Source organism: Vanellus vanellus (genome assembly GCF_965231255.1).
Source record: "Vanellus vanellus genome assembly, chromosome: 16".
NCBI lineage: Eukaryota > Metazoa > Chordata > Aves > Charadriiformes > Charadriidae > Vanellus > Vanellus vanellus.
Genome location: NC_138921.1, coordinates 549,684 through 610,631, shown reverse-complemented (window position 1 = coordinate 610,631; position 60,948 = coordinate 549,684). Strand labels below are relative to the sequence as shown.

General features: G+C 55.0%; 2 protein-coding genes across 2 annotated transcripts; both read left to right on the top strand.

Moving 5' to 3' along the window:
* Positions 1 to 331: 331 nt before the first annotated feature.
* Positions 332 to 11,929, top strand: CARD8 (caspase recruitment domain family member 8). The gene is made up of 11 exons (XM_082491876.1): positions 332 to 601; positions 1,135 to 1,167; positions 1,444 to 1,520; positions 1,912 to 1,995; positions 2,910 to 2,959; positions 3,043 to 3,263; positions 4,211 to 4,470; positions 5,111 to 5,236; positions 7,342 to 7,486; positions 8,651 to 8,692; positions 10,269 to 11,929. Exons 1-11 carry the CDS (start codon positions 343 to 345, stop codon positions 10,529 to 10,531), a joined length of 1,560 nt encoding a protein of 519 aa, XP_082348002.1. The 5' UTR covers positions 332 to 342; the 3' UTR covers positions 10,532 to 11,929.
* A 1,177-nt stretch (positions 11,930 to 13,106) lies between these two features.
* Positions 13,107 to 45,607, top strand: POLE (DNA polymerase epsilon, catalytic subunit; the record flags this gene model as incomplete). The annotated part of the gene is made up of 49 exons (XM_082491898.1): positions 13,107 to 13,169; positions 13,206 to 13,376; positions 13,702 to 13,782; positions 13,862 to 13,906; positions 14,056 to 14,148; positions 14,692 to 14,846; positions 15,787 to 15,928; positions 16,256 to 16,336; positions 16,605 to 16,712; positions 17,119 to 17,229; positions 17,503 to 17,588; positions 18,171 to 18,290; positions 19,083 to 19,215; positions 19,904 to 20,017; positions 20,904 to 21,116; positions 22,369 to 22,476; positions 23,231 to 23,359; positions 23,747 to 23,849; positions 23,944 to 24,090; positions 24,766 to 24,911; positions 26,090 to 26,238; positions 26,625 to 26,717; positions 26,991 to 27,135; positions 27,641 to 27,798; positions 29,238 to 29,433; positions 31,253 to 31,467; positions 31,758 to 31,860; positions 32,045 to 32,125; positions 32,198 to 32,320; positions 32,408 to 32,626; positions 32,962 to 33,171; positions 34,663 to 34,806; positions 35,168 to 35,308; positions 38,162 to 38,315; positions 38,397 to 38,503; positions 39,382 to 39,558; positions 39,967 to 40,190; positions 40,340 to 40,560; positions 41,182 to 41,386; positions 41,859 to 42,032; positions 42,321 to 42,446; positions 42,979 to 43,111; positions 43,227 to 43,419; positions 43,543 to 43,674; positions 43,782 to 43,975; positions 44,175 to 44,375; positions 44,656 to 44,781; positions 44,907 to 44,996; positions 45,203 to 45,607. 49 exons carry the CDS (start codon positions 13,107 to 13,109, stop codon positions 45,314 to 45,316), a joined length of 6,897 nt encoding a protein of 2,298 aa, XP_082348024.1. The 3' UTR covers positions 45,317 to 45,607.
* Positions 45,608 to 60,948: the final 15,341 nt, after the last annotated feature.

Below are 60,948 nucleotides of genomic sequence, written 5' to 3'. Positions count from 1 at the left end.
ACAGTCCTTCCCTGCCTTCCCCAGGGAAGGGAATCCTGGAAGAGGAGCTGGGTTGGGGAAAAGGGGAAAGGGAAGGTAACAAGGGTGAGAGGTTGGGTGAATTGAGCAGCCCAGGGGAGACAGCCCGGTGCAGGCAGGGAGAGAGCCCACGCAGGCAGGGGAGAAAGCGGGGTGCAGGCAGGGGCTGTGGGCAGGAGGGGGAGCGCTCAGACAGGCACGAAGGCACTTTGGTGGCGGATCAGCCCTGACGTCACCCGGTGCTTTCGCTTTCTCAGGAAGTGACGGAGCCTCAGTGTTGTGGTTTAGATAGTTAGATAGTCCAGGATGGCGAAAAGAGCCCTCATGGAGGAACAGGAGTCTGCAGCCGACAGCCCCGGTGAGTTCTCTGTCAGCATTAAGACTTTGGATGGCAAAATATTTTCAGTGCCGGTGTCTCTCGACAACACTGTGAGGGAACTTAAGGCCAAGCTGAATGCTCAGGACTCCTCAAGGATCCCCGAAGAGGGAAGGCTGATCTGGAGGAATCGACAAATGGAGGATGACCAGACTCTGCAATACTATAAAGTCACACCCAACTCTGTTTTGTACCATATACGAAGATGTAAGTGCAGGGTGGCCTGGGGAAGACAGGAGAGGATCTGTCTGGAGGTGGGAGAATGGGAGGAGATGCAGACTGGGGTGTCCCCCGAGGAGCGACCCCGGCCAGGGCCGCAGGCAGGAGCCCCCGCAGGGAAGGGGCACGGCGGCTGCGGCTGTGTGTGTGCCGGGGAGCTGCCAGAGCACGCTCGCACTGGAAGGCGGGAGGAAGGCGAGGGCCCAGGGATGCACCTCTGCAGGACGAAGGCAGGAGGAGTGGCGGCAGGAAGGGACGGAGAGACGGAGGCTGGGAGCGTGTTCTCAGCCCCACAGTGCGCTGCCCTCCTGGGATGGGGGGGGGGGGGACGGGGACGGGGACGGGCACTGGGTGGGATTCCTGGTGCCCAGCAGCTTGGTGCGAGTGGGCACAAACCATCAGGAAGAGGTTTCATAGCAAAGAGGTGAAGGGAGGGGACAGGCAGAGGATGGGGTACTCCTCCGGACATGAGAGGACTCCTCTGGACATGAGCTCTCCTCTGCTTTGTGTTTCTGTTGCAGTGCGAGGTGGCGGTAGCATGCCTGAACACTTAGGTAAGGTCATGTTCTGGTCCTCACTGATCACCTGGTGTAGTGGGGCTGGTGGAGCTGCGCGGTGGTGAGTGTGGGACCTCAGCTGGCTGCGTGGTGGTGAGCATGTCCGTGCTACGGTTCACAGAGGAGGATGTGGAAGTTGTGGTAGATGTGGGAGCGCGTGGCGGTACACAAGGGGACCAGTGCAGCTAATGGGATTGGGAAGGCTGGGTGAAGGCTGCTTGAGGATGGCTTCTTCTCCCAAACATGAGGAAAAAATGACAATGTCTTTTCCAGTCAGAGGCTTTCCCCTAAGGACGCTGGTGGGAATCCCTAGGACACCTCTGTCAGACGAGGCCTCGGGGAGTGCAGAGGTGAGGTCTCGCAGGACACAGTGCCTGCTGCTGGGGTGCCTGAGTGAGGAGCGCGTGGGGCTGGGAAGGCACGGCTCACAACCGGCCCTGCAGGTGGGGGTCAGGCACTGCCCACCACCACCGCAGCACCCTGCCGGGCGGCAGGAGCTGGTGATTGCTGCCCCCAGTCCCGGGAGAGGGATGTCACCTTGCGAGCAGGCCAGGAGGGCACAACCCCTGTGCCAGCCTGTTGTGCCCTTGCAGGAGCAGTGAGCAGGGCCAGCACTACACCTGACGCTGGAGATGTTGCTCATGCTCTCAGAAGACCTCTCCTCCTGCCTCCAGCAGGCAAGCACGGCTGGAGGGGAGAAATACAGCTTGTGAGCGCTTTCCTCTATGTTCCCCTCTGCAGGAGACCTATCTTTTGGGACACCACCATCCTGGGCTAAACACGGGCTCACCATCGCAGGGGAACTGCCAGCGCTGCCTGGGGATGGTAAGGGCTTTGCCGGTCCTGGCAGGGCATTGTCGCACCCAAAGGACACGGCACAGCAAGGAGCCTGGGACTGACCCTGGCTGCTACTTGGGAGGTTGGGTGCACCTTCAAAACCTGTTATTCACAGCAATTCTTCATCCTCCAGAAGAGTCCCGTCCCTTTTGCTATGCTAACTCAGCACGAGCTGCCCCAGTTTTCAAGTTCATGGGAAGACAAATTCCACTTGCTCGCATCCCAAATTTCTTCTCGCTGTTAAACATTTCATCTACCTGTGGCCACTGTCCTCTCTGCTGATAGACTGTGGCAGAGAGGGAACAGCCCAGGCTTTGCTCACAAGAAAGTCAGCAGCCAATAACATTTACTCTCTCAGGAAAGAGAAACTGTCTGGAATTCCCCTTTGCAAAATTAATCCAAAAAATCAGTGGGTGAAGCACATAGTTTGGAGCTCCGGGAGCTGCTCTGCATGTTCACCCGTTGTCTTTCCTACCGATGCATGGGGGACGCATGGACTAACCGATGGCTCCCCCACCCCAGTGGCATCCACCCAAGTGGTGGCTAAGCGTTCAGTCCTCCTTGCTGTGCCAGCACGCAGGATTTCTCTTGGGCACCACTCCAGGGATCCGCATTAAAGGGGTCAGGAGCCTCAGATGTGGCCAGTGCTTGTTTTGGCTCCCAGGGCAGAGGAGTTGCCATTTAATGACTTTTCTGGCTTCTTCGCTGATGAGAGTGGTGCCTTTCTGGGCACCAGGCAGCAGCTGCTGATCCCCTGCGGCTGCTTGTGAGGCTCCACGCTCCCTCGGCGAGCTGCATCGCGCTTCACTGTAAATCCCAGCACTACCCCCGCAAGGTACCCCTACTGTACCCCAGTACACAGCATCCCATTCTGTCCCAAACTGGATGCACTTGTGTTGCAGGATTTTCCAGAAGTGACACCGGAGATAACCCAAGAGTTTTGGACATACCGGTAAGAGCTGTTGGGAGAAATGGGAACACCTTCCAAAAGTCCCATCCCAGATGGCATGAGCCTGTCATTCCTTCCACCTGCAGAGCTCGTCTCCCTGGCGCAGGCATCTTCCAGTGCTCCGTCACAGGCCTCAGCTTCAAGGTGAAGTCAGCAGTCACCATCACCTACAAATATGCCACCTGGACCAAGCACCTGAGCAAGGCTCACCAGGAAATGTGGGTGCCCGCCGGACCCCTCTTCCACATCCAGGTGCAGCCTGGGGTTGTGGAGGCGGTGCATCTCCCCCACTTTGTCTGCCTGGCAGGTACAGCAGCCGCAGGGACCTGGGTCTCCTGAGCCACCATCCCTCAGCCTGTCCCCTTCCGCAGACATTTCTGGCTCCTTGGAGATGTCTCTCCAGGCAGAGCCAAATTCTCTCTTCCCTCCAAGGTCCTGTGTACTCCCTTGTTTTCCTCTGCTTTGCTTTGACACCCTTCATCCTTCTCTTACGTTCTGTCAAGCCTTCGCAGTGGTCCCTTCCCCAGCTCCTGCCCCACACCACCAGCCCCTCCTCGCCCACCCTCTCCCCCCAGCTGCCATGATGACCCCTGGGCACTATCCCACCCCAGCTCCACGTCAGCCCCCGGGCTCCTCCGCAGAGTTTCTCAGCTCTTTGCACCTATGGCAGCTGCAGATGCCAACGGCTGTCCCTGATCTGCCCCACCGTGACAGGCTGGACCACCCCAGGGTGGGATGCAGTAGGTCAGAGCTGGCCTGGGCAGAGGAATAAGTGGAACAAAATTGTCCATTTTCACCCAGGCAACACGAGGAGCCACAAAGGCTTGGATCTGAGTGCTCTGCCCTGCAGTGCTCTTAATGAGCTACTGTTAATAAGCAGAGAAAGAGCATCAGCACCCACAGCTGGGCTGCAGACCATGCAGAGGAGAACCGGTGCCCCGTGCTGGGATGCCCTGACACAGGCACTGGGTGTGCTGGCCGAGGGACTCTTCCTGCCAAATCCATGTCTTCTTCCGAAACAGAGCACACTGCGAAAGGAGTTTCTTGTTGCGTGGCTCCATCTCCTGCCCAGGGCCTGGCAAGCAGAGCCGTGTCGGCTGAAAAGTGGCTCTACACACTCTTCGCTGTCACAGCTGTGCTAAGCAACATGCTGTAATTGTCTTAATCTGTCAGGTTAATAGCTCCAGAGATAACCTGGGTGACCGGACATCAGCAGAGCTCTCTGAACCTCGTTGCCTTTGCTTTCTCTTGCAGAAGGTATAGATTCCAGCCTGTGCTCCATTGCCCATTTTACGTCTGGGAAGATGACCCTGGAGAGACCGACCAGACTGATTGCTTTCTCTGCTGTCCTGGAGAATCCCAGCTTCTCCCTGCTTGGGGTGCTTTGGAGGAAGTTACGTTCGACCTTAAATTCACTCCCTGTGCACTCCTTGGTGTTGATCTTCCAGCAGCTCAGTGCTGCAAATACAACTCTTCACCTCTACCTGATCCCAGACGACAAGTCCGTGAAGCAGGTAAGACGGATGGAGCTTGGCCGGGTTAAAAAAGGATGACATGTGGGGTGGCTGCAGCAGCAGGGACTGGATTTGATACGATGCCTCCCAGTTTTTCCCCCACCAGCCCCTGATCCACACGCAGCCCCGTGCCCCCATCTCCCACCACATCTCCCCCACTCTCCTCTTTCCCAGACTCCCCCACTCTCCTCTTTCCCAGATGCCTCCAGGAATCGTCTTTTCAGCTGGGACGCCACGTCCTGGCACAAGGGAAGCCGTGGCACGGGGTGCTCTGCAACATGGAGCAGATGTAGGACTTGCCGGCCACTGCCGGACGCAGCAGTAGGTGGCTGCGTACCGCCTGTTCTCCCCTTGTGCGCAAGCCCTGACCCTCTTTCCCCGAGTGACAGGGCATTACCCTGCCCGGGGTTCCTGCCTGCACGCGGTAGGGTCCTGCCTGCGCCCGGCGGGAGCTGCCTGCCCCCCGAAGCACAGCACCGCCTGCAGTATGCGTCAGTGGTCTCCTCTGTCTGAGTCGGCCTCTTCTCTTCTTGACTTTTCGAGGGCTACCTCTAGTTCACAGCTCTTCTCTTTTTTTTTGTTTGGTTGGTTGTTTTTTTTTTTCCCCCCCTCTCTCAAAAGCAATGTTCGATGTTTACAGGCCATTGAAAAACAAGAAATGGATTGGAATTCAAAGATTATTCCCAAGCCTCCTCCATTCAGACCTCTGTTCTTAGGCTGCATTTACCGGGTGACCAGTACAAATTCTGTGGAGATAATGCCTGAAGTAAGTGGGATTGTGTGTGTCCCCCTGTGGTTTTTTGTTTTTTGGTGTTTTTTTTTTTTTCAGTGAAACAGAAAACACAAGAAGCCTCTGTCTTCAGCCATATTCTTCTACCAGAATCTGTCTTAGTAGGTCTCAGAGCCAGAGGTGCTGGGAGCTGTACTGGTTACAAGTGGCAAAGTTATTTCATGATACGCATTCCCAGAAAGAGCACGGAGCCCACCCCAAAGCCCCAAAGGGGCTGCGTTTGTTTTTCCTTATGGCAGAAATCATAATGTGGGACTTGTTGGACTTACCATAGCTGCATATCGAGAAGGAAATTCAGAGGTGTTGACTCAGGTGTGGTCCCAAGTCCTTAATCTGCCTCTCCTCTGCAGTGAGTTTCCTTCGGCTTAGGAGCAGGACTGGAAAGAGACTTTCTCTCTATGCCGTGATGTGACGTGACTTGTGTCTCTGCTGAAAATCTGTTTGGGGATTTCTGATTTTGAGCACCATGCCCTGTGGCAATCAAGTTGCAATGGGGGGGGATATCTGGGACGATTTGGCCATTTAGTCCTTGTGGTTACTTGTTTTACACAGGAGTTTGTGACATCCTGAGAGCAGCTGATGACAGTCCAATGGCACGTTTGTGGCTGGTTATGAAAATCTCCATTCATGGGTCTGCACTGCACCATAATCATGAGAAGGGAATCAGAGAAGCTTAGGTTGGATGGGACCTCAGGAAGTCTCTGGTCCTCAGGAGGTCTCTGGTCCAATCTCTTGCTCAAAGCATGTGAGTTTTAAAGTCAGATCAGGGTGCTCAGGGCCATGTCCAGGCAAGGTTGAGTATCTCCAAGGACGGAGACACCACAGCCTCTCTGGGTCTCTAGTCCAGTGTTGTAACACCCATGTTGTGATCTTTTTCCCTATTACCTAATCGGAGTTTCCGTTGCTGCAGCCTGTGCCTGTTGCCTCTCGTCTCATCACTCCCCACCTCCGGGAGGTTGGCTCTGTCTTCTCTTTAGTCCCCCTTCACGGAGTTAGACAGTGCTTAGATCTCCCCGTGACTCTCTTCTCTGTGTCGAACAAACCCAATTCCCTCTGCCCGCATATTGTGCGCGCCAGCCTGAAGCTCCAGGATGTCCACGTCTGTCTTGTACTGGAAAGCCCCATACTGGACCCAGTGCCCAAATGCGGCCTCGTGGCGCTGAACAGAGGGAAGGAATCCCTGATCTCACTGTTTTGGCTGTGGTCTTGCTAACACAGCCTGGGACGTGGCCAGCCTTTGCTGCCCGGGCACACTGCTGACTCCTGTTCAACTTGCACGCCCACCAGGACGCCCGAGTCGTTCCCTGTGAAGCTGCTTTCTGCGCCCGCCCCGTGCCCAGGCTCTCGTCTGGTGTGGGGCTGTTCCATCCCAGATGCTGGACTCTACATTTGCCTTTGGCGAATGGCATGAGCTTCCTGCCAGCTAAGTCCTCCAGCCTTTCCACGTTGGCATCCCTCCCCTCCGGCTTATTCCTCGTTCCCACTTGCAGCTACAACCCTGCTACAGTGCCGAGCGCGTCCCCAAACAGCCAGAGCCTTCAGCTTAATTGAGAGACAGTCTTAAAACCGTGAATCGCGAGGAAAGCTTCGGTTTTGCCACTTCCTGGAATGACCAGGCAGTAACTGTGCCCTCTGCCTTGCGAAGCAGTTGTAAAGATAACAGAGCCAAGCTCTCAGCAGTGTCAGGTAAAAGCGGTAAAGGCCATAAGCTGCAATCTGAGAAGTTCAGGCCCAACGTTAGGACAATTTTTTTCCCCTAGTGGAGACGCAGCCATCAGAGAAGGTTAGAAGGTGGTGGATCTCTGCTGAGAACAGGTTTTCAGTACCCAGCTAGACAAAGCCCCGGCTGAGCAGATCTAGACTTGACGTTGGCCCATCTTTGATAGGTAGGTCAGATAAGACATTCCAGAGGTCCCTTCCAACCAAAATTTGTGATATTGGCAGCGTAGCAGAGCTCTGACATGAGCATCTTTCCTTGTCTTTCCTCTTGCTGGTACAGCCAAGAAACACAGGATGATGTATGGGAATTCACTGCAGCTCCCCATGGTGAGAGAGACTCAAGTTGCTTCTTACCTCTACAGGAACAGTTGCCATTTTGCTACAAGAGTCCTAAGGAACAGCAGCTCTTTTTTGAGATCTACATCAGGAACATGGCAGAGGAAATTGGGCTGCGTATGACAGACACCCGCAATAATACCGAGGTCTGGAGGGCATCACTGAGATCAGGTAGGAACAGCAGGTCCATCCAGGGGCTCGTTCACCTTAGCAAAAGCGGAGGTGCACCACCCAAGCAGATCTCACACGTTTTCTGGTCACAGACATCCGTGCATCCTGCAGGGAAAGCAAACCCTGGGTATGCAGCAATTGGCCACTGAAGGACAGGGACCTGAAAGGACACCCCAATGCCAGTAGGCGAGAGCTTCAGATTTAATGCGGAGCTTCAGATGCTGGCATTTAAGAGAGCATGACAGCACTATTGGTGTCTCTCTGTTCTCTTGGCTGCTGTTTGCATAGAAATCTTATTTTTAAAAGTCCGTTAACACCCATGGACATGCTAGTGCGACCACTGTGCCATGCAGTGGAGCTAAGGAGAATACCAAAATTTTAGTGAAAATCAACATGTTAAAAAAACTACATGTTTCAACCAGCACTACTCTTCCAGACCTGCTGGGTGTGACACCAGTATGGGAAACAACACCCAGAGCACACAGGGTCAGGGCAAGGCCAGATGGACCAGAGCCTGCCTTCACCACACAGCTCTGCTCGCAGCAGCGTGAGGAGTGTGGCACGCAGCAAGCCTGGTGATGGTGTGGGGACTGCTCTCCTGGGGCATCAGGAGATGTCAGGGCTGGCTGTACTGACTTGGGTCCCATGCAGAACTTTGGCAGGACAGCAGATGATGGAGGCAGAAGGAGCATGGTTAGCGACGGCAGGTGCCAAGACTTGTGTTCGTGTGTCCTCTGGGAGGACAGAGACGCACTCAGGTCTAGAGCGGCAGGTTCCTAATCTCCACACCTCTCCACCCAGCTGCTGCCGGGTGGGCTCTGCAGCCACCACACATGCCATTAACGTCGCATAGCAGCACCCACCGGTGGGGTCCCACGTGGGAAAGCTTGGCAGAGGAGCTGCGGGGGGCAGCATCTCGCAGACATGGGGTATGGCACTGCTCGGCGTGCCTTGGGACCCCTGCTCTGTTTGTCCAGTCTGGCACCTCCTCAAAGTAACACCAGCAACCAGGCAGAGCCCAGGATCGCCTCGTGAGTTCACGGATGGGCAGGAGTGGGTAACAGCTTCATGGAGGATTAGGCACCTCAGGAAGATCTCGTGGAAGATTAGGCACCATCATTTCAGTGATGGCACCTTCAGTGCTCTCTCTCCTTTCTCTTTCAGGTGATATTAACCTTCCTGCCCGTGCCTCCAAGACCTCGTCAGGTCAGTACAGTGTTTCAGAGCTGCATCTCTGAATCTATTTCTTTGGAGCTCACCCTCCTCGGGTTTAAAGCAGATATCAGGAAGAAGTTTTTCACTTTGAGGGCAGTGAGGCACTGGAACAGGTTGCCCAGAGAGGTTGCTGAGGCCCCATCCCTGGAGGTGTTCAAGGCCAGGCTGGACGTGGCCTTGGGCAACCTGGTCTAGTGGGAGGTGTCCCTGCCTATGGCAGGGGGTTTGGAACTCGATGATCTTCAAGGTCCTTTCCAACCTAAACCGTTCCACGATTCTATGATCAGCCTCTTTTCCCATTCTTATGGTAGTTTCTAGACGAAAAGCCTTGAAAGATGCCACCTCAAACGCTCATTCCCACATTGCTGGGAGCATGCTCAGTGCCAGGTGGGTGGGCGAAGGGGCATAGTGCAGGTGACCCTCCAAACTGGTTTGCCTTTTCTTGGGGACAGACATGCTGTTGTTACAGAGAATGAGCTGCAGCCAGTACAGTTCACAGTCCATAAATAATATTTCATCGGAGTTCTAGTAAGGGGACCAGGCGCTGCATCCCACACAGCCAGCGTGGGGGCTGACAGTCGCTGTGCCAAACGGGAGCGTTTTCCACGGGAGCGATGCCTCTGGGGAGGAGCCCGTGACCTGGCGTTGGCAGAGGGGACAGCAGGGCTACCTCTACAGCAGCTCCAGTAACAACAAAATGCTGCCCAGCGGTTTTGAACGTATTGTCCCAGCCTAATTTCTCCAGGGCCACAACACTTCATCATCACCTCTTGCATCTCATCTTACTAATGAAAGACCAGACCCAAGATCCAGGCACCTAAGCCGCAGGTTGAGGCATATAGGCCTGGCTTGGATAGACACAAATTTGGACATTTCAGCTTTACTGTTTTTCCTTGCCACGCCACGTGGAATCACCACACTGGCGTATAACCTGCACCAGGAGAGCAGAATGGCAGACAAAAGTAAGGACAGGACAAGGGGCAATGGTTTTAAACTGAAAGGGGACAGGTTTAGATTTGACACAAGGAAAAAATTTTTTACCTTGAGGGTGGTGAGCCCCTGGCGCGGGTTGCCCAGAGAAGCTGTGGCTGCCCCATCCCTGGAGATGTTCAAAGCCAGGTTGGATGGGGCTTGGAGCAACCTGGGCTGGTGAAAGATTGCCCTGCCCATGGCAGGGGGGTTGGACTAGATGATCTTTAAAGGTCCTTTCCAACCCAAACCATCCTGTGATTCTACAAGGAGATGCCCATCTGGGTGCACACCTGAGCCTCGCGTAGGAGGAGGAGCAAGGAGCCTTGGGAGCCTTGGGAAGAGAAGCCAGGCAGCGCTGCCCACGGCAGCTCTGGCTTTATGTTCCTGCCCCTTTCCTTGCCCTGCCTCCAGCACTCCCACCACTGGTGCAGCAGGTGCCCATCCTTTATGGTGGAGGGATGGAGATACGTGGCTGTGGGACAGGGTGCACAGCTGTGGTGTCCACTGGCTTAGGATGGCACACACCGCAGCACTGCACTCTCCTGTGGCTGCCTGGCCGCATGCAGCACAGTGACATGGGCTTGGTGTCTGCTAGGGGCAGCCTTCATGAAGAAGCACAGGACCAAGCTTTGCTCTAGGATGGGGCAGCTTTCCACCACTCTGCTACACTTACGGCATGCAAACGTCATCAACAGCGATGAGGAAGAGGAGGTGCGAGGTCAAGGTACAAGTCAAAGGAGGAACCAATTTTTGCTGGACCTAGTTGAGAAGAAAGGGCGGGAGGCCCAGGAGCAGCTCTACCAGATTCTCCAGACGCATAACCCATACCTCATCACAGACCTGGAGAAGTGCAACTAGGCCTGGGAAAGCAGACTGGTTTTGCTCCCATTACTCAGCTTATGGGAGCAACAGAAGGGCAATCAGGTTTACCGGTGCCTGAACCCTGACCTTTCAATGCAAAATCCATGGTGCAAAGTAGCAATAAACCTTCTGAACTTCCCAGTCTCAGGCCTGCCTTGCTCAGCTGACTTGGTTGCCACTGGTGGAAAGCTGCTGGAACAAGAGCCCTTGGTTCCCAATCCAGTGCCAATATCTCAGACCTGTCTGCCTCCCTGAGACAGGGCCTCTACCTCTCCAGAAGTTCCAGGCAGCTGTTGGCAGAGGAGCTCCCATCAAAACGGGTACCTCAAGCTCAGCCTCCCCTTCGTCAGTGTCCATAGGCACTTCTCACGGCTGGAAGAGGAGAACTACTTGCCCATGCAGAGCTGTCTGCAAAGGCTTGTTCTCATGCACAAGCCACAGCAACCCACAGATGTTGATGGGAACCTACATCGACATCAAACCTTCCTCTCCAGCCTGGTTTACCCAAATGACCAAAATTCACTGAAGGAGCAAACAAGCATCCTGATCCCAGCAGCAATGGGTGAAGGAGTCCCCTCAAAGAATCCATGAAAAATAGGAAGTTTATGCATCTTCAGGGAAAGTCTGCCTTAATAGCAGCTGCTTTACATTCAAAAGAAAGCCAGCAGATTGTTTTCAAACCACATTCTTCGCATCCATAAAGTCAATTCCTTTCTGGATCACGTGGATGCCTTCGCTGGTGGCCTCCTCCTGCTGTTGAACACACCAGTCAGGGCAGGACCAGTCTGCTCTGGTGATCAGTATCTAAGGAGAGATTTTTTGGGGTCAAGCTCAGGTGAAATTCAGACTTGCCCAAGTGGAGACAGCAACTTCTGGAAGCTCAAAGGATCTTCCAGGAAATGTTGAGTGAAATGGTCCTCACCACACACTCTGTGGCTTTGTGGGGTGGAAATGAGACTGCTGCCTTAAGTATTGTTTTATATTTATTCCTTCTCTTAAACATGTGGAGAAGACGTAGCTGTTGGAACATGCTATTAGAGCATGTGTCTGCTCCGTTAAGAGTCGAGGACTTTCAGCGCAATCATGGATAATACGAAAAGGAGGAAGCTGGGAACAATCAGGGATGATACAAAAGGAGGAAGCTGGGAACAATCAGGGATGATACAAAAGGAGGAAGCTGGGAACAACCTTCAGTGCAGTCAGGGATAATAGGAAACGGAAGAAGCTGGGAGCACAACCCTGACCGCCAGATGACAAGGGAGGCGGTGAAGGGGACCAGACGTCATCTCTCACACTAATTCGGGGGCTATCCAGGAACCACACCGGGGCTGGCCCTTCCAGGAGGATCAGCCTGGGCTTTGCTGAGCCTGTGAACCAGAGGGACTCCAGACACAGGCTGGGCTGGGGGCGGGAAAGGGACCAGTGGGGGTGGGAAGGGGAACCAGGAGGAACAAAGCTGGGGGAGGCAGAAAGGGATGTAATAAGGGGCCACTCAGGTATAAACCGGGGTGCTGCGCCTGGTCACTACAGCCTGTCCTACCTTTTTATATGCTCTTATTAAATATTTTCTTAACTATTCCTCTGTCATCTGTCTCTCTACCCCGTGTGAGTGTGTGCTGCAAGGACCAAGTTCCAGCTACGGGTGAGACCCGCACATGCGTCAAGGGATTTAGTGTCACCTACTGGAGTGAGTGGGGGTCTTTAAACTCCAGCCACGGGGGTGGGGGGTGGGAATGGTGACCCCGAAACTAGGTACTGGGGGGGAGTGGTGTGAGCCGAATGAGGGGCTCCATGTGTCTGGTGGGGGGGGCAGAGTTCCCCCCCCCGCCCCGACCGGGTGCGTGAGGGGTGTGCGTGGGCATCCACCAGCAAAATCCAGGCTGGACCAGCTGGTGAGCCAAGGACCCATGGGGTGGGTCTGAGGGCTGGGGTCCAGGCAGGGCTGCCGGGGGGGCAGAGGGGCCACGCCGGTGCTCGGGGCGCCCACGAGCGTGTGTGTGTGCGCTTGTGAACCCCGGGGGTGTCTGCCTGCACTAGTGACCTCCCGCCTCTGCCACCCCAGAGGAGGGGGGGGGACGGGGCTGGTGTGTGATGCGGATCCTGAGCGCGGGTGCCGACGGTGGCAGCGCCCCGCCAGTGGCCGTCTGCGTGTCCCGTGTCTGCGTGTCCACGCGTGTCTCTGGGACACGGACATGTGTGCGGGGAGGCCACACGCTGTGCGGGGCTCTTCTTCCACCTCTCGGGCTATGGGAGAAATCCCCCGTGCAGTGGTGCGGCCGGGAGCGGGCAGCCACCGCCCCCCCCCCCACCCCCCCCGCGCCGAGCCGCGCCGCCCGGTCTCGCAACGGGCAGCGCCGGGGGCGGCTGCGGGGCGGCGGACGGCGGGGGCGGGGCGGGCCGCTCCGGCCCTTGATTGGTGGGAGGTGCCGGCGGGGGGAGGCGGGGTCGCGCTGTGATTGGCGCTTTGGCCGCGGCGCGGGGTAGGGGGTGTGGCGTGGTTTCGTTCTCGCGGGAACCGGGCGCTGCGCGGGAAATTCCTTCCGCGGCGGCGGCGGGCAAGGCCGGGTCGGGGATGGTGCTGCGGAGCGGCGGCGGCGGGCGGCGCGCCGAGACGGGCGGCGGCGACCCCGAGGGAGCGCGGTGGGGGCGGCGGGCCGGCGGGCCCCGGGAGCCGGCGGCGGGGGCTGATGGGGCGGCGTCCGGCCGGGACGATGGCCCCGCGCTGTCCGCTCTCAAGCGCCTGGAGCGATCGCAGCGCACGGACCGGCTGGACGCGCTGTTCGGCTTCGAGCGGCCAGCGGAGCCCGGCGAGCGGACGGGCTGGCTCATCAACATGCACCCGGTACGGACCGGCGGGGCGGGGGGGGCGAGCAGCCGACCGATGGGGCCCGGCGGGGGGGGGATGTCCGACGGGGTGACCCTCGGTAGGGCCCGGCGGAGGGGGGGTTGTCCCACGGGGAGGGGTCCGGGATGGGGGGTGTCCCACGGGGAGGCCCTCGGTAGGGCCCGACGGAGGGGGGGGGTGTCCCACGGGGTAGGCTCTCGGTAAGGCCCGGCAGAAGGGGGTGTCCCGCGGGGAGGCCCTCGGTTCCCGTGGAGGGATCCTGGTAGGCCCGGGCGGGGGTCTCACGGAGGGTCCCCACTGAGTCCATGGTGTCCGTGGGCAGACGGAGGTGCTGGATGAGGACCGGCGGTCAGTGAGCGCTGTGGACTACTACTTCATCCAGGAGGACGGGAGCCGCTTCAAGGTGGGTCCCTGGGGTGGCCAGGCAGGGTGCAGAGTCCCACAAGGGGACCCACTGCTGTCACCCGCTTGCTCTCTCCTAGGTGGCCCTGCCCTACAAGCCCTACTTCTACATCGCCACCCAGAAGGTAAGGAGAGGAACCTGGGAGGGCTGAGGTCCCCAGGGAAGGGGACAGTGGGTCCCTGGGGTGCTTGAGACCTCCCAGACATCCTGCTTTGGGATGGTCTTCCCCCCAGGGACAGAGCCACGCTGCTTAGCCCCAGGGTCTTTCGGCAGGGCTGCGAGCGAGAAGTGTCCTCCTTCCTCTCCAAGAAATTCCAAGGGAAGATTGCAAAGCTGGAAACTGTCCCCAAAGAAGACTTGGACCTGGTCGGTATTCCTCTGCGCTCTTGAGTAGCATTTTTTTTTGGACCTCACACAGCTCTAGTGAAGTAGGAAGGGGGCAGAGTAGTGAAGGGAAAGCACGCTTGACTTTAATCTCCTAGTGCTGCTTGTGGTGCCTATCAGAAACGGGTTAGTTATGGCTAATTGCTTATCGGTAGTATTTACATTCCTCTCCAGCTGTTTCACAGTGTGTTCAAGATGTTTAAGTATAGGAATTAAGGAATGATTGGAGGAGGAGAGTGTGTTGTGCAAGGGGGATGCTGCTCCTGCTTGACTTGCTCTTCCTCCTCTTCCCTGGGTGAATCCCACTCGTGGTCCTGCCCGCGTGGGCAGCAGGGCTGCCCGGGTCCCTGCTGTGCAACTCTTGCGTTCTTCCCTGATGTGCCCACCAGAGTCTGGCTGTTTGATGCTCCCACCTCTTTTTCCTTCCACCTGCATCAGTCTGGTCTGCCTTTCCCACCCTCTCTTATGGTGGCCATCCCTCAGTGCTCATCCCCTCTGAGCTGGCTTTGTCTTGCTGCTTTGCAGCCAAATCACTTGGTGGGTCTGAAGAGGAACTACATCAAGCTGTCCTTCAACACGGTGGATGACTTGGTGAAGGTGCGGAAGGAGATCTCTCCTGCTGTGAGGAAAAACAGAGAGCGAGACCAGGCGAGCGACGTCTACACGGCCATGCTGTCGAGGTGGGAGGTCCTTTCAGGGCAGCCAGTCGGTCCCCTCACATTCATACTTGGGACTCCCTTGGTTGTTTCTTAGCTGTCCTCAGAGAGGGGTTGTCCTGCCTGGGATCTGACCCCAGCTATGCCTCTCTGTTGCCCATCTCCAGGGTGGTTCTTCCAGCTCAGTGTTGTACATTGAGAGGCCACAGAGCCTCTGGGATGTGATGTTTTGAGGTGGTACCTCTTGCCTGCCAGTCACATACTTTCCCTGAGAAAGGATACTGGGAGGCACTGGGCAACGTTACTGCTAGCTGTGACTAAAGGGGTGAAAAAAACCTAACAAACATTTTCTCTGAATAAAAAGCCAGGTGCTTGTTTACAAGTTTGGAAACAGTTGCAGGCAGAAAAAAAAAAAACCAAACAAACAAAACCAAACAACTTTGTTTTTAAAGTCAACCGGAATATACACATGAAAAATTGGCCCCTCTCTCTGGTTTCTTGGCCGTGAAGTCTGATTTCAGTTGAAACTTGAGGAAGAAGAATCGAGCAAAATGAGCGCTCCCAGCTCACCTGGAAGGCTCACTGTCCCTGTTCAAAGTGCTTTCCAGGTTGCCTCATTATCCTTGGACTTGTTACCGGGCTTACAAATCCAATGCCGTAAGAACCATTCGTTACACAGGCAGGTGTAGGTTTTGTCTGCCTGTACCTCTGAGCAGACACAGCTCACAGACGTGAGAAAATGGGAATTTAGATGGGGGCGATGGGACTGCGCGTGCTGCCTGTTCCGGGGACGCCTCTGCAAGCAGAGGGTGGTTGCATGGCGGGGAAGTGTTTCCCGTTCTCTCCTCTCCTATCCCTGACTCCTGCTGCCGGGTGTCACCGGTGCCGTTTGGCTGTCCCTCGTGGCCGAGCCTGCAGAGACGTGCCCTCGGGTAAGGCGGCTGCTTCGCTCCGTTCCCCGCAGCGCTCTGACCGGAGGCACCCTGAGCACGGATGAAGAAGGGGCCTCCAGAAAGGTTGCCAACCAGATGGACAACATTGTGGATATGCGGGAGTACGACGTACCCTACCACGTTCGCCTCTCCATTGACCTGAAGATCCACGTGGTGAGTAAGGAATAGGGAAGCTGGAAGAGCTTCGCTTTCCTGCTGCCGTACTCCTGAAGTGCAGGCAGGGTGGAAACATTTCTCTCCAGGACTTTTGCAAAGGTGTCGGTGACAATAAGTTCACGTGTAAAGCTTAGTCCGGAACTGCTGGGCCTTCTCCTTGGTTAAAGATACGCAGAATAGTCAAATGACTGATGCACAGCCACAGTTTGAGCCTTTCTTCTGGGCTGCGTTTAATTCGCACAGCTCTGTCCCCGGCAGCCTGGCGGGAGCGATGCAAGGAGCTGGCCCCGCAGTAAGGCACTGTGCACCCTCCTCTCTCGACAGGCTCACTGGTACAACGTGCGATACCGGGGCAGCACCTACCCCCCCGAAATCACCCGCCGAGATGACCTCGTGGAGCGACCGGTGAGCGTTGGTCGGGCAGGCGTCAGTCTGTCGGGGTGCAGGGCTGGCGCGTCCACCCCGAGGAACTGGTTTCAGATGTGCTGCCGGTGTCGCACCGTGGTGCACAGGGGGAAAGCTTTGTTTCTGGGCTTGGGTAGTCATTTTGGGGTTGATAAAGCAGTAAAATGATTACTGGGGAGAGTATGGTTCACTTGCTGGGCTTAATGGGAGTCCTCTTTAACTTCAAGTCAACTTTAGAATATTTTCTAATGGATTTGGTCCTGCTCAGGATCCTGTCGTTCTCGCCTTTGACATCGAAACCACCAAACTCCCTTTGAAGTTTCCTGATGCGGAGACAGACCAGATCATGATGATCTCCTACATGATTGATGGGCAGGTAAGGGGCAGCAGAGTAGTTTCATCCATGCCAACGTTTTGCCTCCAACCCAGCTCGCTCCAAGCTTGCCTTGCTGCTGGTGTGTGGCTGTGGAAATAAAATTAAAGTCTGAATGATGCATAATATACTCAGTTTCATGGTACCCAGCTCAGCTCAGGATCCTGGTGCTCCTGTGAGGGAGCAGTAGTAACCTGGAGGGCACTGGGACAACTCTGCTGTCCCACGTTGTCTCCCTGTGGCTTCCTTAGCCGATGGCCGGCAATGGTTCAGCAGATGACTCCCAGACAGTTGTTCCCCCTTAACAGAAGCTCTGGCTTTCAAGAGGAAAACACCCCATTGTTTGGACAGCATTTTTGTGTTGCCTGCAAGCCAAGTCCTCCTAACTGTCTCCGTGTCACCTCTCTAGGGCTACCTGATCACAAATAGGGAGATCGTCTCTGAGGATATCGAAGACTTTGAGTTTACTCCCAAGCCGGAGTATGAGGGTCCATTTTGTGTCTTTAACGAACCAGATGAAGTAAGTCAGTTCTGCCCAGCAGGGTTTTTACCTGCCTGGGGCTCTTGTTGGCCAAAGAGAGCTAATAGCTTGCTAGGCCACCTAGCGTGGTGGGTCTGGCAGGGCTGGTCATTCTGTCATTTCTTGGTAATAAGGGCCAGAAAGGTCAGGTTTGGGCTAGGTGAGGTGGAGAAGGGAAGGGTGGAGTAAACTTTATGGTGTCCACCACTGCTTTGTGGAGGAGATGATGTTACTGTATATATGTATCTTTTCTACTCTTCTGTTTCATCCTAGGCTCATTTAATCCAGAGGTGGTTTGAACATGTCCAGGAGACCAAACCCACCATCATCGTCACATACAATGGAGACTTCTTTGACTGGTAAGATCAGGAATGAATGCCAAGCTGGCAAGGTGTCACCCGAGCTGTGGGGCAGGGTCAAGTACCAGCCTCGACGTCCTTCCATAGCTCACACAGTGGTGATAGTGCGTGATCCATGCCAACTGTCCAGCCAGTTTGAGCACCTCCCCAAATCCTATGGTCACTGGCTTGGAAGTATGAGCTTCTGTAGAGTCCCATCCACTTGGCCGAGCGGCTTTAAAGCCTTGTCAATGTGGCAACGCTGGTGTGTGGATGAGCCCAGTTTTGGGAGAGTAGAGACAAGGTCAAAAGAGACCTGGAAGATAACGGGGAGAGGAGTGCAGGCAAGCGATCCTTCGGGAAACAAGGGGAGAGGGACCACGTGCTTCCCCCTCCCGGTGCAGGATGTAAGCAAGCACCTCTGCCTCTCGGGTCATGCTGCAATCCTGTCCTGCAGGAAGTTTTCCCTGTGGCCAGATACCACAGATAAATCGCACGAAAAATTCTTTAGGTAGTTTGTAAGGAAGCTGTTGTGAACCCGTTGTCGGAGATGAAGGGAGATGGCTGTTCTGTTCCTTCTCTTCACATTGCCTCTTTCCCCAGGCCCTTTGTGGAAGCAAGAGCAGCAGCCCATGGAATTGATATGTATCAGGAAATTGGGTTTCAGAAGGACAGCCAGGGAGAGTACAAAGCATCCCAGTGCATCCACATGGACTGTCTAAGGTACCAAACGCTGCCCCTCTACCGTATAACTGCAGCTTTACCTCTTGAATTTATACAAAATACCTACAGTTGTGTTGGAATACTGTCTTCCGCCTGTCTGTTGGAAGCTTTTGTGTGTTGTACCTCCCTAGGCTGGCGTGGTAGTCTGTTTGACTGTGCTGCTACCCCTTGGCGCTCTGCATACTGCAGAAGCTGCCAAGCCTTCCCCGTGAAGGGCTGTAGGGGCTGTCTCTGTCCCTGCAGCCTGCCGATGGCTGTCCTTGGGTGTTCGAGGTCTGATTTGGAGATGGAGAAAGGGTGGGCTAAGATCAGGCCAATGGAGTGGGGAAGGGACCATATCCTAACCCAACAGCCTCCTGGCACAGCCAGGAGAGGAAAGGACACATCGTGCATGCATGGGAGAGAGAACAAAGTTGGGGTTTTTATGGGGTTTTCCTCCACTGGAGCAGTGTCTGGACTTTGGAGAGTCCTTGCAGTCCTGGTGGTGTCTCCTCTAGTGGTTAAATGCTTATCGTGAGGCCACTGGAGGAGTTGGAAGGTGGTAATTCTGAGCAGTGGTGATGGTATGGATAGTGGGGTTTCTCCTGGTTGGGATTTAAGTGCATTGGTAGAGATGCAGGATATGTGAAGCTGGGCAGCCTCTCACTCCACTGCGCTTGGATGCTCTGCTCTCGGCTGTCGTCAGTGAGAGGTCCCCTTTGCGATCGAGGTCCTGTTTGCAAGCCTGAGCCCCTTTGTGAAAGGCAGGGCTCGTTTCTCCGCACAATCTGGTATTTTCATGATTTTGTCCAGGTGGGTGAAGAGAGACAGTTACCTCCCAGTGGGAAGTCACAACCTGAAAGCAGCAGCTAAAGCAAAACTGGGTTATGATCCAGTGGAGCTGGACCCTGAAGAGATGTGCCGGATGGCTACGGAGGAGCCTCAGGTATTCCCTCCCTCCCTGTACTGTATCTCCTCTGAGCAACTGGAAAACAAGCCTAGAGCAGTGGCATTATGATTGAATCTTTAACAGTTACAAAATGGATTTGCTTAATGCAGTGGGTTTTGAGAAATTAACTCAGTCTCCCCAAATTGCCGATGCCTTAGAAGCACTTGAGCTTGTGGGGAGAAAGAACAGGATTTCTTTGAAGTGGTTCTAGCACTGCCTTGCACTGTGTATTCTCTGTATTTATTTATATCGCTGTGAGGTGGCAGGCACCACCTAAATCCGAAACACCCCAAAGAGCCGTTACTCGCTGGAGGGACAAGAAACAGGCTTCGTGTTCCAGGTGTCGCAAGCTAAAGATTTCTGCCAAAAAAAAAGAAAAAAAGCAGATTTCTGCTAAAGCCCTGGAGCAGCCTCCTGGTTCCCATACAGGGCGACATCCGCGCCGTGCGCTCATCCTCCCCATTTCTTCTCATTCAAAGCTGACACATCGCTGTGCAGTTGGAGCTAGAGCAGGGTGTCCTCGGAAGCGAACAGAGTACCCTTTGCAACCCCCGATATGGAGAAATACGCCTTTGCCTTCTTCCTGCCGATACGAGCGTGTCCAGCGGGAATCAAAGATTATTGTCATTGAGCTGCTCTATCACGTGGGATTGGGATTAATTTGCCTCTCGCCTTTCCCCGACAGACCCTGGCCACCTATTCAGTGTCCGACGCGGTCGCTACCTATTACATGTATATGAAGTACGTGCATCCTTTCATTTTCGCCTTGTGCACCATCATTCCCATGGAGCCTGATGAGGTGGGTGCACTCCTCAAACGATGGTTTCTTTGCTGGGCGAAGAGACGTGTCTCCCACGCTGCAGGGACACTCTGGCCAGGGACCTGATTCCCACTGCCCGGATACTTTCCCATCTGGAGGGAGGGTGGATTTGGAGGCTACTCCTTACTCTCCACAGCTCTGGGGTGTTTTGAGAGAGGCGCTGAAGAACCAGAGACCTGAGGGTTGGCAGTATAGGGCTGGAGCAAGAAAGTATGGCCGATGGTCCATGCTGAGCCAAGTTTACTTGCAGTCGTGGTCATACAAAGCTGGGTCTCCCGATGGCTGTTGTCAGCTGTAGGGAGGATGGTTAGGAAGGTGTCTGCACATTTAGGAAATGTCCCTTTGTCCCCCCCCGGTTTAGCCTACAAAGGCACTGGATAGTGTCAGGAGGTGATGGCAACAGAGGTCTGGAGATCTTTGTACAGTCTGCAGCCCGCTCTCCTACCGGCCAACATGAAGGAGTCAGTGCTGGTTTCTCACCTGCTCCTGTCATCCTTGCTGTGGGCTGCAGCACTGCCCACTGTACGGTCACACGTGTCACCACCTGAAGCCATCTGGCTCGCTGACATGGCTGTAAGGCTAGTCAGGGCCCACCAGCGCTGGTACAGCACTTCCTGCTGAATCACAGGAAAGTTTGAGTTGGAAGGGACCTTCAAAGATCATCTAATCCACCTCCCTCCAGCCCAGGTTGCTCCAAGCCCCGTCCAACCTGGCCCTGAACACCTCCAGGGATGGGGCAGCCACAGCTTCCCTGGGCAACCTGGGCCAGGGGCTCACCGCCCTCACAGCAAAGAATTTCTTCCTGATACCTAATCTAAATCTACTCTTTTTGAGTTTAAAACCAGCTTTGATGTCTCTCCTGCAGGTGTTAAGAAAAGGATCTGGGACACTGTGTGAGGCGCTGCTGATGGTTCAGGCCTATCATGCCAACATCATCTTCCCCAACAAGCAGGAGCAGGAATTCAACAAACTCACAGAAGATGGCCACGTGCTGGATTCGGAGACGTACGTGGGAGGCCATGTGGAAGCGCTGGAATCTGGGGTCTTCCGCAGTGACATCCCCTGCCGCTTCAAAATGGTAAGGGGCCACGCAGCCAAGCCCTGTCCTCAGGGAGTGTGGTGGTGAGGAATAACCCTCCACTGGTGTTAACATCTCCTGCTGGGCTTGGGCAGTCCCTGTCATACTTCAAGAGACCTTGAGCACCTGAAGCTGCATGGAGCTTGGCTGGAAACGGATGGGGGGAGGCCTCCAAGTGGCCATCTATGCCTCACTTGGAGAGCAACTGTGAAAAGAAGGCTTAGAGGAGACCTTATCTTGTCTCCAAGTATTTAAAGAGTGGCTACAAAGAAGATGGAGACTTTCTTTTTACAAGGAGTCATGTGGAAAAGATGAGGGGATGAGGAAAAGATGAGGGGATGAGGGATAATGGGTACAAGTCACTCCTGGGGAGATTCCAATTGGACACAAGAGGAAAATTTTTTTACAATGAGCACAAGCAGCCATTGGGATAATCTCCCCAGGGAAGTGGTGGATTGCCCAATATTGGACACTTTTAAGATTCAGCTGGCCAGAGTGCTGGGCCATCTTGTCTAGACCGTGCTTTTGCCAAGAAGGTTGGACCAGATGATCCTTGAGGTCCCTTCCAACCTGGTATTCTATGAGTCTATGATATATATCACATACTGGAAGCGAGCCAGACCTTGTTGACAGCAAGGGAGAGTGGTGAAGTGGGGTTTGGGGTTTGGTTTTGAGCCAGTGGTTCTTGGAAGATATGCCTCCCTCTCCTTGGGGTCCTGTCCTCCCTCTGTCCTTCTCCCACCCAAACTAAGCTTCTTCTGAACCCTTCCTGGGCGGTTTTCACCTGTTTCTGGTTCACGCTGCTGTCTCCATCACCTCCCCCTTGCTCTGCTTCATTCCTGTGTTGTGCTCAGGGACTCAAGTTTTCAGAGGTGGCTTGACTCTCAGCTTAGCGCGGGACATTTTGGTGGATATCATCTAATGAATGATCATGGGGGAGGATGCGCTGGGTGTATAAAAGGATCTAGGGCTGAATCTTTGGACCCTTTGCACCAGCCAGCATGCGACCATGAGAGCTGCTGCTCGTTAGCTGCCTTTGTCTCTTCCTTTTGTTGCTTTATTTATTTTTTTTTTTTTGAGCTGGTATCAGTGGTGCAGACCCTGCCCGTACCTCAACATGCTGCCCTATGCTGCAGGGCTGTACTTAGAGCTCCCCAAATCAGGCAGGGACACAGCAGCAGGGCAGGAGCTGCCAGCCTGCAGCTGGGGGACGGCAGCCCACGCTCTCGGTGCTGTCCCCTCCCCCCTGCAGAACCCTGCTGCCTTCGACTTCCTGGTGCAGCACGTGGAGAAGACGCTGCGGCACGCCATTGAGGAGGAGGAGGGTTTGCCGTTGGATCAAGTCACCAACTTCCAGGAGGTATGTCACCTTCTGGGCTTGGCGGGGAGGGCTGAGCTGCCAGGCTGGGGCTGCAGCCTGTTCAGGTTCATTTTATACTCTATGGAGAAAGACCAAGAGGTCCATCAATGGGCACCTGCAGAGCAGATGGTGTTGAGGGATGTTATAAGCAGCCGCCGCCTCTAGCAACCCTAGCCAGGACACCTCTGCCCAGCCACTGGAGCCCAGCCGGGGGATCCAGGGTCTCTGCCTTGGCTGAGGGACACGGTTCCTGCTTTCCCCTTTGCAGGTTCAACCAGGAGCAAAGCTCTGAGAGAGCTGGGAAGGGATTTAGTCAGAAGACAAACCCCTCAGATATCCCAAATACTCATGTTCCTCTTGTTCCCCACTTCTTATTGGCTACAAAGTGCAGGTCGCCCCTCTCCAAAGCCAAGTCTGGAGTTTCTTGGAGGGCATCATCAGTTAGTGACTGGGGACTTCTGGTCGTCTCCATTAACCCATTTGCACTGAAAAGGTCCTTGATCAAGTAACCTTTAGGAAGTAGCTGCTCTCACCTTCCATGTACCCCTACAGATAAAGCCTACCTTGGAGGTCCAAAACAAAACCTAAAGTGCCGGTGGTCGAGAAGTTCCTGATGCTGCTCCTTTGGTCCTTGAAATCCTTCCCCAGAGTCAGTGGCGGTCTCCCTGTCCAGGATTAAAGGACCAAATTCAACAGGTATTTCACTCATGAACTCCCTCCTGTCTGAGTTGCACTTCTTTTTGTCTTGCCTCAGGTTTGTGATGAAATCAAGGTCAAACTGAATTCCCTGAAGGATGTTCCGAACAGAATTGAGTGTCCCCTTATCTACCATCTAGATGTGGGGGCCATGTACCCCAACATCATTCTGACCAACAGGTTGCAGGTGGGTAGCATCAACCTTGTCTCTCCTAATTTGTCTTTCAGATGACCTTGGTTGTCCCTCTGATTGGATCCCCTTAGCAGCAAGGGCTGAACTTTCTGCTCAGGGCAGGGGGATGAGATAAGGCTGGGTGTGAAATTCAGACAATCTGCCATGGATGCCAGGTCCACAGAGGTTGAGCTGCAACTTTAGCTAGGACTCTTCCCCCCAAAACAGCTATTGTTTTTGTGGGTTTTGTGCTCCCGAAAAGCTCTGGAAAGGAGAACTCACTGAGTACCATCTCTGATGTTCACAGCTATGTTCTTCTGCCACCCAGTGCCTGTTCTGGCACGAGTTGTCGTTTGGAGAGCTGTCCCCTCTAACACCTGTATGTCTCTTACTCGCTTCCAGCCCTCAGCCATGGTGGATGAGGCCACCTGTGCCGCCTGTGACTTCAACAAGCCGGGTGCCAACTGCCAGCGCCGCATGACTTGGCAGTGGAGAGGAGAGTTCAGTAAGTACAGCAAGGACCACACAGCCCAACCCACAGAGGTGGAGATGAATTCCTGCTTCTCCCCTGGGAAACTGATAGCTGCCCTCCTCTGCAGTGCCCGCCAGCCGCAGCGAGTATCACCGCATCCAGCAGCAGCTGGAGTCGGAGAAGTTCCCTCCCCTGTCCCCCGACGGAGCACCCCGCGCCTTCCACGAGCTCTCCCGGGAAGAACAGGCCAAGTACGAGAAAAAGCGGCTGGCAGGTAAAAAAAAAAAAAAAAAACAAACCAAAAAAACCCCAAAACATCAACATCACCGCAGAGCGGTGTTTTGCAATCTAGACTGTGAGCAGTGCTCACCGTTAATTACCTCTCTTACAGCTGTGGGGTTAGTTCAGACTGGGTCTGGGTTCAGACTGGGTCTGGTCTCAGACTATGCTTTGCGGACCTTCTCCAGGATCCCAGCAGGCTCCTGTGTGCTTCCCAAAGAGGGACCAGGCACCAGTGCCTGTGTCGGTGTTTTCTCCTTTTGTCTGTTGAGAGCCATGGATTTGAGCTGAAACAGGAATGGCTCCATTTTTGGAAGGCTGCAAATTAAAGCCTGTTAATGAAAGGGAAACATAACATTATCCCATCACCTGGAGTGATGCTGTTCAGCAGAACCTTGCAGCTGGCTGGGGGCAGAGCCTGGGTTTGTGGATAGGCCATACACGCACCAACGATGAGTTTATTTCCCCCACTTGTCCCTGCGTCTCCATAATGAGGTGCTGCTTCTCTCCATGCTGGTATCTTCCTTCCCCTCCCTTTCGTAGTAGGACTGTCTCCCCGCTCACCCATTTCTGCTGCTCGGATATCTCCCTGTCCATACTGTGCCCATCCCTCTGTCCGTAGTGGGGCAACCATCCCTCAGAAGCTCCCTCAGCTTCTTCCCTTGACTAGATTACTGCCGCAAGGCATACAAGAAGATCCACGTCACCAAGGTGGAGGAACGAGTTACCACCATCTGCCAGCGAGAGAATTCTTTCTATGTGGACACGGTGCGAGCTTTCAGGGACCGCCGCTACGAGTTCAAGGGGCTGCACAAGGTACCGAGCTCAACTTCTGGTTTAACTTGTCTTGCCAAGGCTGGGGACCTCTCATCTCTCATTGAAAACCTGAGCGCTAAAGGATTGCTCTATTCAGCCTTAGTAGTCAAGAAGGATGTGGTGGAGCTCCTGACAGCTGTGGCTTCTTGCTGCCGAATCTTCAGCGGCTGCCACGGCATCTACTGCCTCTGTGGTGCTGTCAGAAACAAAGCTGCATCTTCAGCTTTCACTGGGTTTAGCAAATCTTCAGCTAGTCTCTGTTGTGATATCTCTGACCTGGCCGGGTTCAATCTGGGGCATTCTTCCTACTTTGGAGAAAAGAGACCACCTGAGAATCATAGAATCATAGAATCGCTGAGGTTGGAAGGGACCTTTAAGATCATCGAGTCCAACCATTAACCTGCTCTGACAAAACCACTTCTAAACCATGTCCCCAAGTACCACGTCTACCCTTTAAACACCCTCCAGGGATGGCGAATCCACCCGCTCCCTGGGCAGCCTGTTCCAATGTTTAATAACCCTTTCAGTGAAAAAAAACTTCCTAATATCCAATCTAAACCTCGCCTGAGAAGCAAGGTAGACCTCAGGTTAACGAACAGTTGGGTCCAGGAGGATGCTCTAGTACTCTGCTGGTTGAGGTTCATGCTAGAGGAGACCAAGGCACATTATTCTTGGAGGGTGTTGAAGGCAATGTCAAGGCCCTGGCACTCTGCCTCTGGTGGAGTTAATTAACGAGCAGTTTGCTTTGCGGTTGCTCCCAGGTGCCTCTTCTGCCCTGAGTCACAGACCTGGCCGAGAGGCTTTTTCTACACAGGTGGTTCTGCTCTTTAGCCAGACATCATCGATTGCTGCAGGTAGTGTATTCGGTTCTTGCCTGCGTGCACGTGGTGCAGCACAGCTGATGCAGGCGGGCAGCGCTGCCGGTGCTGCTTGAATTCTGATTGTCACCGTCAGAGTTATGGTTGGTGCTGCAGGTCCCTCCTACCATGTGGCAAAGTGCTTCTGGCCAACTCCTCCTCTGCTGCAAAAGAAAAAGGAATGTTTAGCTCATGCCACTGATCTTTGGCAAAGATATAGTGTTGTCGAGTTGTAATTCTATACTGGGACTGAGGGGGAACCAGTTGGATACCACTGGTAGTGATGTGTGGGATCATCCTGACTCTGCCTGCGGCTCGCAGGTGTGGAAGAAGAAGCTGTCTGCAGCGGTGGAAACAGGAGACGCCTCTGAAGTGAAGCGCTGCAAGAACATGGAAATCCTGTATGACTCCTTGCAGCTGGCCCACAAGTGCATCCTCAACTCTTTCTATGGCTACGTCATGCGGAAAGGGTGAGTCTTCCCCCAGGGTGATGCTGGGGTTCCCCAGAGAGGACCTTTGGAAACGGGGACTGTCCTAGGGAGGCCATCACTTGCTTCTGAAGCACCAGACGAAGGTGGGTGCTGTCTGTAACGCTCTCCTCTTGCTTCTGCCAATGATTTCTCATCCTGGAGACTCTTGCCAGACTTTGTGTTGGCCATAAGTGACGGGAATCTTGTCTGCTAGTGGGTTTCCAGCTTTTCTGAAGTGTCGTAACTAGGGCAAGGAGAACAGTTGACCAAGAGCCAGTGTTGATGTGTTTCTTGCCCTTCTTCATCTGGAGGCCCTCCTGCCCTTTCCGTAGCTGGGTTTGGGAGGGACCACTTCATCCCCTTCACTTTGACTCCTCTGCTTACAGGGCTCGCTGGTACTCCATGGAAATGGCTGGCATCGTCTGCTTCACGGGAGCGAATATCATCACTCAGGCCAGGGAACTGATCGAGCAGATTGGGTGAGTATGCGCTGACCTGGGGAAGAATGGTCCGTTTGCATCTGGGGCAGATGTGGGAGCAAGTTAAAAACACCTGAGCTTTCAGCAGATAGTGTTGAAGATTCAGATTTCTGACCCTGCTGTGGTTATTCTGTTGTATTAAGAGGGTGTGCTTTGCAGAAGGGCCCAGAGAATGCATACAACAGGCTGCCTCTGCCTTTATGGGGGACACAGAGCTGAGCCTCCCCTATCGTCCTCTCTCCTGACAGTGACCATCCTTCCTTCCTTCCTTAGGAGACCTCTGGAACTGGATACCGATGGGATTTGGTGTGTCCTTCCCAACAGCTTCCCGGAGAACTTTGTCATCAAGTCAACCAATGCCAAGAAGCCAAAGGTGACAATCTCCTACCCAGGTGCCATGCTGAACATCCTGGTGAAGGTGAGTCTTGCGCCCATCCAGGCCAGCTCTGCGGTCTGGGAAAAGGAGGTGGAGGACTGACAAGGGAGGAGAACCTCTCTTCCGTGTCCACTCCCCGTGTAGCGAGCCGGATGTTGGGGCTGATGGCCCTGCTTGCTGCACAGCTGCATTGTGCCCTGGAGAGCACCTGAGTGGAGGGAGAAGCTCCGATGTCCCTGCAGCAGAGAGGGTGGTGTGTAAGAGGGCATGGTCGGTGCGTGCTCACCTGTGCAGGCTAGAGCAAGGTCCAAACCCATCCTCTGCTTGCTCCAGCCTCTGTAAGACAAAATAATGTAATCTTAGGGTCCAAAGCATTTTTCACCTCAACAGGCAAGTTGGTTGTTTTGATTTTTGAGTCCTAAATTGTGCTGTAGTTTTCAGAAGGGTGCTCAGCGATCCCTTTAGGCAGGGGATGCCCGAGGGGCATCTCCTGGTGAAACCAGCCCGGCTGTTGGGTGAAGCTGTTCTCCTGGGGCTTTGCCCATAGGAAGGCTTCACGAATGATCAGTACCAAGAGCTGCAGGACCCAGCTTCTCTCACCTACGTCACACGCTCAGAGAACAGCATCTTTTTTGAAGTGGATGGACCTTACCTGGCGATGATCCTCCCAGCTTCCAAGGAGGAGGGCAAGAAGCTGAAGAAAAGGTGAGATTTCAAAGCTTGAAATATTATCACTTCTCCTGGCTAACAGATTGAAGGCCTCTTTCCCTTCGTGCATGTGGGGCGTGTTGGTCCTTGCCCCTGGAGCTGGCAGCACGCTTGATTCACTGGCTTTAAATGGCAAGTTACTTTGAATCGTCTTTGAATCCAGCTATGCACTTGCCTCTGGTGCCATATTATGTCTATAAATTTCAGAAGATAACAGCAAAACAACATTTCTACAAGTTGGTGACCAGACATGATCTCCTTGTTTGGCTCTGAGGTGTGCAGGAGAACTTTCACTTTCCTTCTGAGGACTTCTCATACTGCTTATATTCAACCTAATCTGTTTAAACTCACCAGTCCATCTCTCAGGAGTCCACAGACCCCTAGCAATGCTTCTCCTAGGTGTTTCCCCTTCCTTCTCCGTCTGGAAGGAGGAACAGGTCCTGCCATTACCGTCACGTTACAGTATAGTTGTACACAAACTTCACCGATTTCTCTGCAGCCTTCTAAGTAGGAACGTGGGCTAGAGCAGTAGCAACCACTAGCTAGAGGGGTGCCCACAGACCTGCGTCTGGCTCCAAGAAATGCTGTCGCTGCCCTCCAGCACCCTCTGTCCTTACAGCTCTACGCTGCTTTCTGCTTAATGCCCCATCGGACAAGCCCCAGGCATCCACCGTCTGCACACAGGAGTCAAGGTGATGCCAAGCATTGAGCAGGTTCTGCTCATAGGACTCTTATCTCGGGGCCGCTTGGTTTCTCATAGGTTGGGGATGTTAGCAAGCGCATTTGTTTCTTGGTGGCTTTCCAATCAAAAGAGCCTGGAGGTGGCTGGCAGGCAGCATCATTGGCGGAGGAAGAGAAGGCTGTGCCCACAGGAACGTGGTCAGGTGGGAGAAGGGCTGGCAAAGTGATGTAGGTTTGAGTGTCCCCTCTCTTCTCTTAGCTAATGTTCCCGTAAGTTTTTTCTTGAGACATCCAAATAATTGGCAGGGCTGTGAAATGTGAAAAAATGCAAGAGAAAAGGAGTGAGGGAGGAGCGTTCCTATAGTCATGTCCTGGCTACATCCAGCTTCCTCTGAACCCCTTTGCCAGCATCTGAGCTGACAAAGTTTCCTTCTTCTTGCTAAACCTCTTCCTAATATCTTCCTCCGTTTCCTCACCCGGGCTCTCACCTCCCGCCCTTTTACTTGTGTGCAATTGAGGTCATTCTCCCAATCGGTATGGATGAGCTGAGGCGCTCTTGCAGACCGAGTTGAGACAGTTGGTGGTAGGGCAGATCTAGATGCTCCAAGATCATCCTAGTGTCAAGCACCACGGCTCCGTTGAACCCATCGGATGGGAGCGTGGGGAGAAGCGCCTTGGCAGGAGGGATACCAGCAGGATCCTGGAGGATGTGTCCCTTGGAGCAGGGCCGGTTTTGCCCACGCTGTGTCTCCTAGGTACGCGGTGTTCAATGAGGATGGCTCCCTGGCTGAGCTGAAGGGATTTGAGGTGAAGCGCCGGGGAGAGCTGCAGCTGGTGAAGATATTCCAGTCTTCCGTATTTGAAGCCTTTCTGAAAGGCAGCACCCTGGAGGAGGTCTACGCTTCTGTGGCCAAGGTGGCCGATTACTGGCTGGATGTGCTCTACAGCAAGGTAAGCACAGATCTGTGCTCTGTGCTCCCGAGGGGGAGCTGGAGAAGAAGTATCAGAGCTGGCCAGGAACTGGGGGGAGGGTGCAGAGTAGGTGGTCTGCTGTGCCGCTGATGGTCACTTCCATCTTATTTTTGCTGCTTTGGTTCTCTAGGGCTGCTCTTTAGTGTATTTTAGCGCAAGGGCTCTTCATTGAGCTATAACTGTGGGTGAGTGGTGTCCTTCTCCAGTCGCCTCCTTCACGGAGCTGCTCTGTTGCCCCTCATTCCCCGAGGGCATTGGCTACGGGCATTTGCTGGGGCAGAAAATGACAGAGCCGCTTGCCTGCAGAGTGTCTTATGAGGAGCACAGAGACATCAGCTACCCAATAACTGGGGAGAGCAGAGAAAACGCAAGAAACCAGGGGGTGAGAGTGACCGAGAGCCTTCCATTTGGCAATGACCTTGTACAACAAGTTTTTGGTGAGCCCAGCTGCTTTGTGCGTGCGTCCCACAGCATCCTCATAGGGAAGCTTAGGAAGAGTGAGTTAGATGAATGGACAGTAAGGTGGATAGAAATCTGGTTGCAAGACAGAGCTCAGAGGGTTGTGGTTAGGGGCGCAGAGTCTAGTTGGAGGTCAGTGACGAGTGGTGTTCCCCAGGGGTCAGTACTGGGTCCAGTCCTGTTCAATATATTCATCAACGACTTGGATGAGGGGATAGAGTGCACCCTCAGCAAGTTGGCTGATGATACAAAGCTGGGAGGGGTGGCTGACACACCAGAAGGCTGTGCTGCCATACAGAGAGACCTGGACAGGCTGGAGAGTTGGGCGGAGAGGAATCTTATGAAATTCAATAAGGGCAAGTGTAGGGTGCTGCACCTGGGGAGGAATAACCCCATGCAGCTGTACAGGTTGGGGGCTGACCTGCTGGAGAGCAGCTCTGTAGAAAGAGACCTGGGAGTCCTGGTGGACAACAGGATGACCATGAGCGAGCAATGTGCCCTGGTGGCCAAGAAGGCCAATGGCATCCTGGGGTGCATCAAGAAGGGTGTGGCCAACAGGTCAAGGGAGGTCATCCTTCCCCTCTACTCTGCCTTGGTGAGGCCACACCTGGAGCACTGTGTCCAGTTCTGGGCTCCCCGGGTCAAGAAGGACAGGGAACTGCTGGAGAGGGTGCAGCATAGGGCTACCAAGATGATTAGGGGACTGGAACACCTCTCTTTTATGAAGAAAGACTGAGGGAATTGGGTCTCTTTAGTCTGGAAAAAAGACAGTTGAGGGGGGACCTGATCCATGCTTATAAATACTTAAAGGGTGGGTGCCAGGAGGATAGGGCCAGGCTCTTTTCGGTGGTGCCTAGTGACAGGACAAGAGGTAACGGGCACAAACTTGAGTATAGGAAGTTCCACCTAAACATGAGGAGGAACTTCTTTACCTCGAGGGTGGCAGAGCACTGGAACAGGCTGCCCAGGGAGGTGGTGGAGTCTCCATCTCTGGAGACATTCAAAACCCACCTGGACGTGTTCCTGTGCAACCTGCTCTAAGGTGGCCCTGCTCTGGCAGGGGGGTTGGACTAGATGATCTCCAGAGGTCTCTTCCAACCCTACGATTCTATGATCACAAAGCAGTGCTGCCACAGCCCAGCCACGGCATAAACCAATGCAAGGCTCAAACCCACGCGCTCTCTTTCCAATCCGTCACGTTGGCAGCTGCAACAGGGAGCAATTCCCAACCTCCCCGTAAAGAGCCATCCCAGCCAGTTGTCGGTGCTCCCGTGTCTGACAGCAGCAAGGTTTGATCATTAGGTTCTTGCTAGCTTTGGGTTTTTTCCCTCCCTTTCAGGCTGCCAACATGCCTGATACGGAGCTGTTTGAGCTGATCTCGGAGAACCGGTCCATGTCACGCAAGCTGGAGGACTACGGGGAGCAGAAGTCCACCTCCATCAGCACTGCCAAGCGCCTGGCAGAGTTCCTGGGGGACCAGATGGTGAAGGACGCAGGGCTGAGCTGCCGGTTCATCATTTCCAAGAAACCAGAAGGGTCACCGGTCACCGAGAGGTAACCCCATCTTGAGGGGCCAGGGCTTTTGACAGCGTGGGGGCAACCAGGAGGGGAAGGGCAGGGTTGCAGGAGGTGAGTAAACTGGTGTGGTGTGGCCAAGTCATCACCTGTCTGCTGGCTCAGACTGTGAGCAAGACTGGCCGTGGTTAACGCCATACAACCGCCACACGGTGACCTCACGGGGGTGGGAGGAGAAGCCAGGAGGGTTTCCGCAGGCTGGGAGAGGGGACGTGTGGTGCGGGGACCTTGCTCCAGGTGGGTAATAAGTGCTTCCCTGCCTTCCCCAGGGCCATTCCCCTCGCCATCTTCCAAGCAGAGCCCAGTGTGCGTAAACACTACCTCCGAAAATGGCTGAAGAGCCCCTCGCTGCAGGACTTCAATATCCGTGCGGTGAGAGAGGCATCCCTGCTCCAGGAGAAGGGCTCGTCCCTTCGGAGGTGTGACCGAGGCAGTGGCTACTGGTGCTCGCGAAGGCGGGTGCTGGGGGCAGGGGTCCTAGGGAGATGCTTGATCCTGCAACTGGTGGCCTTCCGTTCAGCTTTCTTTGCTACCCACTGCTCTGCCCTCTTCACAGATCCTGGACTGGGACTACTACATCGAGAGACTGGGCAGCACCATCCAGAAAATCATCACCATTCCTGCAGCCCTGCAGCAGGTACTGGGCGGTGGTGGGGCAGGAGGAGGTCTTTGGTCAAGGGACTCGCTGTGATTTGGAGATGCTTTCCAGGTAAAGAACCCAGTGCCGCGGGTCCGGCACCCAGACTGGCTCCACAAGAAACTGCTGGAGAAGAACGATGTGTACAAACAGAAAAAAATCAACGAGCTCTTCACTTCAGAAGGCAAGAGACAGGTAAAGAGGGTGAGGGAAAGATGCTGGCTGCGCTGGTGGGGCTTTTCTCCTGCAACCCGCGTCCTCCTGCTGTCCTCGCTCCCTCAGGTCCTCGCCAACCAGCCCCCAGAGGGGGCACCCAACTCACAGATTGGTGACATAGAGGACTTTGGGTCTGCAAAGACCCTTCAGCCACTGGTTCCCATCGCAAATAAGCGGAAGCGAGTCCCTGCAGCAGAAGAAAGCCAACAGATGTCCCAGTACTTGGAGCTATCCCAGTCCTGGCGAGAAATCCTGGGTCCACCTCCACCCCTGGGCACCACCAAGGTAGGTGAGAAGCAAACTGGGCAGAAGATGCCCTGGGGCTGTGCATGTCCACCTGAGCAGCTTGGGTGCTGCCAGGAGCAAGCTGTGGGTCTCCTGAAACCCTCTACACGCCCATGGCTCAGGGCTACAAGGAGAAATATAACGAGGAGATGGAGAAATATAACCACTGATAGGGAAAAAGGGGGCGGTGGTCACTACACAGCTGGGACGGGAACGTGATAACGTGATGTGTGGGGCTGAGGGATGGAGGGCTCGGCCGTATGGCATGGTGTTGGGGGAGTGGAAAGCCTGTAGTGGTTTCTGGATCAACTCACCTGTGCTGTCGCCCCACTCAGGAAGAGCGTCTGGTCTGGCTGCGCTACCACCAGAAAAAGTGGGAGCTGCAGGCTCGGCAGCGGCGAGAGCGGCAGAAGAGGCGGCGCCTGGAGGACGGAGGGGTGGCAGCAGGTGGAGGAGTGGTCCGCGATGCCTTCTCCAAAGGGCTGAGCAGCTACCTGCGCAGGACAGCACGCAGCATCCTGGACTTGCCCTGGCAGATTGTGCAGGTACTGGGGAGGGAACCTGCCGCAGTGGGCAGCCTGGGGCATAAGCCTCACATTTACACTATCTGCGGTCAAATGGTGAAGTTCAGGGACTGCTGACCCCAACGCCACGCTGGTGTTAACCCTGGGGAGGCCAGGTGGGGCTGCAGAGCTTCACACACATCTGTATGGAAAGAGGAGCCCACGTGGTCATTCCTGGTGGCGAATCTTGGAGGTGCGTGGAGATCTACCAGTGGGACAGCCCCAGTTCAGCCCAAGGGCAGCACTGTGCAGTAGTCACAGAACCACAAAAACACTGGCTGATATTGGAGGCAGCTCTGGGGTCCATCTGGTCCAACCCCCTGCTCAAGCAGGGCCACCCAGAGCCGGTTGCCCAGGACAGTGTCCAGATGGCTTTTGAAGAGGGCAGGTTCAGATTAAACATTAGGAAGAAGTTTTTCACTTTGAGGGCGGTGAGGCACTGGAACAGGTCACCCAGAGAGGTTGTTGAGGCCCCATCCCTGGAGGTGTTCAAGGCCAGGCTGGACATGGCCTTGGGCAACCAGGTCTAGTGGGAGGTGTCCCCTGTCTATGGCAGGGGGGTTGGAACTCGATGATCTTCAAGGTCCTTTCCAACCTAAACTGTTCTATGATTCTATGAGTATGGCCAAAAGTGGGAGACTCCACAACTTCCCTGGGCACCCTGTGCCAGGGCTCGGTCACCCTCACAGTGAAAAAGTGTTTCCTGATGTTCAGAGGGAACCTCCTGTGTTCCACTTTGTGCCCTCCTGGTCCTGCCACTGGGCACCACTGGGAAGAGCCAGGCTCTGTCCTCTTTGCACTTCCCTTCAGATATTTATATACATTGATGAGATCCTCCTGAGCTTTCTCTGCTCCAGGCTGGACAGTCCCAGCTCTCCCAGACTTTCCCCATATGAAAAATGCTCCAATCCCCCCCTCATCCTTGTGGCCCTTCGTTGGACTGTCTCCAGCATGTCCATGTCTCTCCTGTACTGAGGAGCCCAGTGCTGGGCACAGTGTGCCTGTGATGGACACGGGATTCCAGTGAGCCCTGAAAGCTGCCAACGTACAATCGCAGAGTTGGGGTGGTGCCATCCAGGGGTTTTCACAAATCCTCTTTACGCATGGCCATCTCAGCCTAGCCCCTTGTCACCCACGTCATCTTCCAGAAAGGCCTTCAGAGCTGCAGGCAGCCCTTGTGCAAGCACGAGCTTGAGATGGGACGGCTGGTCCAGGACATCAGAGTGACTTGGCTGACATCAAGGGTCAGCTTGAGTTCCTTGGCCAGCCTTAGCCGGAGAGTTTTCTCCATGGTGCCCTGGGACAGCAGCAGGACATGGAGACTCTTAAGGATGACCCTCCAAGCCCTCCGCTCTCTTTGCGGTCGCCAACTGGCCATATAGATCCACGTAGGGCTCTGCAGCTTAGACGTAAGGACTGCTAATGTGTTGGATCTCCCTGCTAACACTAACTTGGTGCCCTGGTGCCCTGCAGATCGCCGAGACGAGCCAGCCTGGGCTGTTCAGGCTGTGGGCGGTGATCGGGAGTGACCTGCACTGCATCAGGCTGAGCATCCCCCGGGTCTTCTATGTCAACCAGCGCGTCCCGAAGCCAGAGGAGGGAACAGCCTACAGGAAGGTGAGGACCTGCCCCTCCTGGAAGGGGAAACAGCTGCTTGCGATGAGATAAGGTGCTTCACCTTCACTGTAAGCAGATATTAGAAGCATCTGCCTTGTCTCACTCTCCCAATCCATGGATGTACCTCATCCAGTCCCTGGTCCCTCTGCTCATCCCAGCCTGCCCAGAAAGCAGAGGCTTTGTTATGGGAATTAGTAACATGCATGAGCATAAACCGCTGATTTCCTTAGGAGAGAGGAGCACCAGGAGCTGGGCTGGCTCAGACCCCAGTTCCTTGCAGCCCTTAGAAGTGCCTCAGCTCCTGGCAGCGGTGCCACGTGGTGGGACATGCCCGGGTTAAGCGTGTCCCTTGCCTCGGCAGGTGAACAGGATCCTGCCCCGCTCAAACTTAGTTTACAACCTGTATGAATACTCCGTCCCTGAAGACATGTACCAAGAGCACATCAATGAAATCAATGCAGACCTCTCTGCTCCAGACATCGAGGGAGTGTATGAGACGCAGGTAACCCCTCCGGGTGCTCGTTTGTAAGGACCGCTGAGCAGTAGCTTGTTTCCCAGTGGTACAGGAGGGCACCTGGCACTTAAAAAGCCAACAACTTGGTGAGACACCAAAAATCGAAGACCCTGCACAGCAGAGTACGGGGGAATATAAGTTCCACGTTCCTATGGGCAGAGATACTGAGTGTCAGCATGTGGTTCAAGGCATGTCAGCGAAAGGGGGTTTGGTTTATTTGGAGTTAGGAAACTTTTGGGGAAAGAAGGTATTTAAGCATAAAGGGTTACCTTCCTTTAAACCAAACCAGAACCGGCCTGCTGGTGTTTGAACCAGAAAAGATAAGGGGTATTTAGAGTAAAGGTAGGGGAAAACCCAACATGTGTGGAGTCGTACATATGTGTGGGTGCCCTGTCCTCTAAAACGAGGTTATGAAAGCTTTAGAGAGAAGAATAGGATACAACTTGAAAGTTTGGGAAGAGCAAGAACAACCTAAATGAAGTTCAGTATAAAGCAATCAAGTCAAAATTAAATTTACCAGTGCTATTTATGGTGAAAGCCTGAAAATGAAGATGGGAAAGTGGGATGCCTGCTTCTAACAGGGAGACTGGTTTGTTCAGCAGTTCAAAACCTGGTGATGGGAATTTAATCAAGAGGACGTCATGGTGTCAGGACCTGTATGGAAGGGGCAGAGTAAGTTGCACCCTTGTAAGAGTGCAGCTGTATGTTAAAGAAAGCATAAAGGCAAGTGAACTTGCTACTAAAATGCAATATAGAATTATTACGGATCAAAAGTCTTGGCCTAAGTAGCACAAGCTTGGTGTGAGCAGTGGTGCCATTAGTTACAAAATGCTTTGAGATGTAAGAGGCTGCAAGGGCAAAAAGAGCATCATAAAGTCGGGAGACTTCAGCTACCAAAGTTATTGGTATAGCCTGGAAAGTGTTACAGTGGGGCATGAGGAAAGAAACCGTTTTTAGTCACCTTAAATCTCTGGTTTTAGAAAATTTGGATGAGGGTCCCAGAAGGCAAGGTGCAACTCTTAGTTTAGTAAGCAGCGCCCAAAACTTATTTCAAATCCCTCTGCCAAAGTGACTAGCATCTACACAAAGTCATCGTATCTGTAGGAGATCTTCTGGTAGCAAACCTGAGTCCTCTCCGCTGCCGTAGTGCTTAATAAGTGGGACTAGGCAAAATCAAGAAGCAGAGGAAATAAAAATTAGCAACTGAAGTAAAACAAGGGGCATGGAGAAGTTTTAAAGGCATAAAAGGAAGCAAGGTGATCAAGGGGTGGCAGCATCTGTCACGCAAGGGGAGGCTGAGCAAGCTGGGTCTGTTCAGCCTGGAGGAGAGGAGGCTCAGGGGACCTTCTCGATGGGAGGAGTGAAGGAGAAGAGCTAGGCTCTTCTCGGTGGTGCCCAGAGAGAGAATGGGAGGCAGCAGGCACGTGGCCAGTAGGTCGAAGGAGGTCATTCTCCCCCTCTACTCTGCACTGGTGAGGCCACAACTTGAATACTGTGTCCAGTTTTGGGCTCCCCAGTTCAAAAGGCACAGGGAACTTCTGGAGCGAGTCCAGCGAAGGGCAACTAAGATGATTAAGGGATTGGAGCATCTGCCTTATGAGGAAAGGCTGAGAGCGCTGGGACTTTTTAGCCTGGAGAAGAGAAGGCTGAGGGGAGACCTTATTATGGCGTACAAGTATCTAAAGGGTGGGTTGAAGGAGGATGGAGCCAGGCTCTTTTCAATGGTTCCCAGTGACAGGACGAGGGGCAATGGGCACAAGTTAGAACATAGGAAGCTCCGTTCAAATACACGGAAAAACTTCTTTACGGTGAGGGTGACAGAGCACTGGCACAGGCTGCCCAGGGAGGTGGTGGAGTCCCCTTCTCTGGAGATTTTCAAGACCCGCCTGGATGCAGTCCTGAGTAATGTGCTCTGGGCAATCCTACTTTGGCAGGGGAGTGGGGCTGGATGATCTCTAGAGGTCCCTTCCAACTCTGAAGACTCCGTGATTGCGTGAAAGGAAACATGAAATTCTGTGTTAACGTCAGAAAAAACTTCTTCTGCAAAGGTGGTTGAGCGGGTTGCCCAGAGGGTTATGCAAGTTTCCATCCTCAGAGATACAGAGAGCCCAGCTGGACACAGCCTGGGGCAAGGAAAGACCTCTCTTGATCTTTACACATCTGCAGTGCAGTCCTGAGCATGGTGTCCGAAAAACGTAGCAGGACTAACACAGGAGAATGAGGAGGATGCGAGGGAGGGAATGGTTTCCTTGCAGGGATGGGACTTAGGGACAGGGGAATGCTTTGGCTTGCTAAAGAGATCTGAAAATGGGATGTACTAGGGCTCTGTCAAATCAGAGCTGGCAAGAGGGAAGCATGATCAGGCAAGGAATGTTTGTTGCTTCTCACTGTTTTGAGACTGGGTCCCAGAGCAAGTAATTCAGGAGGAGTTTTCTGCCGTGGTGGAATTTAAGGGTTAAGAAAACAGGGTAAATCAGTGGTGGATGTCCCACTGTGCCGCTTATCTGGGGCTTCAGGTGAAGCCTTTGTCTCGAGGGAGTGCCAAACCACAAGTTGCAGAGTTGCAAGATTGATCAGCTATCGCTCCACGTCCTCCAGAGTGCCTGCTGCTGCCCTTGATGGTGGGATCTGGGCCTAGATAAGAACATGTGTGAATTAAGAATTAAGATACTTGTTGTGCATCTCCAGCACCGGCAAGGGTGCTAATACCAAACTCATGCTGGAGGCACCTCAGGTGTGTCCTACCTGTGGTTTTGAAGCTGGGCTGTTCTAGGTCTGAAACCCCCAAGAGGAGCTGGGTAGCAGAGCGTTGTTCCACCACGTCTCTCCCCATCGTTACAGGTGCCGCTCCTCCTCCGTGCCCTGATCCAGCTGGGCTGCGTCTGTATGGTCAGCAGGCAGCTCGTCAGGCACCTGGCAGGGCGAGAGGCTGAAACCTTTGACATTGAGCACCTGGAGATGCGCTCGCTGGCCCAGTTCACTTACCTGGAGCCAGGTGAGGCACCCTGGGAGAGGGGCTTGTGGGGCAGCTGGCACCTGCGGGGACCACTGATGCTCTGTGCTCTGTGTCCCTTAGGAAGTATTCGCCACATCTACCTCTACCACAGCTCCCAGGGCAGCAAGGCACTCTTGGGCCTCTTCATCCCCTCACAGCGCAAAGCTGCCGTCTTCGTGCTGGACAAGGTAAGGTGGGACTTTGGAGACTTGGGGGGGTTGAGGGTACTGCTGGATGAAGAGCTGGATATGAGCTGGTGATGTGTGCTGGCAGCCCAGCGAGCCCCCGGCATCCCGGGCTGCATCCCCCGCAGCGTGGCCAGCAGGGCGAGGGGGGGATTGTGCCCCTCTGCTGCGCTCTGCTCTGCTCTGGGGAGACCCCCCCACAGTGCTGCCTCCGGCTCGGGGGGTCCCCCCAGCAGAAGGACATGGAACTGTTGGAGCAGGGCTAGAGGAGGCCCCAGAGATGCTGGGAGGGCTGGAGCCCCTCTGCTGGGAGGACAGGCTGGGAGAGGTGGGAGGTTCAGCCTGGAGAAGAGAAGGCTCCGGGGACACCTTATTGTGGCCTTTCAATGCTTGAAGGGGGCTTGTAAGAAAGGTGGGGGTATACTTTTTAGTAGGGCCTGTAGCGATAGTACAAGGGGTAACAGTTTTAAACTAAAAGAGGGGAGACTTAGATTAGATATAAGAAGGAAATGTTTTATGATGAGGGTGGTGAGACACTGGAACAGATTGACCAGAGAAATTGCGGATGCCCCATCCCTGGAAACATTCCAGCTCAGGTTGGACGGGGCTCTGAGCAACCTGATCTACTTGAAGAAGTCCCTGCTCATGGCAGGGGGCTGGACTGGATGGTCTTTAAAGGTCCCTTCTACCCCAAACCATTCTATGATTATATGAATGGGCATCAAGCAGCGGGAGGTTTCTCCGCACGTTGCACATCCCTGCCGTGTTTCGGCAGAGCTTGGTGGAAGGCATCTGGTGATGCATGGAGGGGAGAACCCCCCAGGACCACATGGCCGGGATCCCTCTCCCCCCTGTTCCAACCCGATCCCCCTTGGGCCCAGGTACGCAGCAACCAGATGCCGAATCTCACCACCCTCTTCTCGGCGGAGCGCACTGCGCTGCTGGAAAAGGTGGGTGAAGACCTGCTGCCCCCGGACAAGCACACCTTTGAAGTGCGTGCTGAGACTGACCCCAAGGCCGTCTACAGAGCCATCCAGCGGCTACTGCTGGGCTACAAGGTGAGATGAAGGTGTGAGGAAGGTCCCCATGGGACTTTGTCCATGCAGGCACGTGGGAAGAGGAGGGTGATGTGGAAGGCAGTGGTGCACCAGTTCTAAGAGCGCTTGCACATACCTGCTGGCCCGAAGGTCAAGGGTAGAAATGGGTGTTGCTCAAGGGCTTTGTATTGCTTGGAGTGGTTTGCATAGGGCGGTGGCAGCACTAAGGCCACCTCAGTGTCTCCCCCCATCCCTGCGCTCAGCTGGAGAGCTGCTTGCATGGAGGTGGGTGCTTCAGGAGTGTTGGGATGTGCTGTCCCCACCATGGGGACCCACTGTGGAGATGGGGCAGCCGGCACTGCCAGTTTCCTGCTGAGCAGAGGTGCTCACTGGAGTGGTGCACCGGGACATGTCCTCTCCTTCGTGCAGGACGAGCGTCGGGGCCCCACGCTGGTCGCTGTGCAGTCTAACTGGGACCTGAAACGGCTGGCAAGTGGGATCCCCATCATCGAGGAGTTCCCCCTGGTCCCCATCCGGCTGGTAGATGACATCAGCTACTCGGTCCTGGACTGGCAGCGCCATGCTGCCCGCCGCATGATCCGCCACTACCTCAACCTGGACACCTGCCTCTCCCAGGCTTTCGAGATGAGCAGGTGCCCGGGGTGGCCACGTTCCTCTGGGGCTGCTGCACCCTTGATGGGACCTCAGGAGGCTACCTTGTGCCTTGAGGGGATGGGCAGGGGTCCCTGTCTTCTCTGCAGCTCTGCTCACCCCAATGACCGTTCACCTCTCTGTGCCCCAGGTACTACCACATCCCCATTGGGAACCTCCCCGATGACATCTCCACCTTCGGCTCTGACCTGTTCTTCTCACGCCACCTGCGTCGTCACAACCACTTGCTGTGGCTCTCGCCCACAGCCCGCCCGGACCTGGGGGGTAAGGAGGCTGATGACAACCGCCTGGTCATGGAGTTTGATGAGAGAGCCTCCGTGGAGATAAACAACCCTGGCTGCTATTCCACAGGTGAGAGGGAGTAGGGTCGTAGCGCTGAGTGGGGTCAGAGCTGGATCCTGCTCTGCAAGCCCTGTAGAAGGATGGATATGGTCTCTGTATTGACAGTAGTCAGCAGCAGCTTTGGCGTTTCAGCAGTGATCTGGGCAAGGTGCACACAAGCGGCATGTCCTGGGGCAGGGAGGTCTCGCCTGCAATGTGTGCAGGCATCCAAATGCAGATTCTTTCCCAATTCATGGCCACCAACCGCAGCAGTCAGAAGACTACCTGTAGTGTATCAGACTAGCTCAACTGGTCATCCCTGGTGACCCTAGGACAGGTCTTTCTCAGAAGCAGAAGCTTTTGTTGATGGTGGGATCTGGGGCTAGATAAGAAGCTCTTCTGAGGTCCTCTGTTGAAGCTTCCAGAAAAAACTGGCGGTCCCCAGAGGGTTAGTAGGGCCAAGTCTTGTTGGAAGACAACTGCCGGCCAAGACAGTCAGGCCTGTGAAAGCATCTCCGCACTCAGTGACGCAACACCTGTAGATCACCCTTATAACTGTGAAAAGCACTTCTGGCAGAGGGGCAGGGAGGGTGTCCTCGTCGGTCCTCTGCCCTGCCTGCCTGCCTGCTGAGAGGTTGTGTTTGCCATTAGTGTGTCTGGAGCTGGACATCCAGAGCCTGGCTGTAAACACGGTGTTGCAGTCCCACCACATAAACGACATGGAAGGAGGCTCCAGCATGAGCATCAGCTTTGACGTGATTCAGCAGGCGTCCCTCGAAGACATGGTGACAGGGAACCAAGCAGCCAACATCCCAGCCAGCTATGATGAAACTGCCCTCTGCTCCAACACTTTCAGGTACAGCTCTAGGAACCAGCAGGAGATGGAGCATCCGGTCTCCATCCCGGCAGGTCCCACTGGAGGTCCTGCCTCTCATTCCCTCGTGGTTTTTGCCTTTCCCAGACTTGTGACAGTAATGGGGCTTGTGGGGTGCTCTAAATATAAATTCAGATCTCAAGGGCAGGGCAGGCATCTTCTCTGAGAGACTTGAAGATCCTGGGCTCAGAACTGCCTGGTAGCTCAGCCAGCAGGTGTATGAGGATGTTGGTGAAGACTTTGCCCTTTCCTGTTTCTCCTTTCTTCGTGCTCCACCAGGTTGCAGAGGCACATATTTACCCTGTGGCTCGTAACACCAAGGGCTCTTATGTCTCTGCTCTGGCGGAGTTCCCACTCTGAATCCTCCAGTGTATCCGAAAACATCTCCTTGTATGGAAGGGGGAAGGGATCGCCCGTGGCCGGTGGAGTGATACTGGTTTCTGTTCCCTGGCAGGATCCTGAAGAGCATGGTGGTGAGTTGGGTGAAGGAGATCACACAGTATCACAACGTCTACGCAGACAACCAGGTCATTCACTTCTACCGCTGGCTCCGCTCTCCTTCCTCCCTGCTCTATGACCCGGCACTGCACCGCACGCTCCACAACATGATGAAGAAGCTTTTCCTGCAGTAAGTGAGACATGGAGCACGCCAGGCTGGTGAGCGGGGAAGGGAGAGGCGTGGTGTTGGTGACCAGGATGCTGTTGTCACCCACAGTCACTCCTCTCTGCCGCAGCCTCCAGAGAGGCGGGCAGTACGCTGGACCTCCTGGACTGTTTGGGTGAGGTCCCTTGCGTAGCATCACCAACATGTTTGACTCTTGACTGTGCTGGATTGGCATGTCGTCCACGGGTTGCATCTGCTCCTCGAGCTTTGCCTTTCTGCCCGCTGACTAGCGCTCCTGTGCCCTGCTTGCAGGCTGGTGGCTGAGTTCAAGCGTCTGGGCTCCTCGGTGGTTTATGCCAACTTCAACCGGATCATTCTGTGCACCAAGAAGCGACGCATCGAGGACGCCATCAGCTACATGGAGTACATCATCAACAGGTAGGGTGCGATTGCCAAGCCGGGACTGGAGGTGGGGCTCCAGGATGATGGAGCCAAGCAAGGGCTCAGGAGCAGGAAGGAGGATGCTGAGACCTTTTGATGGGCCTCAGTACTGAATTTCTTTTTTTTTTTTTATTGGCAAAGCTACTGGAGGGACAAGGTTGCCCAGTTCTCTTGCAGTCATTCCTGAAGTAGGGATTTGTCCCTTAGCTGTCCTCTATAGGTAATATTCCAAGAATAATCATAGGATTTAATCCAGAAGAGACCTTCAGGAGAACTTGATGTGCCCAGCACCTCATCCCCTGGCTGGCTGTCAGCACCCCAGCCATGGTACAGGCACCTCAACACAAGCGTAGGGAGCCAAAACTCCTCAGGCATGGCTTCCCCTGGGGTCCCCACCAGTGGTGGGATGGGAGAAGGGAATTCCCTCTCTCCTTACCAGCACCACCTCCTCCTCGCAGTGTCCCACAGAGAAGGCTCTGAACTAGGGATGATGCAAATGCTGTGGGTGACTGCAGTCTCTGCCCTCCAGCATTCACTCCAAGGAGATCTTCCACTCTCTGACCATCTCCTTCTCCCGCTGCTGGGAGTTTCTGCTCTGGATGGATCCAGCCAATTATGGAGGTATCAAGGGAAAAGTGGATTCTCGCATCCACTACGGGGAGGTAAGAGCTGGGAAGCGCTCAGTACCGTGGTAGCAGCAGGGTGGTGGGGTTGAGCTGAGCAGGGAGGTGTTGGCCGGGCACGAGGAACTGCTGCGCTATCACTGTCTCCCTCCAGAAGGACACCAGCAAGAGACAAGTGTTGGAGGAGGAGGAGGACAGCGAGGAAGAGGAGGAGGAGGTGGCGAGGCAAGAAGAGGAGGAGGAAGGGGAGCCGAATGTGGAGGAGCTGCTGGAGAACAGCTGGAACATCGCGCAGTTCCTGCCCCAGGCCGCGTCCTGCCAGAGCTACTTCCTGATGATCGTGTCGGGTGAGCAGTCCCAGGGAGTTGACGAGGTCACTCGTGCCTCCCCTGTGCCAGAGAGAGCCTGCAGCGGGGTGGCTGCTGGCGCTGGCTGGAGCTGGAGCTGGAGCTTTGCTCGTGTCTCCCCAGCCTACATTGTGGCCGTGTACCACAGCGTGAAGGAGGAGCTGCGGCGCAATGCCCCCGGGAGCACCCCCGTCAAGAGGAGGAGCACCAGCCAGGTGTCCCAGGAGGCACTGGGGGAGATGGGGGCAATGCCCGGTGAGTGCCGAGCCACGGGGCAGCCCTGGTGCCTGCAGAGAGCCACCCACCTTGCTGTCCGCCTATGCCACCATACAGCTCAAGTGCTCTCTGCTCCGTCTCTCTAGGCATGATCACCTTCTCACAGGATTACGTGGCCAATGAGCTCACCCAGAGCTTCTTCACCATCACCCAGAAGATCCAGAAGAAGATGGCTGGTTCTCGTAATGCCACTGAGCCCTCAGATATGTTCCCAGTGCTGCCTGGCTCCTACTTGCCACTCAACAATCCGGCTCTGGAGTTCATCAAATACGTTTGCAAGGTCAGCGGGGTGGGCCGGGCCCCTTTTCTGAAGGTTTGCAGTCGCTTAAATTCTAGTGCATGTCCATGGCTCAGATTTGCTGCAGCTTTCCTCCAGGAGTGCTCTACAAGTGGTCTGTCTTGCCCTGCATCCCTATGAGGTCACGAGGGTATGAGCTTTCTTCTCTGCCGGTAGTCTCACCTGGCTCTTGTTCTTGTAGGTCCTCTCCCTGGATGCCAACATAACCAACCAGGTGAACAAACTGCGCCGGGACCTGCTGCGCCTCATCGAAGTGGGCGAGTTCTCAGAAGCAGCCCAGTTTCGGGACCCCTGCCGCTCCTACGTGCTCCCTGAAGTCATCTGCAGGAACTGCAACTTCTGCAGGGACCTGGACCTGTGCAAGGACCCTGCCCTCTCCCAGGTGCAGCCTCTTTTCCGGGGACACCGGAGGCCCCAGTATGGCAATGCCGGAGACCAGTCAATCCCATTACTCCTCTTGTCTCTCAGCCCCTTTGTTCTGCTTGCTGCCGGTGAATGACCTCACCTAAAGGCCATTTGCTGTTCCCCTCCTTTTCTAGCTGCTTGTGACAGGTCTGAGCATGCCTTGGCTTTGGCTGATGCTCTGTCCTCTCCAGAAATGGGTTCCACCATGCCGGTGGCTTCAGATTCTCAGTGATCACCTCCCTCCTCTTTGCCCCTAGGATGGGTCGGTGCTGCCCAGCTGGGTCTGCTCCAACTGCCAGGCGCAGTACGACTCCGATGCCATCGAAGCAGCGCTGGTGGAAGCCCTGCAGAAGAAGCTGATGGCCTTCGTGCTGCAGGACCTGGTGAGAGTGGGGATCCCCCGTTCTGCCTGTCCCCTCAGCTGGCTGAGGCCGGACACGTTCTCTCTGCCCCGGGCAGGGGGGCTTGGCCTCGTCTCCTGCCCCCCCTAAAATTCCTTGGGCTGCAGGTGTGCAAGAAGTGTCATGGTGTGAAGGAGACACACATGCCTGTGTACTGCAGCTGCGCTGGAGACTTCGCCCTCACCATCTCCTCTCAGGTACGCCTGCGCCCTCCTGCCTCGTCCAGCCCCATGCCAGCGGCTCCTGGAGGAACAGCAAGGAGCCCTGTGGTGGCCTGTTCCTCTGCTTGTCCCTGGGGACCTGCTGGGCTGCTCCACCAGCCCTCCCTGGCCCCCCTCCTGGAGCCCCCTGCTACCCAGGGGTGCTGGGCAGCCGCCTTCCCTCCCTGCTCCCTTCTCCACAGACCTTCATGGAGCACGTCAACGTCTTCCAGAACATTGCCCGGCATTATGGCATGGCCTACCTGCTGGAAACCATCGAGTGGCTGCTGCGCACCAACCCTCAGCTCCAGCAGTGAGGTGGTGGGCTGTTCCTCCTGCCTGCACAGTGTCAGATGGGGCATTGGGGCCACACTGTCATGTCCACGGGAGAGTGGTCATGGACGCCCTTGGCCATGTGCCGGAGCCCAGAGAAGCTGCGCACCCCTCCTGCGGCGAGGGAAGGCAGGAGCCGTGCTGGGTACAGGGCTTTCCTGCCCCCCGCTGCTGGGCACGGGGGTCTGGGGGCACCAAGGGCTGGAGCTGTGCTCCACAGGGCTGTGCTGGCCCCCAGGTGTGGTTTTAATGTTGAATTCCTATAAATAAATGGATCGTAGAAGGCAGGTGTAGTTTGGGGGAGGGGGGAAGCAGGATCTGTGGCCATGGGGGGGTGCATGGAGCTGAGGGGCTGGACCTGTGTCCTTGCTGGGCAGGAAGGACCAAGGACCTGTCCATATCCGATCCCTGCAGCCCCCCCCGCCACCATTGCTCTTTCCAGCTGCAGCGGTAACTGGGCAGGGACAGGATGGGCTGGTCTGAGGCTGGAGCACCCCAGGGTGATGCCCCCCCCCCCCACAGAGCATCGTCAGACCAATGGGCGCTGTGGGGATGGTGGGACAGGGCTGGATGAAGGATGCGGGGCAGCAGGGACAGGGCCGTCACCTGTAGCTGTAGCCAAGGGGAAGCCAAAGTCCTTTTGGGGTGAAGGTGGTGGAAGGAGTAGCGAGGGCGGCACTCACTGTCAGACAGGTCCAGGTTGCAGTTCCAGCTGATGGTCACACTGATCACCCAGTCCTGCAGCAGGGACCAGCAGACCTCACACAGTGCCAGCGCGCTGCAGGCACAGCATCCCAATGAGCCTCCATGGGCACAGCATCTCCAGGGGCATGGCATCCCCATACGTACAGCACCACGATGAGCATGACGTCCTTGCGGGCGTAGAATCTCCACAGACGTGGCAATCCCCCAGGCGCAGCACCCCAATGGCCACGGCAACCCCCACGGGCATGGCATCCCTGCGGGCACAGCATGTCCACGGCTATGGCATCCCTGGGGGTGTGGCAGCATCCCCCCAACCCACACTGCTCCTGCCCGGCCACGAGCACAGCCCCATCCTCGCCCTCCCCAGCAGGACGGGGCTGGGTTGCCACAGGCGTTGGGCCACAGGCCCTTGCCAGGGACGCCGTTGGCACTGCCTGCTGGCCCAAGAGTGCCCGGGAAGGGGCTTCCCAGAGGAGCTGGCCGGGCAGCAAGGAGCAGGTCCCAAAGGACGGGAAGACGCTGGGGACGGGCAGGGGGGCAGAGAGCGGGGGAAGGATGGAACAGCGTGGAGTGCCTCTCCTGGGGGGGACTTGTCTGCTCCCGCAGGTGCAGAGGGCAGGGAGGGCCCTGCGGGGACGCTGCGCTGCTCGGCCACCCGCCCCCATCCCCGGCAGAGGCGGGAGGGAGTCCCGGGGAGGCGGCACTGCCTCGCTCCGGCCGCGCCGGCCGCCTGCTCCCCCCGCCCGGCTCGGCCCGGCTCTGCCCGCACGGCTGGCTGGGTCGGCTCGGCTGGGCTCGGCTCGTCTGGGCCGGGCCGGGCCGGGCCGGGCCGGGCTGGGCCGGGCTCGGCTCGGCTCGGCTCGAGTGGGCTGCGGCCCTGCGGGCCCGGGCCGGGCCGTGCGGCGGGAGCCCCGGCGGAGCGGCGGGGCAGGTGTGGGCGCGGAGGGGGCCGGGGGTCCCGGTGGGTGCGTGCGGGGGCTGCGGGCAGGGGGCGTGTGGGCCTCGCTCCGCGGAGGCTGCGGAGGCCGCGGCGGGGCCCGAGGGCAGAAGCGCGGAGCCGGCGGGCCCGTGAGCGGGTCCCCGCGGGAGCGGGCAGCGGCGCAGCCGTCGGGCGTCCCCCGGGCGCGGCCCCGCCCCTGCCCGCTGCTGCCGGGGGTCTGGCGGGGCGGCCGTCGGCGGGCAGCGGGGGTGCGGAGAGGGGCCGGGCTGCGGCCGCTGGCGGCGCTCCCCCCGGTGCCGGCGGGGACGGGGACGGGCCCGGGGAGAGGCGGGCTGGCGGCGGGGCAGAGGCTGCGGGGCTCCCCCGGGGCACAGGGTCGGGCCCGGGCCGGTGGAGACGCTCTCGGGCTGCGGCCGGGACAGACGAGGCACAGCCGGCGGCTCTGGCAGAGGAGACGGAGGCTCCGCTTCGATTGCCCGCTCCGTCCTGAGGCAGCATGGCGCCTGCAGCCTGTGCAAGCAGGCCGTGCCCGGCCCAGGGCAGAAGACCCCCGGGGGGCTCGTGCAGGGAGGTCCCGGAGGTGCCCCTGCCAAGCTGGCACAGGGAGGAGAGGCGGAGGGATGGAGGGCACCGCTGGACTCCCGCTCCTGCCAGGACAGGGAACCGCTGGCCACAACTGGCCCCGAGGAGCCCTGGCAAGGGGCTGTGCTCGGGGCTGCAGAGGAAGACGAAAAACGCCTGGGGGCCTGTGCCAGTGTGCCCCGGGGGAAAAATTCCTTCCTGACCCCAAAAGTGGCGATGGGCTGTTCCCTGAGCACTCGAGCAAGACCTTTTGCGTGGCCTCCAGGGCAGCCATGGCTCCAGGGGACACATGCACTGCCCAACCCCTCCCCTGCTTCCACTGGAGGCACCTCAGGGGCTTCCAAGCATGGAAACCAGAGATGGTTTTCTCTACCAAAATACTAATTTTCTATCAAAATCTAACATCCAGGCTCTGCCCAAGAATCTTCCCAGGCAACTCCTGGTGGTTTTGACCACTGCTTCAAGGACCTGAGATCCCAGTTAGCAACCCCAGAAACCTCCAGGGAAGACACCAGAGATGATTTTTCTCCTTGGAAAATGTTCCATCCTCTGGCATGCAACCGAGACTCCTCCCAGGTATGTGCCTGAATCTTTTTTCCTGTGCTCTAGGGCGCTGTGATCCCGGGTAGCAAAGCCAGACTCCTCCAGGGAAAATACTCGAGATGATTTTTCTCTTTGGAAAATGCTCATTCCTCTGGGATCCACCTGAGATTCCTCGCAGGTACGTCCCTGAGTGTTTTTATCTGGTTATTTAGGGCCCAGTGATCCCGGGTAGCAACCCCAGACTCCTCCAGAGAAAATACCCAAGATGATTTCTCGCCTTGGGCAATAGTCCATCGTGTGGGATGTACCCAAAACTCCTTATAAGCTTTTCCCACAGATGTGTCTCTGGTGCTTTAGGGCCCTGTGATCCCGGGTAGCAACCCCAGACTCCTCCAGGGAAGATACCCAAGATGATTTTTCTCCTTGGAGAATGCTCCATCCTGCGGGGTCCACCCAAGACTCCTCCACGGTGTCTCCTGCCGATGTTTTTCCTGTCCTTTAGGGCCCTGTGATCCCGGGTAGCAGCCCCAGACTCCTCCAGGGAAGATACCCGAGATGATTTTTCTACTTGGAGAATGCTTCATCCTATAGGATGCAATCGAGATTCCTCGGAGGTATGTCCCTGAGCCTTTTCTCTTCCTGTTTAGGGCCCTGTGATCCCGGGTAGCAACCCCAGACTCCTCCAGGGAAGATACCCCAGATGATTTTTCTCTTTGGACGATGCTCAGTCCTCTGGGATGCAATCGAGATTCCTCGGAGGTATATCCCTGAGCCTTTTGTCTTCCTGTTTAGGGCCCTGTGATCCCGGGTAGCAACCCCAGACTCCTCCAGGGAAGATACCCCAGATAATTTCTCTCCTTGGGCAATAGTCCATCGTGTGGGATGTACCCAAAACTCCTTCTAAGCTTTTCCCACAGATGTGTCTCTGGTGCTTTAGGGCCCTGTGATCCCGGGTAGCAACCCCAGACTCCTCCAGGGAAGATACCCAAGATGATTTTTCTCCTTGGAGAATGCTCCATCCTGCGGGATGCACCCCAGACTCCTCCCAGGCGTCTCCTGCAGACTTTATTCCTGTGCTTTAGGGCCCTGTGATCCTGGGTAGCAACCCCAGACTCCTCCAGGGAAGATACCCAAGGTGATTTTTCTACTTGGAGAATGCTCCATTCTGCGGGATCCACCCCAGACTCCTCCCAGGCGACTCCTGCAGTCATTTTTCTGGTGCTTTAGTGCCCTGTGATACCGGGTAGCAACCCCAGACTCCTCCAGGGAAGACACCCGAGGTGATTTTTTTCCTAAGGCAATGGTCCATTCTCTAGGATGCACTCGAGATTCCTCGGAGGTATGTCCCTGAGCCTTTTTTCTTGCTGTTTAGGGCCTGAGATCCTGGGTAGCAACCCCAGACTCCTCCAGGGAAGATACCGGAGATGATTTCTCTCCTTGGGCAATGGTTCATGCTGCAGAATCCACCCAAGACTCCTCCCAGGTATGGCCATGAGTCTTTTTTCCGGTGGCTTAGTGACATGAGATCCCGGGTAGCAACCCCAGACTCCTCTAGGGAAGATACCCGAGATGATTTTTCTACTTGGAGAATGCTCCATCCTCTAGGATGCAATCGAGATTCCTCGGAGGTATGTCCCTGAGCCTTTTCTCTTCCTGTTTAGGGCCCTGTGATCCCGGGTAGCAACCCCAGACTCCTCCAGGGAAGATACCCAAGATGATTTTTCTCCTTGGAGAATGCTCCATCCTGCGGGGTCCACCCAAGACTCCTCCACCGTGTCTCCTGCCGATGTTTTTCCTGTCCTTTAGGGCCCTGTGATCCCGGGTAGCAACCCCAGACTCCTCCAGGGAAGATACCCAAGATGATTTTTCTCTTTGGACGATGCTCAGTCCTCTGGGATGCAATCGAGATTCCTCGGAGGTATATCCCTGAGCCTTTTCTCCTCCTGTTTCGGGCCCTGTGATCCCGGCTAGCAACCCCAGACTCCTCCAGGGAAAATACCCAAGATGATTTTCTACTTGGAGAATGCTCCATTCTGCGGGGTCCACCCAAGACTCCTCCACGGTGTCTCCTGCCGATGTTTTTCCTGTCCTTTAGGGCCCTGTGATCCCGGGTAGCAACCCCAGACTCCTCCAGGGAAGATACCCAAGATGATTTTTCTACTTGGAGAATGCTCCATCCTCTAGGATGCAATTGAGATTCCTCGGAGGTATGTCCCTGAGTCTACTCTCTTCCTGTTTCGGGCCCTGTGATCCCGGGTAGCAACCCCAGACTCCTCCAGGGAAGATACCCAAGATGATTTTTCTCCTTGGAGAATGCTCCATCCTGCGGGGTCCACCCAAGACTCCTCCACGGTGTCACCTGCCGATGTTTTTCCTGTCCTTTAGGGCCCTGTGATCCCGGGTAGCAACCCCAGACTCCTCCAGGGAAGATACCCGAGATGATTTTTCTACTTGGAGAATGCTCCATCCTCTAGGATGCAATCGAGATTCCTCGGAGGTATATCCCTGAGCCTTTTCTCTTCCTGTTTAGGGCCCTGTGATCCCGGGTAGCAACCACAGACTCCTCCAGGGAAAATACCCAAGATGATTTTTCTACTTGGAGAATGCTCCATCCTGCGGGATGCACCCCAGACTCCTCCCAGGCGTCTCCTGCAGACTTTATTCCTGTGCTTTAGGGCCCTGAGATCCCGGGTAGCAACCCCAGACTCCTCCAGGGAAGATACCCAAGATGATTTTTCTCCTTGGAGAATGCTCCATCCTGCGGGATGCACCCCAGACTCCTCCCAGGCGTCTCCTGCAGACTTTATTCCTGTGCTTTAGGGCCCTGAGATCCCGGGTAGCAACCCCAGACTCCTCCAGGGAAGATACCCAAGATGATTTTTCTCCTTGGAGAATGCTCCATCCTGCGGGATCCACGCGAGACTCCTCCCAGGCGACTCCTGCAGTCATTTTTCTGGTGCTTTTGGGCCCTGTGATACCGGGTAGCAACCCCACACTCCTCTAGGGAAGATACCCGAGCCGATTTTTTTCCTTGGGTAATGGTCCATCCTCTAGGATGCAATCGAGATTCCTCGGAGGTATGTCCCTGAGCCTTTTTTCTTGCTGTTTAGGGCCTGTGATCCCGGGTAGCAACCCCAGACTCCTCCAGGGAAGATACCCAAGATTATTTTTCTCTTTGGACAATGCTCAGTCCTCTGGGATGCAATCGAGATTCCTCGGAGGTATATCCCTGAGCCTTTTCTCTTCCTGTTTAGGGCCCTGTGATCCCGGGTAGCAACCCCAGACTCCTCCAGGGAAGATACCCAAGATGATTTTTCTCTTTGGAGAATGCTCCATTCTGCGGGATCCACCCCACACTCCTCCCAGGCGTCTCCTGCAGACTTTATTCCTGTGCTTTAGCGCCCTGAGATCCTGGGTAGCAACCCCAGACTCCTCCAGGGAAGATATCCAAGATGATTTTTCTCCTTGGAGAATGCTCCATCCTGCGGGATGCACCCCAGACTCCTCCCAGGCGTCTCCTGCAGACTTTATTCCTGTGCTTTAGGGCTCTGTGATCCCGGGTAGCAACCCCAGACTCCTCCAGGGAAGATACCCAAGATGATTTTTCTACTTGGAGAATGCTCCATCCTCTAGGATGCAATCGAGATTCCTCAGAGGTATGTCCCTGAGCCTTTTCTCTTGCTGTTTAGGGCCCTGTGATCCCGGGTAGCAACCCCAGACTCCTCCAGGGAAGATACCCAAGATGATTTTTCTCCTTGGAGAATGCTCCATCCTGCGGGGTCCACCCAAGACTCCTCCACGGTGTCTCCTGCCGATGTTTTTCCTGTCCTTTAGGGCCCTGTGATCCCGGGTAGCAACCCCAGACTCCTCCAGGGAAGATACCCAAGATGATTTTTCTCTTTGGACGATGCTCAGTCCTCTGGGATGCAATCGAGATTCCTCGGAGGTATATCCCTGAGCCTTTTCTCCTCCTGTTTCGGGCCCTGTGATCCCGGGTAGCAACCCCAGACTCCTCCAGGGAAAATACCCAAGATGATTTTCTACTTGGAGAATGCTCCATTCTGCGGGGTCCACCCAAGACTCCTCCACGGTGTCTCCTGCCGATGTTTTTCCTGTCCTTTAGGGCCCTGTGATCCCGGGTAGCAACCCCAGACTCCTCCAGGGAAGATACCCGAGATGATTTTTCTACTTGGAGAATGCTCCATCCTCTAGGATGCAATTGAGATTCCTCGGAGGTATGTCCCTGAGTCTACTCTCTTCCTGTTTAGGGCCCTGTGATCCCGGGTAGCAACCCCAGACTCCTCCAGGGAAGATACCCAAGATGATTTTTCTCCTTGGAGAATGCTCCATCCTGCGGGGTCCACCCAAGACTCCTCCACGGTGTCACCTGCCGATGTTTTTCCTGTCCTTTAGGGCCCTGTGATCCCGGGTAGCAACCCCAGACTTCTCCAGGGAAGATACCCGAGATGATTTTTCTACTTGGAGAATGCTCCATCCTCTAGGATGCAATCGAGATTCCTCGGAGGTATATCCCTGAGCCTTTTCTCTTCCTGTTTAGGGCCCTGTGATCCCGGGTAGCAACCACAGACTCCTCCAGGGAAAATACCCAAGATGATTTTTCTACTTGGAGAATGCTCCATCCTGCGGGATGCACCCCAGACTCCTCCCAGGCGTCTCCTGCAGACTTTATTCCTGTGCTTTAGGGCCCTGAGATCCCGGGTAGCAACCCCAGACTCCTCCAGGGAAGATACCCAAGATGATTTTTCTCTTTGGAGAATGCTCCATCCTGCGGGATGCACCCCAGACTCCTCCCAGGCGTCTCCTGCAGACTTTATTCCTGTGCTTTAGGGCCCTGAGATCCTGGGTAGCAACCCCAGACTCCTCCAGGGAAGATACCCAAGATGATTTTTCTCCTTGGAGAATGCTCCATTCTGCGGGATCCACCCCAGACTCCTCCCAGGCGACTCCTGCAGTCATTTTTCTGGTGCTTTTGGGCCCTGTGATACCGGGTAGCAACCCCACACTCCTCTAGGGAAGATACCCGAGCCGATTTTTTTCCTTGGGTAATGGTCCATCCTCTAGGATGCAATCGAGATTCCTCGGAGGTATGTCCCTGAGCCTTTTTTCTTGCTGTTTAGGGCCTGTGATCCCGGGTAGCAACCCCAGACTCCTCCAGGGAAGATACCCAAGATTATTTTTCTCTTTGGACAATGCTCAGTCCTCTGGGATGCAATCGAGATTCCTCGGAGGTATATCCCTGAGCCTTTTCTCTTCCTGTTTAGGGCCCTGTGATCCCGGGTAGCAACCCCAGACTCCTCCAGGGAAGATACCCAAGATGATTTTTCTCTTTGGAGAATGCTCCATTCTGCGGGATCCACCCCAGACTCCTCCCAGGCGTCTCCTGCAGACTTTATTCCTGTGCTTTAGCGCCCTAAGATCCTGGGTAGCAACCCCAGACTCCTCCAGGGAAGATATCCAAGATGATTTTTCTCCTTGGAGAATGCTCCATCCTGCGGGATGCACCCCAGACTCCTTCCAGGTGTCTCCTGCAGACTTTATTCCTGTGCTTTAGGGCTCTGTGATCCCGGGTAGCAACCCCAGACTCCTCCAGGGAAGATACCCAAGATGATTTTTCTACTTGGAGAATGCTCCATTCTGCGGGATCCACCCCAGACTCCACCCAGGCAACTCCTGCAGTCATTTTCTGGTGCTTTTGGGCCCTGTTATACCGGGTAGCAACCCCAGACTCCTCTAGGGAAGATACCCGAGGTGATTTTTTTCCTGGGAGAATGCTCCATCCTCTAGGATGCACTCGAGATTCCTCGGAGGTATATCCCTGAGCCTTTTCTATTCCTGTTTAGGGCCCTGTGATCCCGGGTAGCAACCCCAGACTCCTCCAGGGAAAATACCCAAGATGATTTTTCTACTTGGAGAATGCTCCATTCTGCGGGATCCACCCCAGACTCCTCCCAGGCGACTCCTGCAGTCATTTTTCTGGTGCTTTTGGGCCCTGTGATACCGGGTAGCAACCCCAGACTCCTCCAGGGAAGATACCCGAAGTGATTTTTTTCCTAAGGCAATGGTCCATTCTCTAGGATGCACTCGAGATTCCTCGGAGGTATGTCCCTGAGCCTTTTTTCTTGCTCTTTTAGGCCTGTGATCCCGGGTAGCAACCCCAGACTCCTCCAGGGAAGATACCCAAGATAATTTCTCTCCTTGGGCAATAGTCCATCGTGTGGGATGTACCCAAAACTCCTTCTAAGCTTTTCCCACAGATGTGTCTCTGGTGCTTTAGGGCCCTGTGATCCCGGGTGGCAACCCCAGACTCCTCCAGGGAAGATACCCGAGGTGATTTTTTTCCTTTGAGAATGCTCCATCCTCTAGGATGCAATCGAGATTCCTCGGAGGTATGTCCCTGAGCCTTTTCTCTTCCTGTTTAGGGCCCTGTGATCCCGGGTAGCAACCCCAGACTCCTCCAGGGAAGATACCCAAGATGATTTTTCTCTTTGGACGATGCTCAGTCCTCTGGGATGCAATCGAGATTCCTCGGAGGTATATCCCTGAGCCTTTTCTCTTCCTGTTTAGGGCCCTGTGATCCCGGGTAGCAACCCCAGACTCCTCCAGGGAAGATACCCGAGGTGATTTTTTTCCTAAGGCAATGGTCCATTCTCTAGGATGCACTCGAGATTCCTCGGAGGTATGTCCCTGAGCCTTTTCTCTTTCTGTTTAGGGCCCTGTGATCCCGGGTAGCAAACCCAGACTCCTCCAGGGAAAATACCCAAGATGATTTTTCTACTTGGAGAATGCTCCATCCTGCGGGATGCACCCCAGACTCCTCCCAGGCGTCTCCTGCAGACTTTATTCCTGTGCTTTAGGGCCCTGAGATCCTGGGTAGCAACCCCAGACTCCTCCAGGGAAGATATCCAAGATGATTATTCTCTTTGGAGAATGCTCCATCCTGCGGGATGCACCCCAGACTCCTCCCAGGCGTCTCCTGCAGACTTTATTCCTGTGCTTTAGGGCCCTGAGATCCTGGGTAGGAACCCCAGACTCCTCCAGGGAAGATACCCAAGATGATTTTTCTCCTTGGAGAATGCTCCATTCTGCGGGATCCACCCCAGACTCCTCCCAGGCGACTCCTGCAGTCATTTTTCTGGTGCTTTAGGGCCCTGTGATACCGGGTAGCAACCCCAGACTCCTCTAGGGAAGATACCCGAGGTGATTTTTTTCCTTGGAGAATGCTCCATCCTCTAGGATGCAATCGAGATTCCTCGGAGGTATGTCCCTGAGTCTTTTCTCTTCCTATTTAGGGCCCTATGATCCCGGGTAGCAACCCCAGACTCCTCCAGGGAAGATACCCAAGATGATTTTTCTCTTTGGACAATGCTCAGTCCTCTGGGATGCAATCGAGATTCCTCGGAGGTATGTCCCTGAGTCTACTCTCTTCCTGTTTAGGGCCCTGTGATCCCGGGTAGCAACCCCAGACTCCTCCAGGGAAGATACCCGAGATGATTTTTCTCTTTGGAGAATGCTCCATTCTGCGGGATCCACCCCAGACTCCTCCCAGGCGTCTCCTGCAGACTTTATTCCTGTGCTTTAGGGCCCTGAGATCCTGGGTAGCAACCCCAGATTCCTCCAGGGAAGATACCCAAGATGATTTTTCTCTTTGGACGATGCTCAGTCCTCTTGGATGCACCGAAACCTCCTTCAATCGTCTCCCTCTGACGTTTCTCTGGTGGTTTAGGCCCCTATGATCCTGGGTACCAACCCCAGACTCCTCCAGGGAAGATACCCAAGATGATTTTTCTCCTTGGAGAATACTCCATCCTGCGGGATGCACCCCAGAGTCCTCCCAGGCGACTCCTTCAGACATTTTTATGGTGTTTAGGGCCCTGTGATCCAGGGTAGCAACCCCAGACTCCTCCAGGGAAGATACCCGAGGTGATTTTTTTCCTAAGGCAATGGTCCTTTCTCTAGGATGCACTCGAGATTCCTCGGAGGTATGTCCCTGAGCCTTTTTTCTTGCTGTTTAGGGCCTGAGATCCCGGGTAGCAACCCCAGACTCCTCCAGGGAAGATACCGGAGATGATTTCTCTCCTTGGGCAATAGTTCATGCTGCAGAATCCACCCGAGACTCCTCCCAGGTATGGCCATGAGTCTTTTTTCCGGTGGCTTAGTGCCGTGAGATCCTGGGTAGCAACCCCAGACTCCTCTAGGGAAGATACCCGAGGTGATTTTTTTCCTTGGAGAATGCTCCATCCTCTAGGATGCAATCGAGATTCCTCGGAGGTATGTCCCTGAGTCTACTCTCTTCCTCTTTAGGGCCCTGTGATCCCGGGTAGCAACCCCAGACTCCTCCAGGGAAGATACCCAAGGTGATTTTTCTCTTTGGACGATGCTCAGTCCTCTGTGATGCAATCGAGATTCCTCGGAGGTATATCCCTGAGCCTTTTCTCCTCCTGTTTAGGGCCCTGTGATCCCGGGTAGCAACCCCAGACTCCTCCAGGGAAGATACCCAAGATGATTTTTCTCCTTGGACGATGCTCAGTCCTCTGGGATGCAATCGAGATTCCTCGGAGGTATATCCCTGAGCCTTTTCTCTTCCTGTTTAGGGCCCTGTGATCCCGGGTAGCAACCCCAGAGTCCTCCAGGGAAGATACCCGAGGTGATTTTTGTCCTTGGAGAATGCTCCATCCTCTAAGATGCACTCGAGATTCCTCGGAGGTATGTCCCTGAGCCTTTTCTCTTTCTGTTTAGGGCCCTGTGATCCTGGGTAGCAACCCCAGACTCCTCCAGGGAAGATACCCGAGGTGATTTTTTTCCTAAGGCAATGGTCCATTCTCTAGGATGCACTCGAGATTCCTCGGAGGTATGTCCCTGAGCCTTTTCTCTTTCTGTTTAGGGCCCTGTGATCCCGGGTAGCAAACCCAGACTCCTCCAGGGAAAATACCCAAGATGATGTTTCTACTTGGAGAATGCTCCATCCTGCGGGATGCACCCCAGACTCCTCCCAGGCGTCTCCTGCAGACTTTATTCCTGTGCTTTAGGGCCCTGAGATCCTGGGTAGGAACCCCAGACTCCTCCAGGGAAGATACCCAAGATGATTTTTCTCCTTGGAGAATGCTCCATTCTGCGGGATCCACCCCAGACTCCTCCCAGGCGACTCCTGCAGTCATTTTTCTGGTGCTTTAGGGCCCTGTGATACCGGGTAGCAACCCCAGACTCCTCTAGGGAAGATACCCGAGGTGATTTTTTTCCTTGGAGAATGCTCCATCCTCTAGGATGCAATCGAGATTCCTCGGAGGTATGTCCCTGAGTCTTTTCTCTTCCTATTTAGGGCCCTATGATCCCGGGTAGCAACCCCAGACTCCTCCAGGGAAGATACCCAAGATGATTTTTCTCTTTGGACGATGCTCAGTCCTCTGGGATGCAATCGAGATTCCTCGGAGGTATGTCCCTGAGTCTACTCTCTTCCTGTTTAGGGCCCTGTGATCCCGGGTAGCAACCCCAGACTCCTCCAGGGAAGATACCCGAGATGATTTTTCTCTTTGGAGAATGCTCCATTCTGCGGGATCCACCCCAGACTCCTCCCAGGCGTCTCCTGCAGACTTTATTCCTGTGCTTTAGGGCCCTGAGATCCTGGGTAGCAACCCCAGATTCCTCCAGGGAAGATACCCAAGATGATTTTTCTCCTTGGAGAATGCTCCATTCTGCGGGATCCACCCCAGACTCCTCCCAGGCGACTTCTGCAGTCATTTTTCTGGTGCTTTAGGGCCCTGTGATACCGGGTAGCAACCCCAGACTCCTCTAGGGAAGATACCCGAGGTGATTTTTTTCCTTGGAGAATGCTCCATCCTCTAGGATGCAATCGAGATTCCTCGGAGGTATGTCCCTGAGTCTACTCTCTTCCTCTTTAGGGCCCTGTGATCCCGGGTAGCAACCCCAGACTCCTCCAGGGAAGATACCCAAGGTGATTTTTCTCTTTGGACGATGCTCAGTCCTCTGGGATGCAATCGAGATTCCTCGGAGGTATGTCCCTGAGTCTACTCTCTTCCTGTTTAGGGCCCTGTGATCCCGGGTAGCAACCCCAGACTCCTCCAGGGAAGATACCCAAGATGATTTTTCTCTTTGGTCGATTCTCAGTCCTCTGGGATGCAATCGAGATTCCTCGGAGGTATATCCCTGAGCCTTTTCTCTTCCTGTTTAGGGCCCTGTGATCCCGGGTAGCAACCCCAGACTCCTCCAGGGAAGATACCCGAGGAGATATTTTCCTAAGGCAATGGTCCATTCTCTAGGATGCACTCGAGATTCCTCGGAGGTATGTCCCTGAGCCTTTTTTCTTGCTGTTTAGGGCCTGTGATCCCGGGTAGCAACCCCAGACTCCTCCAGGGAAGATACCCAAGATAATTTCTCTCCTTGGGCAATAGTCCATCGTGTGGGATGTACCCAAAACTCCTTCTAAGCTTTTCCCACAGATGTGTCTCTGGTGCTTTAGGGCCCTGTGATCCCGGGTAGCAACCCCAGACTCCTCCAGGGAAGATACCCAAGATGATTTTTCTCCTTGGAGAATGCTCCATCCTGCGGGGTCCACCCAAGACTCCTCCACGGTGTCTCCTGCCGATGTTTTTCCTGTCCTTTAGGGCCCTGTGATCCCGGGTAGCAACCCCAGAGTCCTCCAGGGAAGATACCCGAGGTGATTTTTGTCCTTGGAGAATGCTCCATCCTCTAGGATGCACTCGAGATTCCTCGGAGGTATGTCCCTGAGCCTTTTCTCTTCCTGTTTAGGGCCCTGTGATCCCGGGTAGCAACCCCAGACTCCTCCAGGGAAGATACCCAAGATAATTTCTCTCCTTGGGCAATAGTCCATCGTGTGGGATCTACCCAAAAGTCCTTCTAAGCTTTTCCCACAGATGTGTCTCTGGTGCTTTAGGGCCTTGTGATCCCGGGTAGCAACCCCAGACTCCTCCAGGGAAGATACCCAAGATGATTTTTCTCCTTGGAGAATGCTCCATCCTGCGGGGTCCACCCAAGACTCCTCCACGGTGTCTCCTGCCGATGTTTTTCCTGTCCTTTAGGGCCCTGTGATCCCGGGTAGCAACCCCAGACTCCTCCAGGGAAGATACCCAAGATGATTTTTCTCTTTGGACGATGCTCAGTCCTCTGGGATGCAATCGAGATTCCTCGGAGGTATATCCCTGAGCCTTTTCTCTTCCTGTTTAGGGCCCTGTCATCCCGGGTAGCAACCCCAGACTCCTCCAGGGAAGATACCCAAGATGATTTTTCTCCTTGGAGAATGCTCCATTCTGCGGGGTCCACCCAAGACTCCTCCACGGTGTCTCCTGCCGATGTTTTTCCTGTCCTTTAGGGCCCTGTGATCCCGGGTAGCAACCCCAGACTCCTCCAGGGAAGATACCCGAGATGATTTTTCTACTTGGAGAATGCTCCATCCTCTAGGATGCAATCGAGATTCCTCGGAGGTATGTCCCTGAGTCTACTCTCTTCCTGTTTAGGGCCCTGTGATCCCGGGTAGCAACCCCAGACTCCTCCAGGGAAGATACCCAAGATGATTTTTCTCTTTGGACGATGCTCAGTCCTCTGTGATGCAATCGAGATTCCTCGGAGGTATATCCCTGAGCCTTTTCTCCTCCTGTTTAGGGCCCTGTGATCCCGGGTAGCAACCCCAGACTCCTCCAGGGAAGATACCCAAGATGATTTTTCTCCTTGGACGATGCTCAGTCCTCTGGGATGCAATCGAGATTCCTCGGAGGTATGTCCCTGAGCCTTTTCTCTTCCTGTTTAGGGCCCTGTGATCCCGGGTAGCAACCCCAGACTCCTCCAGGGAAGATACCCAAGATGATTTTTCTCTTTGGACGATGCTCAGTCCTCTGGGATGCAATCGAGATTCCTCGGAGGTATATCCCTGAGCCTTTTCTCTTCCTGTTTAGGGCTCTGTGATCCCGGGTAGCAACCCCAGACTCCTCCAGGGAAGATACCCAAGATGATTTTTCTCTTTGGACGATGCTCAGTCCTCTGGGATGCAATCGAGATTCCTCAGAAGTATATCCCTGAGCCTTTTCTCTTCCTGTTTAGGGCTCTGTGATCCCGGGTAGCAACCCCAGACTCCTCCAGGGAAGATACCCGAGATGATTTTTCTCTTTGGAGAATGCTCCATTCTGCGGGATCCACCCCAGACTCCTCCCAGGCGTCTCCTGCAGACTTTATTCCTGTGCTTTAGGGCCCTGAGATCCTGGGTAGGAACCCCAGACTCCTCCAGGGAAGATACCCAAGATGATTTTTCTCCTTGGAGAATGCTCCATTCTGCGGGATCCACCCCAGACTCCTCCCAGGCGACTCCTGCAGTCATTTTTCTGGTGCTTTAGGGCCCTGTGATACCGGGTAGCAACCCCAGACTCCTCTAGGGAAGATACCCGAGGTGATTTTTTTCCTTGGAGAATGCTCCATCCTCTAGGATGCAATCGAGATTCCTCGGAGGTATGTCCCTGAGTCTTTTCTCTTCCTATTTAGGGCCCTATGATCCCGGGTAGCAACCCCAGACTCCTCCAGGGAAGATACCCAAGATGATTTTTCTCTTTGGACGATGCTCAGTCCTCTGGGATGCAATCGAGATTCCTCGGAGGTATGTCCCTGAGTCTACTCTCTTCCTGTTTAGGGCCCTGTGATCCCGGGTAGCAACCCCAGACTCCTCCAGGGAAGATACCCGAGATGATTTTTCTCTTTGGAGAATGCTCCATTCTGCGGGATCCACCCCAGACTCCTCCCAGGCGTCTCCTGCAGACTTTATTCCTGTGCTTTAGGGCCCTGAGATCCTGGGTAGCAACCCCAGAT

What these genes read in the sequence shown, in the direction of transcription:
- CARD8 (XM_082491876.1), top strand. Translation starts at nt 343, where the DNA reads ATGGAGGAACAGGAGTCTGCAGCCGACAGCCCCGGTGAGTTCTCTGTC. An exon ending in CCACTTTGTCTGCCTGGCAG is followed by an intron (nt 3,264 to 4,210) that starts GTACAGCAGCCG and finishes TTTCTCTTGCAG; the next exon opens with AAGGTATAGATTCCAGCCTG. An exon ending in ACGACAAGTCCGTGAAGCAG is followed by an intron (nt 4,471 to 5,110) that starts GTAAGACGGATG and finishes CGATGTTTACAG; the next exon opens with GCCATTGAAAAACAAGAAAT.